At 53.5% G+C, this 69847-nt stretch overlaps 1 protein-coding gene and 1 long non-coding RNA gene across 16 annotated transcripts in view; one reads left to right on the forward strand and one right to left on the reverse strand.

Moving 5' to 3' along the window:
- LOC129046109 (uncharacterized) overlaps window positions 1-2341 on the forward strand; it is an 8332-nt gene extending 5991 nt beyond the window's left edge. The window contains exon 3 of the long non-coding RNA XR_008506867.2: window positions 1-2341. This exon is cut by the window's left edge and continues 1495 nt beyond it. This is a non-coding gene — a long non-coding RNA (uncharacterized LOC129046109).
- Window positions 2342-24440: 22099 nt separating this feature from the next.
- ATOH8 (atonal bHLH transcription factor 8) lies at window positions 24441-59233 on the reverse strand. 15 transcript variants are annotated; one of them, XR_010405564.1, is made up of 6 exons: window positions 57952-59232; window positions 49266-49457; window positions 47992-48129; window positions 44391-44439; window positions 40897-41181; window positions 28629-28767 (listed from the first exon to the last, which is right to left on the reverse strand). XR_010405564.1 is itself a non-coding variant. In XM_064572242.1 (5 exons), exons 1-5 carry the CDS (start codon window positions 58723-58725, stop codon window positions 28452-28454), a joined length of 1473 nt encoding a protein of 490 aa, XP_064428312.1. In that variant the 5' UTR covers window positions 58726-59230; the 3' UTR covers window positions 24441-28451. The 15 variants fall into 15 exon arrangements, 10 of the variants coding, with proteins under 10 accessions (XP_064428312.1, XP_045740578.1, XP_045740579.1 ...); XR_010405565.1 differs by having other exon boundaries at window positions 44391-44446; XM_064572242.1 differs by lacking the exon at window positions 40897-41181 and having other exon boundaries at window positions 24441-28767; window positions 44391-44446; window positions 47992-48126; window positions 57952-59230.
- Between the last annotated feature and the right edge of the window lie 10614 nt (window positions 59234-69847).

A 69847-nucleotide genomic window follows, 5' to 3' on the forward strand; every position in this document is an offset into this window, starting at 1 on the left:
TTGCCCTTGGTAACGTATGTAGATGAAATGTCTTCATCCGTGTATGATGGAGAGGAAAAAGATTGCCCTTTGAGTATGGAAAATAAAGATGGGCTAGAAATAGGGACAGAGAAGAAGGAAGAAGTTTCTGAGGGGACCCTGGGTCTGTGGCCCCAGTACCAGGGACAAGCTTGGTGTTCACACACGACCTTCGGAAAGAGGGTTTACAAACTCAGACAGATCCTGGGGCATAAGCATGAGAGGGCTCTGGGCGCCTTATTTTCAGTGTGCAGGTTGGATGCTGAGATATAGTGATTTCTAGAAAATATATATTTGGTCATTCAGATACCAGATGCAGGGTTCAGAGAGCTTCTGGGTTGGTGAGCAGGTGGAGACTGGGACTGTTAGCTGTCCTGGAAGGGCATGGAAGCTCTGAACCCTTTGTCCATTCCTTGCCTTCTGCATCTCTTCATCTGGCTCTTGATTTGTACGCTCTATCACATCCTTTAATAAACTGGCCAATGTGTTGACTTGTGTTCTGTGAGCCACGCTAGCACCCAAATTAAGAGAACCTGATGAGGAGGTTTTTGGGACCTCCAGTCTGTAGCAGTTTGGTCAGAAGCACTGGTAACAGCTAGGGCTGTGCCTGGCATCTGAAGTGGGGGGTGGAGGGCAGTCTTGTGGGACTGAGCCCTTAACCGGTGGAATCGGATGTGGTCTCCGGAGAGATGGTGTTGGAATTGAGTTGTGTTCTTGGTGTCTGAGAATTGTTTCGTGGTGAACCCCCCCACCCACCCAGTGTTGAAATTGGGTCAAGGAACCTAAAAGAAATGCCAACCAGTCATAATTTCCAGGGCATTTTGGTGGTTTATAAGATCAGGCAGACGGAATAGTATTGAAACTGTGCCTACCAGCCATTAAAATCTCTATCGAGGACTGGGCTAGGCGCTTCACAAACATCCCTAATGCTCATGGTAAATTTGTCCGCAAAATATTAGACACCAAGTCCCACTAGTCACGGCCTCCTTCCCTGGGCAAGGTCAATTCCTCTTCTAATTCAGTCACCCATCCCACCTGAACTTTGTTACGTAGAAACCGTATTGTAATGTGAAACACCTCCAGCACTTCTTATATAAATCATTAGGGGAAAGACAAGAGGGAAAATGTCGAATGTATATGAGGAAGAAAATATGCAAGCTCCCATACTTCATGCCTGTAACTGGTCATGAGGCCTTGGCTGGTATCAGAATGTGTGTGTTGGAGGACACGAATATCTACAAATGGTACTTAGGGGTTCAAATCCGAGCATTCAGAAGTCCCTTCCCCATTTCTGGTGAGCCCTGAAGTGGCTGGGCAGGGGTGGGTGCTGACAAGACAACATTCACTGGTATAAGTTAGGGAGAGCAAGCCCGTTCTCCAGGGAGCTCAGTGCAAATCCTAGAAACCCGGGCCCCAGAGATCATCCAACACTGTGGCCTAATCATGTAGTCTCTGGAGTCAAAGAGCCAACTCACGTCCATCTTGTACTACTTTCTAAATGCGTGGCCTTGAGCAAATTCCTGCCCTCCCAGTGTCTCCCATCTGGAATGGAAGATTAAATGAGATAATCAGTGTAAAGCACTCCATAAACGTTAGCTTAGTATGAATAGCTGTCATTGTGAATTATTTTTTTTATGTTGGAGGGCAGTCCAGAAAGGACTCCTTACAGTTACTTAGGTTTTAAATTAATGTTCCTTTCGTTAAAATAGAAATAACCTAGTTATCCTTAAGCTGTTATGTTCAGTTTATAAATCTTGTTATTCTGTTTATAAAAATGGCAAGATAAGAACAGTGACCTTCAATTTTTTTTTGATTAATGATCTATTAACTCAACTTGAAGACCCTAAGCTCCCTTTAGAGATCATCTGTAAACTTAATTAAATTCCTCTAAACACTTTGAACTGCATTTATAAATTTAATATATTACATTTCCTTTGTAAGCACTGCAGTTGCCTAACAAAGCAAACGAATGACTCTAACAAGCAAGTAATAAATTCTTATATGCCTAAGAAATAAAGTGTATTAACATAGTGAAAGAACAGAAAGAAAAATTAAAATGTATTAACATAGTGAAACACCAGTTTTCTTTAAAATCCTGTTAGTATTCACAAAAAATAAAATCAAATTTTCGTTCCCCTTCCAACTTAAAATCAGAAGTCTATATTTATCACACATCTAAACCTGGAAGCATCAGGCTAATACGTCAGTCTTTAATATACAAGATTGTCATAACTATTACAATATTTTAAAGAAACAACTATGCACGGGTTACTCCTAAACTTAACATGACACTTTGATTGTAAAATTTCATTTGCTTCTTCATCCCCATATTTATTCCTTTCAGACAGCATTGGCTTTGCAACCCATGTTACCTAGACGTTCATGCCCTCACCCACTTTCCCGTAACCTCTTTTTCTCACTTTTATTGGTTTCGTTGAGGAGTCCGCATGCTCCATTCCCCATGCCCAACCCCCCCACACCCCCCACACCCCCCCGGGCTTCTCGGACTGGATTCAACCAACCTACTCGCTGTCCCAGTCATGTCCTGTTGGCTTCAGCTGCAGCATGAAGGTCACTCCAAGGACATAGCATTTTCCCATAGGCGTATTTACTACCCAGCTGATTTTAGTGAAGCAGGCACTTGTCCTGAGATAATCATTTGCTCTTTGCTCTTGATAGATTTTCCTCTCCCCTATTCAACCTGCCTTTCCTGCTTTTATTTTCAGGATCTTGAGCAATTTAAGGGGATTGGGTGGGAGTTGGGGAGAGGAGAAAGAGGGGGTTTGGGAGAACCCCGTGGCCAGGATATAAGTCCCCCCACCCCCATGGAGGCGACAGGACCTCAGGTGGCAGGGCTGGCTGTGTAGGGCAGCAGGGGAGGGAGTGAGCACAGCCCGAGCTCCAGGGCAGCCAACCTTGGCAGGGAAGCGACAGAGCCTCCCTGAGGCTTCCACATGAAGCTTCCACAGTGGTCCTGACACACAGAATTTAAACCTCCCCACCCTCCTCCTATTTCTAGCATCATGTCAGGCTCCAGCTTCTTGCCCAGGCCTGGGGAGGAGGAGCCCCACTTCCATTTCCAGAAGCAAGGAAGAATGCATTTTTCTGTAGTTCTGGCAGAGGTGGAGTCAAATCTAATTTGATTTTTTTTTTAAGATTTTATTTATTTATTTGAGAGAGAGCACATGAGAGGGAGGAGGGTCAGAAGGAGAAGCAGACTCCCCGCTGAGCGGGGAGCCCGATGCGGGACTCCATCCCGGGACTCCAGGATCATGACCTGAGCCAAAGGCAGTCGCTTAACCAACTGAGCCACCCAGGCGCCCCAAATCTAATTTGATTTTAATGAAACAAATAATAAATAATTTTATTTTAATGAAATAATATTGAATAAAGAGTGGTCTTTCCAGCATGCCCGAGTTCCGTTACATTCACACAAGATGAGTCTCGCAGGAGTAGGAGAAAGAGCGCAGACGGATGCGTCTGGCTCGGCCATTCAATGGCTGTGGACTCCTGAGCTCCACTACTCCACTTCTCCAGCCCTCAGTTTCCCCATTTGTGGAATGGGAAGGAGCGTCCCACCTACCAGGCTTTCTCCCAGGCCTCCCGCCTGCGGGGCTGCGGAGGCGCCGCCCACCTGGGCATTAGGCCCCCTGGCACTGGCCCCGAGTCGCCGGTGGCAGCCCCGCATGGCCAGCAGAGGGCACTGTCGCGCCGCGCAGACCGCGCTCCGCCGGCGGAACGGGCCGCTCAAGGAGGCCGCCTGCTCTCGGGGCTGTATGAGCAGGATGTGGCGTCCAGCGTCCATGCCCCTCAGGGGAGCGGTGCAGACGCCCGGACCCTCGGGTCCCACCGGCCTGTAGGCAGAAGGTGACAGGCACCTCGGTTCTCCCACCGGCAGATCCTCAGCCCCTCAGCACTGTGCCCTGTTTGGAAGCCCTTGGGGTGGCTGGTGTGTGGTCACAAGCCAGTCCGCACCCACAGGGCACCACTGCAGCTCTCCCAGGCCTCTGGGGGGGTCCCCCCATGGCCCCCGTGGCACCCCCAGACTCGCAGCAGCACCCATATACGGACACCACCCCTAAGGGTCAAAGCTGAGAGGTACTCAGGGCAAAAACCAGCCCCTCCACTCTCTATGGGAGGAGGGAGCGCTCAGCTGTGAGTCCCGCAGGGGCCACGGGTCTCCCCAGGACCAACCCCTGCCTTCTTATAAGGGGGGCCGGGTCACCAGGTCATCCCCTCCAGCTGGGCTCCCAGACCACCTGGAGGGTCCAGGTCACCCCAGTGGTGTGACTCCTACTCAAACAACCAACACTTCAGCTCCCGCCGTGTGCCAGGTCCTCTCATACCTCTCATGCCACCTAATGCCAAGGAAACGAGACAGACGCTATCGCTCCCACGGGGAAACTGGGGCTCAGGAGGGATTAAAGGGCGTGCCCAAGACTTCATGGAACCACCGTGCTGGGACTGAAACCCAGCCTCCAGATTCCAAAGCCATGCGATCTCCACAACACTGTGGAGCCTCTTGAGTGTGGGCACTGGGGGTTCGGGCTGTTTGGGGGGAAGCAGGGCGGGGGCACTCGCAGAAGACTGGAAGACCCAGCAGGCAGGTGCAGGCCAGCTCGGCTCAAGCTGGGGACAGGCTGGAGAACAGATGCCCTTTGCGGGCTGCTTGTTTGGGGGAGCCCAGCCAGAAGGAGCTCGGACCCCTGAGGCATCTGTCCTTACCTGAGGCTGAGCAGGGCTCCTGAGAGGCCCCGATGACAGAACAATTAAGGGGGAGGTAGAGGCAGGGGTGGGCAAGACCCCACAAACCCTTGTGGACAGGGGAGCCAGACCATGCTCTCACTGTCCTGGATGTTTCTTGGTCTGGTAGCAGATGCAGAAAGATGGGGCTGATGCCCACCTTGTCCCTCACTTCCCCAAAGCAAGTGGGCTTGGGCCCTTCTTCTGCTTCCCTCACATAGGATACCAGTGTGAGGTCACCCATCAGCTCAGAGTTGCCATCAGTAAAAATTCAATTTCCCCAAATGGGAGACCCTGCTTTGCCGAAGAGACTGGGCCAGACCTGCAGGGATCTTAACGAGGGACGAAAACAAGGAGTACAAACACATCCACATACCAAAGTGGCCCAAGGTCAAGGGGATGGGAGACGTGAAGGTGCACGTGTTAGGGGTGGGGGTAGCGTTGGGACAGCTCAGAGAGGGAGCGGATCTCTCTAGAGGGGGAGGCCAGGGAGGACCGAGGGCCAGGCAGCAGACAGAGCTTTGCACTGAGCTGAGCCTGGGCTGCGAGCTGGGAGGGGGAGCCCTGGTTCGGAATCCCGGGGGATGGCTGGGCAGTGGCAGGAGAGGTGCTTGAGAGCCCTCGGTGGGGGTTACACTGGGCGGGTGGGCTGGGGTCCAAGTGTGGGGAGCTTCGTGCCAGGCAGAGGACACCATAGGCACAGAGGGACAGCCAAGCACCTAAGACTCTGAAACAGACTGCCTGGGTTCAAATCCTGACCCAGCCAATTGCTGACTGTGTGACCTTAAGTAGGTCATTCATTTCCTTGAGGTTCTAGTCTCTCCCCCACAAAATGTAAACTGTACGTAGCATTTAGCGTTTGCCTGGATCTTAATGGCGCTATTACTATTACTTCACACAAATAATAACAAGGGCTACCATTCAGTGAGCACCTATGATGTGCCAGACTCGGCTGTTTCCCTATCACCGTCCTCTCTTGAGTCTTCACAGGAAACCTGAGGAAGCTTACCACTACTGCGCCCATCCTACAGATGCAGAAAGGGAGGCCTGGCCAATCGTCCAGGAGCTGCAAAGTGCTGAGCCGCCTTCCCCCACCAGGCCTGCCTGATTCCGAAGGCCCTCTAAGCAGCACCTCTCTGCTGGCCCGAGGGGCCAGGGGCCCGGGCCATGAGCATGTGTGGCTTAGGGATCACGGGGATTCCGCGCCCAGCTCTGTGTGCTGGCGCCTGGGGGTGGGAGACAGACGCAGTCCCGCACCCGACAGTCCGTCCTTCGGCAGCTCGCGGCCCTGCAGCCGCCTCCCCGGGCCCACGCCCTGGAGCCCTGGGTTTGGGCGACACATCCGTGATCCCGTTAAAAACAGAGCGGCGAAAGGAGCGGGGCCTTTAAACAGTCCGAATGTGTCCCCAGCGCGCCCGATGCTCCTGGATCCACGCTCGCACAGACAGAAGTTGTGCACACAGGATTTTAGTATTTCCTCTCCGGCTCCAGCCCCAATTTGAGGGCCTGTAAAAGCTTGAATGGCGTCCAGTGCGGCGTGGTTTGCCTAAGCTCAGCTCGGGCACGGAGTCAAAGCAGCCCACACAGGGACGGGGCGTCCGCAGGGGGGAGAGGGGCGCCTGGGGGGGCAGGGGGCGCCCACCCCCACGGCCAGGCCGCCCCGCCTGGGCCGGCAGCGCCCACCAGCACCCCTGGGGACGGGGTGCACTAACGGGGGACGCCAGGCGTGACTGAGTGACCCTTTCTCCCCGCCTCCACACTCCCTCCAAGCCTGGAAGTGTATGGTGGGGGGGAACCTCTCAAACGTCACTGGGGCGGGGGTGCTCCCCTTGCTAGCGGGCTGTTCTGAGGTCTGTAGCCAGGGTGGGAGGCTTGTCTAGTCCCAGCTTTTAAACATGCCCCCAGCACCTCTGCCCTGTCTGAATTCCCCCCATCTCGGCTCCCTGGCTAGCTGTGTGAGTCTGCACCAGTCCCTCACCCTCTCTGGGCGTCCACTCCGTCTGTAAGAAGGCACCGGCGGGCTCGCTTGCAGACCCCCGCCAGCCCCGGCTCCAGCTCCAGCCGGCTGAGGAGCTGGTGAGCCGCCCGGGCAGCAGGCAAGGGGGCCTCTCCTCCAGCGGCTGTGACCTGCGTGGCGGGTCTGTAAGGACAGACATGCGTCTCAGGGCCACGCAGAGGCACGGGAGGGCCCGCACACTCGGGCACTGGCCACGGACCTTCGGGGGCGGGGTCACACTCACCCTGAGCGCAGCGGCCTCTGCGGACACAGTCCAGGTCACAGAGGGCTCCACACGTGGAGAAGTCACGGCAGCCACCGTTGCTGCTCTGTGGGTCCCAAGGCCCAAAGTTCTGGCCAAACGTGTGTGCCCTCTCAGGGTATGTCATGTCTGGGGCTAAATCGGACCTGAACAGGCTCCTTTGGTGACTTGAACGGACACTTGACAATTTTAGTGTGTGTGGATCCCATTTTCTGGGAATGTTCATGCAATGCATTCATGAATATTGACGTAAGTGTGCTTGGTTAAGGGACGCCCCGCCCCCACCCCGCGGGTGGGGAGAGAGTTACATGAGAAATGTCACAGCACTATATTACTTATCTAACCCCCTCGAAAAAAACCTTAAAAACTTCCCGGCCCCAAGGGTTTCCCATAAAAAGCTGTAGGCCAGTGAACGCTGTAAAACAAAGAGACAGGGAGAAAGGAATGGTAGCAGGAATGATTCAGGTGGCTCTGTCGTGCGTTCCCAACAATGACACCTCCGTCCTGGAAGCCACCATATTGGGAGCACCTTTTAGATGAACGAGTGGCTTTTAAATACATAGATGTAATGGATAATTTGGCTCCTAAAGCACATTTCTTTATGGGTGGCTGAAGAGATGTTTTTTAAGTCTTATTTTGAAATTATTATAGATTCTCAGGAAGGTGCAAAGAAATGTGCGGGGACATGCCATGCACCCTTCACCCAGCCTCCCCCAGGGTGAAGGTCATGCATTACCATAGTAGGATATCAAGCCCAGGAAACCTACAGTGGTATAATCTTTAGAATGTCCTCGGATTTTCACCAGATATACATGTATTTATTCGTGTGCATGGCTCTTTGCAATTTTATCACGTGGAGCTCTGTGTAAATTGTCTTCGACACTCTCAATGGGATCTTCTGCAGAGCAAAAGTTTTTCATTTTAATGAGGTCCAGTTTATCAATGTTTCCTTTTGTGGATCATGCATAGGCCTAGATCTTATGTTTTTCAAGTTTTATAGTTTGTGTTCAAGCCCAGTTAAGTCTATGATCCATTTTTGAGTTAATTTCTGTATAAGGTGTGGGGTTAAGTTGAGGTTCTTTTTTTTTTTTTTTTTTTTTTTGCCTATGGTTATCCAGTGGCTAAAGGGATTATAAGAGCTACTTTGACCATACCCAGTTTTTGCCTTAGAAACACTACTTTCAGATGAAATAAAGGAGACCTGGAGAAATTAGGCAACTTTCCCAAAATTACTATAGTCATCATGAATGCTGCTCACTAAACATTTCCTGCTATCTCTCTTCCAGGCACATGGCACCCAGGTGCCTCTGTGGTTAGGTGGGGTCAGGTGATTGGTCCTCACCAGGGAGCTGTGAGTAGAAATTATAGGAGTCTCTCCCAAATTGGAACATTTAAATGTTGCTGTGAGACCTTCCAGATCTTTTCTTTCTCTCTGTCCCAGCAACCACTAAGTTCAAAATAGCGGCCACTCCATCAGCCTGCGTCCCAGAGTGGGGAGAAATGGAATGGAGGCCCCAGTGGATTCATGTGGATATTTAGAATGAACAAGAAATAAACTATGTGTTTAAGCCATTACACTTTAAGCCTGTTGGTTACCACAGCACAACTCGGCCCCTCCTGACTGATACAACCACCAAATTGGACTTCAGAAGAATCCATGTGCCCTCACCCAGGGTAAGTACACTATGTGCTTGTTATGAGGGGAAACCAGCAAGAGAGTTTACGGCTCTCTAGGAGCCCTCTCTGCTACTAAAACGTCAGACTCCAGCACCTGCTTCAGCTTGGCTCGGGAAAGGCCCTCAGGAAATTCAGCAGTGGTGCTCCCAGCGACCCATGGAGCCATCCCCGTTCTGCGCAACCCTGGTCACTCCCCCCAACACAGGGACAGGATCTGCTTCAAAGGGCGATGAGGACAAACTGGGCCCCACTGAGGTGAGGGCCTGGAATGGGAGCGGGGGACAAAGAGGACTTGACAGTGCCCAGTCCAGAAGGCAGGGGTTCTGAACCCTTGCCCTGTCACCTGCCAGAGGTTCCATTTCAGGGAAAAAGAAAAAAAAGAACAAAAGAAAACGTATCATTTTAGGCTATGTCTTGAGGACGTGCCTGAGTCCCTGTAGCAGACTCTGCCTTTGTTTACCAACACCCACTTTTCCTTCTTCCTTGCTAAACTCAATTTGTTGGAGATAGAAACACACCTAGGGGCACCTGGGTGGCTCAGTTGGTTAAGCGTCTGCCTTCAGCTCAGGTCATGATCCCGGGGTCCTGGGATCGAACCTCATATAGGGCTCCCTGCTCGGTGGGGAGTCTGCTTCTCCCTCTCTCTCTGCCCCTCCCCCTGCTTGCTCTTTCACTCTCTGTGTCTCTGAAATAAATAAATTAAAATCTTAAAAAAAAGAAAAAAGGAAAAAGAAATGCACCTAGCCCCAAGCACAGAATCCATGGCTGGTCTAAAGCAGGCATGACAATCTTGTTCCTCTCTTCCCAGTCCCCTTGCAACCAGGACTGGACCAGAAGATAGAGGTGGCAGTCTGCACGCGTGCATGCGTGTGTGTATACCAAGTCAAGTAAAGCTTCTGCTTTCCTGATAAAGAGACAGATTCAGCGGGTGTGTCCCCTCTCTGTCCATCTCTCTGTGTCTATTTTCTCTTGAATGTGGGCATGATATCTAGAGTGGTACCAACCACGAGGAAGAGGCCAAAAGAATCTCAGAGCTGTTGAGTTAAGACAGCAATGTACACCCACCACCTCTCGATTCCTTGTGAGGAGAGAACGACTCCCTTGTGCACTTAAACCTCTATGACCAGGCTTCCAGCTACTCGTGGCCCAATGCCTTCCTAACTGGTACAATTTCTAGCAGGTGAGTTGGAGGAAATGACTTTTCCTGATTATCCTGTACTTCTCCTCTTTCCTCGTCTGGGGTTGTATGGCCCCCAGATCAATCCTGTCCCCAGAAGCTGTCTCTAGATCAATTGTGACCTGCAGCAGGAGGGATGATTCGAGCAGCCCCACATCCTGAGCTCTGCAGCAGGAGCCTTCGGCATCTTCCACATCAACTCCAGCGTTATCTCCCCAAAACCCAAAGCTGAACATGACCCTCTGCTGCCCAAAAGCCTATTCGTTTCCCTCAGACCTTAAGAATGGCATTCAGATCCTTTCCCAAGCCCTCAAGGCCCTTCCCACCTTGGGTGCAGCTTACCTTTGTAGCTTTAAATCCCCGTCCTTCTCACTAGGCACCATCCCCATCTTCTAGCCCAGCTCTGTCACACCACGTTCACCGTCGGCCATGGGCTGATAGGCCTGCTCCCTCTCCTGCACTCTCTGCACACCTTCGTTACAGCAAGTGGCACTTTGCCTTGTAATTACTTGTTTACAAATCTTTCCTTCCCAAGATCGTGAGCTCTGAGGACAAGGGCCAGCTTCCAGCATAGCTAGGACTCCAAAAACAGCCTGTTCAATAAGTAAAACCCCAGTGCTTTGGGTATACTTTGGATAGTAACCTTGAGTTTCCTCTTTGGGCTCTATTTGGAACCACTCTTCAGGTAACTTGTGAAGTTCCTCATTATAAGGAAAGGTCTTACTCAGTTTCCTTTTAAGTGATATTTGTTGAGTACCTACTGTGTGCTTGTATCAGTTAGCTATGTGCTGTGTAACAAATATCTACAAAAATCCCAGTGGTATATACTCATGGGCCTTTATTTCTCGCCTGTCCTTGGGTTGGTGGGGAGTATTACAAGGTGTTATTACCCAAGCCCCATTTTTCAGATGGGGAAACCAGAAGTATAGAGAAGTTAAGTAATAGTCCAAGTTTGCACAGTTGACAAGGAGCAGAGCCAGGATAGAAAGCAAGGGGGCCTGGCTTCAGTCTGGATTCTTAACCATTATCTTGCACTACCTCTCTTCTCTAGGCTGCACGTTTTTGTCCCCTCAAACTTAATATTTTGAAACCTAATTGCCAACGTGATGGTATTCACAGGTGGGGCCTTTGTGAGGTGATTCAATCATGAAGGTGGAATCCTCATGAATAGAATCACTGACCTTCTGAAAGAGATTCCAGACAGATCTCGCACCCCTTATGCTATGTGAGAACACAGGGAAAAGAGTGCCATCTATGAACAGGTAAGCAGTCTCGCACCAGAGGGCGAATCTGCCAGCATCTTGCTCTTGAACTTCCCAGCCTCTAGAACAGTGAGAAATAGATCTCTGTTGTATATTTATAAGCTACCCAGCTTATGATATCTTGTTATAGCAACCCAAATGGACTAAGACACTCTCTTGGAGAGTATCCCACTTCTGTGCATAAAAAGTTGGCTTGTTTTAAAAATAACTGCCCAATATTCCACCGAATGGATGTTAATATACCATAATTATTTAGCCAGTCTCAACCGATGTGCATTTTGCCCCAAACTTTTGCTATCATAAACAATGTTGCATGAATAATTTGTGCCCAAGTTATTCAGTGTTTTGTGAAGTATATCTGCAGGGAAAATTTCTAGAAGTGGAATTGCCAGCTCAAAGTTATGTACCCTTATAATTTTGATAGATATTGCTAAATTACTTGCCAACAATCTATGGACTGTCAGTTTTCCCACACCCTTCCCCACATGGTGTGTTAGCAAGCTTTTTGATCTTTAACAGCACGATGGATTAAAAGCAGTATCTCAGTGTTGTTTTAATTTGCATGGTTTTTATTATGAGCAGTGTTGAAAAAATAATGTTACATCATGGGGTTGAGGTGAGGATTAAATGCTTTAAGACAATTAATACGTATCAAGTTCTTAGAACATTCCTCAGTGCTTGGTAAGCACTTAATATATTATTGCTATTACTATTATATATTAAATGGGGGGGGAGGCACAGAGCAGCATATCCGATTTGCTACTATTTGTGGGGGAAAAAAGGAAGCAAGCAAGAATATGTATACATGCCCACACATCCATGCAGACATCGATATGTGTGTATACATGTATATATGTACTCGCATGTATATATAACATTCTTCAGGAAAGATAGAAAAGTAGAAGACACTGATGCCCCTAAGGAAGGAAGTGGGTGTTGGTGACAGGAGAGATTTTTCACAGCATTCCCTTTGCTTCTCATCATATTTGAACCACTGCATGAATCATTTATCCTCACATCAGCTGCAGTTACTGGCATTTTCTGTAGGAAGCCCACACAAGTAAGGAGAAGGCTCCCAGCCCCATGGTTTCAGCCGAGTCCCCAGGAGGTGACACAGCCCCGTTTGCCACCTTCCCGCCCTTGCCTCTTGAGGGCGCCAGACTCAGCCCTAATGGGAGCGCAAAAAAAAGCTGGGTTTGCTACAAGCTGAGGATTGAAAGGGAAGGGCCAGTGTTTCTTCTTCCTTCTTTCTCCATGCTTTCCTAACCCTGTCACTCCATCCAAACCCCGCAAGGCAGGAGGAGGAAGGACTATGCAAAAGAAAGGGAGACTGAAGCTTTTGCTGCCTTCGAGATGCCCCGTGAGGTAATAGAATTCCTGGATCTGAGTGCCTTTGTCCAGTCTCAAGGAAGCCACTGACCTCCTGGGGAGGCAAGAACCATCACCTCCCTGGGCCTTAGTCTCCTCGGAGTAAAAAGGGTTTGCTGACACCCAGCCTACATCATGGGGTTTGGATTAAATCAAATAAGAAACATGAAGCCACACTGAACACACCAAAGCATGATGCTACCCAGGCTTACAGAACATGGGTGTGGTATGTGATGGCGAGTGTTCCTGAGCTGTCACCCAAGAGAGAGGCTTCTCGTGTGTTCTGTTGGTGCCACACCACAGGACATCTGTTCCCAGCACAGACTTCCAACCTAGGAACACCTCTTCTCATCCAAGAGAACCAAATGAAACACCTTGCCCAGACACTACCAGATGTTAGACGCCATGTAGAGAATAAAGAGAACAAAGATGCTGGAAAGAGAGAAGCCAATTCCAGGTTTAATAAATGTCTGCGGGAATTTTGCAGAATGTATTGGAGACATCAAACCTTGGTGTTGATTAAAAACTTAATCCTCAGCCATAAGCAGGAATGGAACTTGAACACACGCTACAACATAGAGATCATTATGCTGAGTGACATCAGCCAGACACCAAAGGACAAATTTGGCATGATTCCACTTATCTGAGGTACCTAGAATAGGCAATTCACAGAGGCAGAAAGTAGAATAGAGTTACCAGGGGCTGGGGGAAGGGGAAATGGGGAGTTGGTGTTGAATGGGTTCAGAGTTTCAATTTGAAGTGATAAAAAAGTTCTGGAGATGGAGATTGGTGATGGCTATACAACACTGTGAGGGTACTTAATACCCCTGAATTGTACAATTAAAAATGATTGACATAGGGGCGCCTGGGTTTAAGCATCTGCCTTTGACTCAGGTCATGATCCCAGGGTCCTGGGATCGAGCCCTACATCGGGCTCCCTGGTCTGCGTGAAGCCTGTTTCTCCTTCTCCCCTGCTTGTGCTCTTCTCTTACTATCTCTCTCTCTCTCTCAAATAAATAAAAATCTTTTTTAAAAAATGATCGATGTGGTAAATTTTTATGTGATGTGTATTTTACCACAATAACAATTTAAAAAATCTCCCAAAAAAGAAGGGGAAAAAAAACAAACCTTTATGGCCCGAAGCCAATTGTATGCAATTGCCTTGGCAGGTCCTGAAACTAATTGGAAAATAAGGGCCCTGAAACAAGAAAAGACCCAGTCCCAAGAGCAGCAATAGAGAGAGAAGGTGGAAATGGCCTAAGGGAGCAGCAGGGCTTGGCCAGAGAGGAGCTCACCAGAGCCAAACCAGCACCCTTTCCTGGTCACACTGCTCGGAGTTCCCATCAGTCATGAGTGAGGACCTGCTGGGCAGTGACCCCAGAATGCCATATAGTCACGTAGATTTGAGTTTATGTTTGCATAAGCAATACCATAACATGTATATGGTTTTCACGTCACAACATGAGGTCATTCATCCTAAAACAAATCCTTTTGTTAACTTCCTATAGTCCTTAGTTTAAACACAGGGGAAGACCCTTTGGCTGGTTACCTGGGGCAGGTGAACCTTACCTAGCTACTAAAATTGAGATTCTGCTGTTCCGAGTAGGTGAAATCAGGAAAGCCCCGGTCCCCTCCCTCTTAACAGAATTCTGGGGCACCTGGGTGGTTCAGGAGGTTGTGTCCGACTCTTGATTTCAGCTCAGGTCATGATCTCAGGGTCCTGGGATGAGCCCCATGTCAGGCTCCACGCTTAGCGCAGAGTCTGCTTGGGATTCTCTCTCCCCCTTTCCTTCTGCCCCCCCCCCCCACGCCTTGCACTCTCTATCTCTCTCTAAAAAAAATAAAATCTTAAAAAAAAAAAAAAGGATCTGTCCAAATGAGGCTGATTCTGTCTGGATGTGTGACCCGTGACCATCATCAGGGAGAAATGACATGAAATAGTATATGAGAAGGAGTAAGTCCACCTCAGATCTGCCGCCACCTCTGTTCCTGAGGTGGGCAGAGCCCAAGAAGAAAAGGGATCTTGGGGAACAGATGCGGTCAGGAGGAAGAGAGCCAGAATCAAAGGCAGCCGGAAAGTGATTCTCTGAGGCTGGCAAAGACAGGTCATTCCTGTTGTTTGCAGAGTTGGCCCTCTGCCCAAACAGGGTGAGCGACCACCAATGCGGTGGGCCCCTTGGACCTGGGGAAAGTCTGACCACCTGCAACACCCACCAGCCTCACCTTCCAAGGTGTGACAGAACACTTCAGGGCATGACTACCCATGGGGCCTTATTACGGAGGATGCATGTTAAACATACTGAGTGACATCTCACTTTGCAGAGTGTCTTTGTTAGGATAAAATTTGGCTGTTGTCACAGAGATCCAAAGCTTCCCAAATTTTATTTCCATTATGGCACACAGAGAAAATGATAACAATTATATAGCTCAGTGGTGTAAAAGAACACGGTTGCTTGTTGCAGAGGCCACTGGCCCAGGGATGGAGGCGTCAGTAGCTTCACACACCTGGAGCTCATTTACACACACCAGGAGGCCCAACGCTGGGAAGCTCTAGCTGTATTCCTACAGCTATTGATTTCCCTCTCAGATAGACAAGTGAGTTGTTATGCTGACTCTGCTCTTCGAAACAGCGAGGGCCCAGACCCCATCCATGTTGTTGCTCCTCCATCCCCAGCATGTTGCTCTCATTTGCAAGATCCAGGATGGCACTCCACACATCCACCTTCCATCCAGAGAGAGGGTAAAGAGGAAGGGAAGACCTGCCCGTCCTCTTAAGGGTATATACTGGGTGCTTACTGCTGCATAACAAATTCTCCCAAAATTTAGTTGCTTAAAATAATAAACATTTTTTATCATCTCAGTTTCCATGAGTCAGAAATTCAGAGACTGCCGTCAAGATATCAACCAGGACAGCAGTCATCTGAGGGCTAGACTGAAGCTTCAGGATGTGTTTCCAAAAAGGCTCACCTGTGTGGCTGTCGGCAGGAAGCCTCGGGTCCTCGCCACATGGGCCTCTCCACAGGGCTTCTTGATTGTCCTCCTGGCCTGGCAGTTGGCCTCCCCAGGGTGGTTATTACAAGACAGAGCAAGGAGGAAGCCAACTGCCTCTTCTGTCCTAATCTTGCAGGTCACACACAATGACTTCTGCCACATGCTGTTCATTCGTAGCAAGACACAAAGTACAGCATACACCTAAAGAGAGGGGAATTAGGCTTCACCTTCGTGGAAGAAGGAGCGTCAAAGAATTTGTGGACATATATAAAACCCCACAGGACACATCTGGGAAGTTGTAGGTATACTTCTTCTGCTCGTACCCCATTGGCTGGAACTCAGTCACATGACCACACACAGTCCGGGGGGAGACTGTATAAAGATGTACTGTTTTTACTGTAGTGGCTGTAGCCCCAGCTAGAAAGTGGGGGTCTATTACTCTGGGAGAGAAAAGGGACATAAATTAATTTCCTGCCTCAAAAGAAGCAAAAATGAAGATGTGCCAGGTGAAAAAAAGAACCTGGTGGAATATAGTTTACATTCTAGGAGAGGGAAAACATGTTTTTCATCAATGGCATCCTTTATGATGTTCATGATATATGGATGAGTGAAAAACACAGGTTGAATAATAGCATGATCCCATTTAAGATGATTTATATACACATATCTCAGCGGGTGTGGAAGCGGACAGGTGACTGGGAAAGGTGTTTGCCTGCTCAATAGCCATGCTTATCTCCAGGTGGTTAAATTACTGCCAACTTTTTTCACACATTTTTATGTAGTGTTTCTATATCATTTAGTGTTTTTCCCCAAACAGAAAAAGCTGTAAAAAATATTTCCTCCAATCCTTTCTAATCAACCTACCTGGTCTAGAGGAGGAGGGTCAGTGAGGAAGTTGGGCATCCCGCGGTGAATCTGTCAGCTCCGAGGCAAGTCAAGTGCAGAGCAGGAAGGAGAGGCTGGCAGGGTTAAGAGCCTGGTTAGATAGTCAGGATGTGTCAGTGGACACAGGGCATGAAATTGCAGCGGAGACCATGGGTAGAGTCGGGGGCAGGCCAGGAATCATGAGAACAGACATTAGAGGCCGGAGAGTCAGGCCAATCGTGGGAGCAACCAAGGTGTGGTACCCGAGGGGATGTGCCAGGGTCTGGATGAAGTCACAGTCCTAGCATCCAGGCTGAGGACAGTGTTCCCAGTTCCAACAAGTCCCAGGGTCCAGAGGAAAAAGGATTCCAGAAAACAATGCTGGGTACCAGGGATGGGAGCCAGTGTAGGTTGAAAAGCCCTAGGGGCCCCTTCTGGGCAGAAGCAGCCAACTGGTGAGCATGAGAGGCCTCTGCGGGGCTGGTTCTGAGTGCACGGCCTCCTGCCTGGGCAAGAATGGATGAATGGGTTAAATCTTGCCAGCCAACTCTGATCTGGGGCCGGTAGCTCCTGGCCTACCAGGTTGAGAAAGATTCTAAGACCGAATCTGGACCTCAGTGAAACAACTTAAGTGATTGATTAGTGATGTCTGCCAGGACACAGCAGAGAGTGTTGTGGGCTGAGTGCCATCATTCCAACAGCTTATCCTTCTCCACTAAGGATTCACCATCACCTCTTCCCTGCCTCACTCTGCTGCCTCCCGTCATAGGGAAAAATCACCCATAATCCTCCCTCCTTTTCGTTTGGGCTGATTCACTGCTAGAGTTTCTACATAGAGAGAGCCTTTTTATCTTAGGGCTGCCTGGGTGGCTCAGTTGGTTAAGGGTCTGCCTTTGGCTGAGGTGGTGATCCCAGGTTCCTGGGATCAAGCCCTGTGTCAGGCTCTCTGCTGAGCCGGGAGCCTGCTTTCCCTCTCCCTCTGCCCCTCCCCCTGCCCACACTCTCTTTCTCATAAATAAATAAAATCTTTTTAAAAATGTGTATAGGGGCGCCTGGGTGGCTCAGTCGGTTAAGTGTCTGTCTTCAGCTCAGGTCATGATCCCAGGGTCCTGGGATTGAGCTCCTTGTTGGGGTCCCCGCTCAGCAGAGAACCTGCTTCTCCCTCTCCCTCTGCCACTCCCCTTGCTTGTGTGCACGTGCTCTCTCTCTCTCTGTCAAATAAATAAAATCTTAAAAGAAAAAGTACATCTTAATTGTAAATACTTTTTCTACTTGGCATGACAGCACAAGGACTTTCCTATGATTGTTTTTAGTCTTTTTTGAAATAACAACAGTACATTGCAGAAAATATGGAGAACAAACAAGAAAAAAAAAATCTTTAATTCTAAAACCCCCAGGGGACCCCTGTGGCAAACCAAGAGGATACTCGCTCTAGGGCAATAGCCCTAGAACCTTTGTAAGTGTCAGAATTATCTGGGATTTTTTTTTTTTAAGAAACGAAGATTCCCTCTAAAAACTCATTAGAAAAGGTAAACCTTTCCCCCACTCCCCCCAAGCAACACCAAAAAATGAGTAAAGGTTATGAACAAGACAACAGAAATAAGAAAAATTCAAGTAGTCAATAAATAAGAAACACAGCCTTCTCTAATTAGTCAGGAAAATGAAAATTAAAACAATGAGATGCCTTCCCCCTCCCTAGCAAGTTGGCAAGAATTCAAGTGTCATACGACATCCAGCACAGGCAGGGAAATGGGCATGACTTGCTACAACCCCTTGGGAAAATAATCTAAAGTTGTTTATTACAATTAAAAGTACTCCTCCACACTCTGTGTATTTGACATAACAACCTCACTTCCAGGATTTACTCTGCAAAAGTAAAAAGCCCAGAACATGAAGATATATGTGCAAGGACATCTGCTAATGCTCCCAAGTCATTTTTTGAACAAATATTTGTTGTTCTACTACTATGTGCCAGGCACTGTTCTAGACGCTAGGGATACATTGAATAAAACAAACAAAAATCCCTGATCCCATGGAGTTGACTTTTCAGAGGGAGGAAAAAAATCAATAAGCAAACAGATACATTTATAAGACATAGCATGTCAGTCAGTGAAGAGTACTGGGGAGAAATATAAAACAGGGAAGAAGAACGAGAATGCCAGGGACAGTGCAGTGTGGGTGGGCTGCAGTTTGAAATCGAGTAATCGGGGAAGGCTTCACTGAGTGGGTGGCATCTGATCAAAGAACTGAAGAAGGTGAGCATACAAGTCATGTGGATATTCTGGAGTAGAGCATTCCAGGGTGGGGGAACAGCTGGTGCAAAGGCCCAGAGGCAGGCTGGGCTGGTTTATCAAAGAGCTACAGAGAGGAGAGGAGTGGGCCGTGAGGTCAGGTTGGTAACTGGGGCAGGTGGGGCAGGCCTTGGAGGCAGCTGGCCTTCTCCAGACAACAATGGACCACACCGCTGTGTCCCTGAGCGCCTGACGAGGTGCCTCTGACCCAGGGCCGGAAGAAAGCTGATCTCTGTGTGAATGAAGTCTCATCTAGAACAGTCTGGTGCCTGCCACGCTGATCCACGCCCTGCCTCGGGGGAAGTGTCCAGGCAGCAGGGACAGGCACTGGCTCCTTGGGAAAGTGCTCAGGCCCAGGGGAGGAAATGAGCCCTGACTGAGGACTGAGGACAGGGCCAGAGGAAGGCCGCAGCCCTGGGAGGGGCCCAGAGGGCCAGGGGAGAGGACAGACCAGCCAAAGCCAGTCCTGAGTGAGAAAAGTAGATGGAATGAAATGCCTCTTCCTTCCTATAGTGGGTGATGCCTGGTGGGGCAGGCACGCTTAAAACGGTGAATTTAGAATAGAACTTAAGTAGGTTGTTTTTTTTTTAAATTTAAGTAGATTTTTACCTCAGCCTGATGTTGGCTGATACCCTCTAGGGCGATAGAGTTATGTAGCTGGAAGCAGCTTTAGTCATCATGTCCTCCAACCCCATATTTTGTGGATGAAAACTGAGGCTCAGAGAGGAGTGATGTGCCCTGGGCCACACAGGCGTGAGCAGCAGGGCTGAGCGCCAGTGTCAGGGCCCCTGGTACCCATGATGACCTCATGCCAGGAGGTGCCTGGGGTGGGGACACAAGGGACCTCGGACACCACAGAGCCACTGGCTACTTGTACTCAAGAGAGGCGACTCATGGAGTTGAAGCTGACCCCCAAACCCATACCTAGAGGAAACCAGGCTGGGGAGGGGCAACCAGCACCCAGGAGAGGCACAGTGGGCTCCCACAGAGGACAGGGAAGAACCGAGAGAGGGAGGCCCCCCCTGGCAGGGCTGGGCTCTGTGAGCAGGGGAGAAGGCATTCTGAGAACAGACCGGCCCGGGTGGGAGAGGGAGGCGGAGCTCCGTGAGAACGCAGGTCCCAAGGTGGGCTCAGGGCCTGGGAGGCGGGTGCACACAGGCCCCGCTAAGGACGAACACACACCCCTCGCTCGTCCTGGGGCTGAGGCAAGTTCGCACCAATCCTCTGAGCAGCTTTGGGCTGGAGAAGCTCAGTAAGAAGCGGTTCCCCTCACTGCGTGCTCCCTGTGGCAGGTGCTTCTTCTTCTTCTTTTTTTTTTTTATTTATTTGCGAGAGAGAGAATGAGAGACAGAGAGCATAAGAGGGAGGAGGGTCAGAGGGAGAAGCAGACTCCTCGCCGAGCAGGGAGCCCGATGCGGGACTCGATCCCAGGACTCCAGGATCATGACCTGAGCCGAAGGCAGTCGCCCAACCAACTGAGCCACCCAGACGCCCTGGCGGGTGCTTCTTATTCATTGCACACCGAGAACACTCATCTTCCTTGATGCTTTCCTCCCTCACCTGAATCTCTGCCGGGCTCTGCAGGACAACCTGCAGGCTGGAGTGGGATGCGCAGGACCCTCTGGGCCCCCCCTGCAGCCCCCTCTCACCAGGGCAAAGAACCCCAAAGAGCCCTCCCATCCCAGAGCAGCCATGCTTTCTGTCAAGGCCTCAGGTCCTGAGGGCTGTCCTGCCCCAGGAAGACAGCCGGACCCGCTCCCTGCCCTCCCGGAGCCCACGACCGAGCCAGGAAGGTGGAGGGAGAGAAAAGCACCAGTGTCGTGAGGGGAAAGGAGGTGTCCTGGCAGGCCCAAGCCATGTGGAGTTTGGACCAAGGGTGAAGGGCCTTCAGTTGGGGGGGCGGGGCTGGGGAGGTGAGTACCCAGATTAGAAGGATGAAAGCTCATTTATTTGTAATTTTCTCTAAAGATGCCGTTGCTTTTTTGTTCTGTTTCACAGCTCTGGAAGGGCTTTGCTCCTTCAAATAATTCTCTGGTTTAAAAGATCATCTGTCGGGAGGAGAAATACAGCTGTTCTAGCAAGACCAAGGCAGGACTCCCAGCTCCTCGCGGTGTGGGGTGTTGTCATCTGAACTGTGACCTCCAGCAGGCAGGCAGAACCCATTCAGTTTGGGACCCTAGTCGGCCAGTGCTGTGAGGGACCTTGGAGGCCACAGAGCCACCGGCTGCTTGTACTCAAGAGAGGGGACTCCTGGAGTCAGAGCTCAGGCCAAGCTGGACTCCAGGCCTCTGGGTTCCTGGAGGGGCCCACGTTCTCCCTGCGGGCTCAACTCAGTGCTGCCTCACTTGCCTTTCCCAGACCCGTTCCCATTCCCAGGGGAGGAGAGAGCTGCCTCGAAGACCCTCTGAAAGGGAGAGTGAGGCCAGCATGTCTGCGGCTGGAGAGAGGTCTCTGTGGAAAGTGCTGACAGGGAGGGGCCGGGAGGGCCCGTGGTTCAGAACAGTCCGTCCAGCTCCTGAAGGAACAGGACAGGGCGCACCTGTGAGGCTGCCAAGAGGGGGCCGGGGCCTCTCAGGCAACTGCTCCCCTCCAGCTTGGCTCCTGTCCAGACCTATCATCAAAGCCAGGGAAGGCAGCCCTGACAGATGTCACCAACACTGAGCTGTCAGTCATCCCAGTGGGTCCCCACAGCATAGCAGGGCCATGTGTCCTTTGTAGGGCTGGAGAGCAAGGCTCTCCCTCATTTCCCCAAGCGCTAACCACCGACCACCCCTCCAAGGTACTTTCCAGACAGCCTCGCCTCTTGGGGCTTCAGCTCTGCCTTGAGTTTGGAGACTGAGCGGACCAGAGCCCCTCTGGCAGTGCCTGGGGCAACCATGTGGGTAAGAAAGTCCTGGCCCACCCCAAATCCACACATTCTAGTGGCTCCATATACCAGCAGTCTCCAAAGTGTGTTCTAGGGAACCCCCTTAGTGTCCCATGAGAGACAAGGGTATGAAATAAGGATTAAGTGAGCTCCATCAATAGAAGAATGAATAAACAAAATGTAGTATCTACAAACAATAGAATATCATTTGGCCATAAAAGGGAATAAAATTCTGATACATGCTGCAACACGGACAGATCTTGAAAACAGTATGCTTAGTGAAATAAGCCCAATAGGGAAGGACAAATACTGTATATTTCACTTACATGAGGTACCTAGAATAGGCACATTCATAGAGACAGAAAGTAGACTAGAGCCTATCAGGGGCTAGGGGGGAGATGATGACAAAGTTTGGGATATAGATAGTGGTGATGTTTATACAACGTTGTGCATATATTTATTTAATGCCACTAAATTGTGAACTTAAAGAAAGGGTCAAAATGACAAATATTATGTTACATATATTTTGCAACAGTAAAAAAAATCTTTTTTAAAAGAATAAGTGCCAAAATAAGTTGGAGAAGCACTCAGTTTTCAGAGTTAAACGTTTTCCTACTGCAGGACTTTTCGGAACCCTTATGAAGGGGCCCCCAATGGAGAAGATCATCGAACCCTTTGTTCTTAGAAGGCCCAGTCCTATTCATCATAGAGTTGTTCCCCAAATAATAAATCTGGCTTGTGAGGCTGCCTCTCACACCTGGAAGAGGCACCAAAAGCTTTGTCAAACCTGGATTTTTATTTAGAAAACTAAGGTCAACATAGCTACCCCAAGTGTACCAAAAAAACTTGCCTTTTTGTTTTATTTTCTTCTCCAAAAATGGAGATTTCTTTCTTGGGACTTGGAAGCATTTTGAGTTCTTTATTTAAGGAAAAAAAACAAGTGTGTGTTGCATGCATGTATGTGTGTGCAAGAAGGAAATTCTCTAGAAACTTCTGGTGTGGAGCTGGAAATGAAACCCCAGAGGATGAATGCATGTTGTCTGTGGGCCAGATGGTTTTGAAGGTGGTTTGGGGTGTGGGCTTGGCACAAGGCTAAGTTCAGGGCTCTGTCTGCCTCTTGGGGGAGGGGGCAGGCTTTGTCCTGTCCCCTGCTCCTGATGGTGTTGTCAATCAGCTGTCTTTGGACATGCCTTGGTTACAGGAAAGCCTGAAGGGAGAAATGTGGCTGCTCCAGGGCGTGCATCTCTCCTCCTGGAAGCAAGACCTCGGATACCTGCTCAGCTGAGGGGTGGGTGAGAGCCCCAGTCAGTTGCCCTGTTTGCTCATGACCTTTCCGTTAGATACCATATTTTATAGTCTCATGTTTTCTGGCCTGGGTTTTTTGGGGACCTGGGGTTGGTTAGGGGAATATTAGTTTGAAGAAAAAAGGCTGGATTCAAGCCCCAGCTGTGGGATAACTTAGGGTGAATCACGGCCCAGAAATGCAGTGTCAGGGACTGAAGCCAGAGGGGAAAATATTTATAACTGCCGGAAACATGATGAACCTGTCAAAAATACATGAAATCAGCTAAATAAGTTGGGAAGAAAAAAGCAAGGTCTTGTTTTGTTTTGTGAGTGTGGACATTTTTTTAAAAAATCAAGAAAGAGAAAAATAATTCCTCTACATACAACTGTCTTATGTGAATGATGTTTGGGGGAAATCGAGGAAAGTATCTGTTCCCTTGAGCTGAAGCAGGTTAGAGAGAAGGGATCAGCCATAGGAGGCAATTGGGAGAGAGATTATGAATTCAGTGGACCCAAGAGATCAAAGCCGACATAACCATGGGGCTACAACCCTCCCCCCGAGAATCTTGGGAGATTCGGAGTGATGCTGGTCTCCTGTGAATGTGGAGTGGGGGTGGAGATGTTTTTATTTATATCTGAGCAGGAGAAAGGAGCTCTTAGGATGGGTGGACAAGCACCTAGGCCACTGCTGTTGGGTAGGGCAGGGTCTCTCTGGCTGCCCACGTTCTGGGACTGAGAGAACTTGTGTTCTGGGAGGAACCAGGGGGGCCTGGGTGGATCTGAAGCAGAGGAAACTTAGATTGAAAAGGAACTGTTTCCACTGCAGCAAACACTAGGGTTCAGAAAGAATGTTGTTTCCTGGGCAGCCAGAGAAAGGGAACCTCGGATTCAGCCAGCTCCCCGGGACGCCAAGCTGGGGTCATAGAGACTGGGGAGGCATTGGAGACGCTAGAGGAGAGGAGGGACCATTCCTGACAGGTCCGATGGGCAGCTAAGGAGCCCGGACTGCGACCTAGGCACGGTGGGCCCAGGGGAGGGACTTCAGAAAGAGACCTCTATGGGCCACAGCAGAGGAAGGGTCAGCGGGAACAGATCAGGGACAGAGAGGCCGGCCAGGGGGTGCCACACAGCCCTGTGAGCAATAAGGAAGCCGGTCTCCGAATCTAGCCTCCGAACATTCCTTGTGGTGCGCCTGGAGGCTGGCCTGAGGGGGTTCCCACTGAAACTCGCTCCAGGAGGGCAAAGGGAGCACATCTCTTCAGCTGATTAATAGTGACTGCCCGGAGCGTTGTCAGGAGCTCCAGCCCGGGAGAAGAGCCACACTGACAGGTGATGTCTGCCGTGCGGGCGGCACGGGGTGTGGCAGCGGTCATTCATTCATCCACACCCAGTCAAGAGCTGTCCACCGGCTCCGTGCCGGGCCCCTGCGCTCCGAGGCGGTCCTCTGCGGGCGCTCAGGTCCCTCAGCTGCAGAAAGAGCAAACAGCCCCAAGCCCAGGCTCTACTCTGCTCTAGACCTTCTCCCTCGGAGCCTCTTGAAGGTTTTGGAAAAGGCCTGTGTCCCATTCTCTCAGGGTCTTGAACAAATTAGCTGCTTGGTAGTTATTTGTGGAAGGAGGAAAAGAAATGCGTGAATCACCATATTTTCCACTTTTTATTCATTTAACAGAGAAACCAATATATACATTTTGCAAGGCCTTTTCGAGGATTTGGAAATGAATTAGACCCAATCTTTGCCCTCTAGGAATTCATAGCACCATCTGGAGGTTGTGCTATGGAGACATGTGCCCAAATATCTGTAAAACCAGGTCATTGTGGGTAAATCCAAGTTCCTTGCAGGTGCCTGGCTTCAGGAAGGCAGACAGAGCTTGTCTGGGGCCCGGGGTCTCAGAGGGGAGACCAGTGCCAAGGTGAGAACCAAGATGGGGGTGGGTAGCGGAGGATGAAGCCAGCTGCCCTTCCCCCCATGCCCCCCAGGGAGGGCCCCCTCCATGCCTCCCTGTCCCCCTGGAGCCTGGAGACAGACCACAGCTGAGCAGGAGGGGCGACAGCAAGAGGTCAGAGTGAAAATGGCAGTACAAATCCCCTTCGAGGAAACACTTAGAGACGTCCAAGTCTTGTTCTGTCATTGGGCCACTGGCGAGGACTTTGTCACTCAGAAAACAGCATGGCAAGAAGGAGGCAAGTGCCGTACCCAGACCCCCAGCTGGCCTCCCATGGCTGACCACAGCACAGCGCTGGCCTCCGCCTAACGAGCGGCGCCCACATCACTGCCCCGGACCGTGGCCACGAAGGGCCTCTGTTCCTCCAGCTCCTGTCTCAGTCCCCACACACAGTCACCCAGTTCCCCAGCCCTGGGTCCTGCCCCTCCTCCTCACTGGCTGGTGAGGAAGGGGAGAGGGGAGAGGGTGGGGTAAAAGGGAAAGGACAGCCCAGGGCCTTGGAGGACTTGGGGTGGTAGAGGGAGGGGAGGAGGAGGTCTCAGGCCGGAGTGGCGGGCCACAAGGCCCCAAGGGAGTATGGAGCCCACCCGGGGCCCTGGCCAAGCTGTGAGCCCAGATGGGGGCCCAGGGGCTTGTGGACCGCCCTCCCCAGAACTTCAGCCTCTCTTCTGGGATGGTCCGAGGCCGGAACCAGGAAGCAGTGCAGCCTCCGTGCCCCGAATTTTTGAAGAGCCTTGTGGAGCTCAGTGGAGCTGCAAGCTCCGCGTCCTGGAGCCGTGCTCTGGAGTTTTTGTCCTGCGGAGAGCAGGGAGCACGCGGGCTGCACGAACCGGGCACGCACACAGAGGTACACGCGCAGACGTGTGTGTTCACACTCACGCAGGTGCCCTGGGTCCTTCTGCAGCTGGTGACTGATGAGCCATCCCAGGCACATGGGGCCGCGGGACCCAGAGCAAACAACAAAGCAGGAGGGGGTGCCACACACAAGCCTGCAGGGGCTCCGTGACCAAAACCCTCCGCTGGACCGGGACATGAAGAGGGTGGCTCTTCATAATTTTTATTTGGGCCAGGGTCTTCTTGAATGGTTGCTTATGTAAAACCGTCTAAAAGACTGTCGAGGAAATCTGAATCTATCTCAAACCGATTTCCCTTCCCTGGGAATACATGCAAGTGCATCTATGGGTGTGCATGTGTACACGAGAAGGAATGTGTTTGTGTGTGTGCGTGCAAAAACACAAACTGCCGTGCTGGTGGGGAAGCTGGAAAAAGAAAGAAAAGCATAGACTTTTGATCATTCCTCTGCATACGTGTGTGGGCATGTGCACACAAAGCCGTAAACACACACACATCCATCCAGCCGCATCTTTGGCCCAGTCTGCATCCCGTATCAGTGATTCTAAGCTGCTTTTATGTCCGAGAGCTGACCACTTAAACCAGTAGCTCTCAGCCTTGCTGGCACATTGGAATCACTTAGGGAGTTTTTAAAAATCCCAGTGTCCAGGGAACACTCCAGACCAATACATCAGAATTTCTGGAGATGGGACTTTGGCATAAATACTTCATATCAATATTTAATCATCTCCTTAGGTGATTCCAATGTCCTGCCAGGGCTAAGTATTCCTATGCATAGAAAGCCCTTCTCTCATTCCTCTGCACAGAAAACTTCTATTCATCCTTCAAGACCCAACTCCCATGGCCCCTTTGGAGGAAAGCTCTTCCTGACACCTGCCTAGGGAGAATTAGTTTTTTTCTTTCCTGAAGTTCCCAACAACATCTTAGACAACTGACTGCATCATAATTATTTGCTTGTCTGTACAGAACCATGACCTCTGTGAAGATAGGTGCTGTGTGAGATCCATCTCTCTATTGCCAACAACTAGCTTGATGTCTGATATGCAGCTGATGATCCACAGATGCTTCAGACTGAAAGGGAAGTACGTAATGAAGGCCAGGAACAAGAGAGGGGTGGGGAGTGGAGGCCATGCGTTGTTTCTGAGTGGGAAGGCCATAGGTCTGGTCCCCTGGCAGCACGATGGGGGTACCTCCCCACCTTTTAATAACAGAAAGGGTCCTCTTATGTCAATAAGCCTGATGCTCATTGGTCCACATTTCCTGTTTCCCTAGGAAGTGCCACAGGTATTACTCAGAAATTCAGAGAGACAAGTGAGTGGGGTTGTGACCTGTGCCTGGAGTCCTAGGTGACCAACCTTTCTATTCTTTTTAGATTTATTTAAAGAGAGAGAGAGTGTGTGTGAGCAGTGGGAAGGGCGGGGGGGTGGGGAGAGAGAGAGAATCCTCAAGCAGACTCCCTGCTGAGCACGGAGCCCAACTCGGGGCTTAATTCCAGGGTCCTGAGGTCATGACCTGAGCAGAAATCAAGAGCCGGCTGTTTCACCAGCTGAGCCACCCATGCGCCCCCAGGTGACCAACCTTTCTTAAGCGTCCCCTTGTTGCCCCCATCCCAAGCCCGCTCTGTCTGGCTGGCTTCCAGGGCACCTTTGCTCTAAGGAGTGCTCTGAGCCATCCAGATCCCCTGCTTCTGTCCCAGATCCAGGCCCGCCCAACAACCTGGTCCTGGGCAAAGGGCTGTGCCTGGGAAACATTAGTGCAAGGGGAGGAGGCTCCTGTCTGCCAGCTGGGCCTGCAGACCCTCCAGCCCCAGCCCAGGAGCCTGAGGAGCAGACAAGAGAGGGCATCCCTGGGCTGAATGAAGTGAGTGAGGTCTGAAGTGGAAAGAGCTCCTCACGTTTCTGACCAGGCCTCCTGGTCACTAGTCCAGGCTGAGGTCATGGTGAGGGCCCCCTACCCCCTGACACACACAGATGCACACACTCACACGCTGCCCACTTCCTGAAGGGTTCTCGACCTCTAGGCCGAGACCAGCCTCTCCCCTCCCGCACAACTGGCCCTCAACTGACCAGCCAAGGTCCTGGTTACCCACAGAGTCCATTCAACACGAGCAAGTGTTTTCTTTACATGTTGGGGCTTTTACTTCAATTTGAAGCAGATGGTTGAGCACAGATGTGAACAGCTTTGGCCTTTTGAGCACAAGGAAGGAACAGGCCTTGGCTTTGAACATGCCCCCCGGCCCGCACCTTCCCCAACTTACTGACCCGTTCCCCTGGTCCCTTCCTCCCCTCTGTCCCTCTGCATAACTGGGAATAGACTACTGGCCTTCATGCAGGGAACCATCTTGTTTTCCCAGCCAGGAGGGTGGACCACAGGCAAGGAGTGGCTGGCTGGGCTGGCTGGGGAACAAAGACCCTTTAGGTGACCCTGGTGGGGCAAGTCCCTGGGGTGGGGTACAGGATGGTCAATATTGCTTCTTTCCTCCCCCTTCCTCCCTTGCCTTGATGCTCAGAGCCCAAGGAGCCTGGACCCAAGGAACACTGAGAATCAGGGTCAGAGGCCTGGGCAGCCAGTGGGAGGGCAAGAAGAGGGCCAGGATCTCATATCCCACTCTGTACAAGCACCCCCAGCCCTCTCTCGCCACCCCCAGAAAGTTTATCTTGTACCCAGCCAGCTCAGGGCCCAATGTAGAAAGAGAGTTCCAGGTCAGAGGGTCGAGCACTTCCATGGTCACCAAATGTCCATCCCTTCCATGAGTTTCCAGCGGGACTGCTGACTCGTCTTTGGCTTGGGATGGCTTTGGCAATGGGAGGAGCCAAAGTCATAGAGCAATGGTGTGGCTTCTCACTGTGGGCTGTTATCACCACAATTTGTTCAGTGTCTCTGTGGAATCTTTGGCAATGAATTTCTGCAGCCCTGGGCAAGGGGGAGGCTTTGCTCTCCCCTCCCCACCAGGCAGAGGGCAAAGTGCGGAGTCACCGGAGTGGCTGAGAGGGGACAGGAGGGTGCGAGGGAGGCAGATGTGCCCCTGCACCCTGACAGGCAGTGGTCTGAGCATCTGGCGGCATCTTGGAGAAGAAGACAAGGCTGGATTTGGAGAGCTCACCTTCTCCTTGGGCTTGACCAGAAAGAGGGCCCACAGCAGCATCCTTGGCCTAGACTGGGGCCAGTCACTCCTGAAAGAAACAACCAACAGTCAGAAGAAACCCTACTCTCCCGACTCCCGTATCCTAAAGGCCAACTGGTCCCGTGTGCTGGCACCCTCAGCACCTCCTCTCGTTTACTCCTTGCTGCTGTCCCAGGAGGGACCGGTGTGGCCCAGGCAGGGAACTGCATCTTGATGGGCTCAGTAAGTGACGGCGCCAGCATCTGAACCCAGGACCGGCTGCCCCCAGGGCCCAGCCTGTCCCCTGACTCCGCACCCTGCATTTGAGAGCCATTGCTGATTTTGCCGGTTTGGGGAAACGGGCAGGGCTGCAGGGGCTAGAGGGAGCTCAGGGATACCTAGTGCTGCTGATCACACCATCCTCCGGGTCACACCCCATGGGAATGGCCATCCGCAGCTCCTTTTCCCTCCTGTTCAGACAAGAGCACTATACCTGGAGTCACGGGGCCAACTCGAGGTGCTGCCCATCTACCCACCACCTGGGGGTCCCTGAGACAAGTCACTTGACTTCTCTGGGCCTCGGCGTTCTCATCTATAAAATGACACAGCTGGACCAGGTCAATAATTGTCGAACTTTCTTTTAAGCGGTAGAAATAAAGTCTGACCTGGGCAGCCCTACACAGAAAACAGAGAAACATGGTCTGGTGTGTTTGGAGCAGTAGGGTGGGGGGACACAGGGCAAGGGGGTTGCAGGGTGCATTCCCTCCAATGTGAGGCTTGGGACGTCTCTGGAAACCCAGGGTGCTAAGGAGCACAGTTTGGAAACCACAGAGGTTAGACCATCTCTAAGGGCCTCACCGTGCTGACCTCTGGAACCTTCGCTCTGGCAGCTGGACTTGCAGTTGCTCCTGAGAACAGTGACCACAGGGTGTGACTTGCTACCAGGAAGGGGCAGGAGATGGGGCAGGGTCACAGGGGCTGCTGGGACCTTAGGAGCTGTCGGGGAGGGTCTGCGAGGACACGTCCTCCCAGAACAGGCCAGAGTAATGGCAGTGCCTTAACCTGGTACAGCCCACTCCTACTGAAGCAGCTCCAGGTACCGCTTCTCTGTGATTCCCGCGACCACCCCGAACAAACAGCTAAGTTGCATGTTTCTGAAGCAAAACCTCTGCGGGGCACCTCTGCCACTCCCGGGGGCTTGCTCGCATCCCCCATCTCAGAGGTGAGCTACCGCCCCCGTTTGGAGGAGGCGCGGGAAGCTGGCCACAGCAGGATCTGAATCCCGATCGACAGTGTTTATTCTACCACAGAGAAGCCGCTCCGGCTCAGCTGCAGGCTTGGGGGGCCGGGCCGCCGCCAAACCACGGTTCTGGAGGGCCTGCCGACCGCAGGCCCCGGGGAGCCTCGCAGGCCTGGGGGGCTGGGCTTGGCCGGCGGCAGGGCTGGAGGGGGGGGTCCGAGGAGGAGCGGGGTTCGCCCAGCTAACAGAGGCTGAGGAGGGAGGAAGGAACGCGGGAGGTGGGAGCATCCTGATGCGCCGCGTCCAGGCTCACCTCCCCTGAGCCGGCCGTGCGGTGCGCGGCTGGCCCCGGCAGGAATCTGCTTCCTGGGACCGAGTCTGAGGAGGAGGATTAAGAGGCGGGAAGGAAACCCATGGGGAGGGCACGGGGCCTGTGGTCCAGGGGTGATTTACAGCCCGCGTCAGCCGGGCGCTGGCTGCCTGGGCGGGCCCTCTCCGTCCGCCCGCCTGCGGTCTGGGGGAAGGCGCAGGAAGCTGGCTCGGCCGGCGGCCCGGGCTGTCCTACTGGCCACTCCTGCAAGGCGCCTGTCCCAAGCCCTCTATTGGCTCTCGGACCCTGCGGAAGCCATGACTACCACCCAAGAGCAACCAAGAGCAATGGAGCCGGTTCCTCTCCCCAAAGCCTGACCTTCAGTGCCCCATCCCGCCCTTTCCCTGGTGTCTACGCTGGACCTGGGCTCCCACCGCCCACCTCCATGCAGGAATCCCAGCACATGCACCAACCAACCAAGGAAGTCTTACATCAAATGGGGCATGGGGGGAAGAATACTAGGTGGTCTTAGGTGCCAGGACCTCCTCTGAGATTAACCTGCTTTGTGACCTTGGGGAACTTACCCTCCCTCTCTGTGCTTTAATTCCTTCACTTATACAGCAAGTGTAAGTACATATACATGGACACGCACTCTCCCCAAAGGGTCTGCTGTAGAATACTAGACGGGTGAGGTACAGCCCATAAGTCTGGGAAACACCACAGACCTTGGCCCCATCTTGGAAAGTCACTACATATATTAAAGCATATTAAAGGCTCTAAAAAGTCCTGCAGTAAAGAAATTTGCCTGGCTTTATTTACCCACTATCTGCTGAATTCATTTGATTCTGTGATCACAACTGCACCTCGAGGCAATCTGTGGCCCTTCCCTGGACTTCAAGTATCTGCTTCTTTTCTGCCTCAGCATCCGAACCCAAATGCCCAGTGGGGGCAGCAGGTTGGTCCAGCCTCAGTCAGATTTCTTCCATAGACCAGCTATGCTTGGGGTATAGGAGACAAACCCACGGATGCCCCTTCAAAAGGGGCAGGGTGTGTGTGTGTGTGTGTGTGTGTGTGTTAATTACAGGCAGGTAATTACAAATACAGAGGAGATGGCTGGCAAATACTCCCCACTGTGACAACCATACCACAGACCCCTTCGCAGAGGAGGAGGAGGTCCTGGCACCTAAGACCACCTAGTATTCTTCCCCCCATGCCCCATTTGACGTAAGACTTCCTTGGTTGGTTGGTGCATGTGCTGGGATTCCTGCATGGAGGTGGGCAGTGGGAGCCCACCCATACCATAGACCCCTTCCACAGCTGGGAAAGGCTCTTGGCTCACTGCTCTAAAGAGCCCCCTAAGTCCCAGCCCCATCCCAGAGTCTGCCATGAAAATAAACTTTGAACGTGACTAGACAAGATGGCCTCTCAGGTCCCTTTCCGTGGTTCTGACGTGTTGAGTTCGATGGAGGGGATTTGGTCAGTGTGGCAAAGTGGTTGAGTTTATCACATTTAGAAATCATCTTTTGATCTGTCCATTCATTTGTGGCCAGAACATCAGCTCCACGAGGACAGGGACATGGTCTGTTTTGTTTGCTGATGAAGCCCCGGAGCCTAGAACCATCCGGATGCATAGGAGCACCTCGATAAATATTAGTTGAACAAGTGAATAAATATTTCCAGTCACAGGCATTTTATTTACTATAACTTTTATATACCACGGAATATGTTTCCCGTTTCAAATGTAACTTAGTGTTTTTGTAAATATGCCTACGCTTCAGGGAAACTTTGGGTAATTGTTATGAAACCTGTAACAGGGCTACACCTTTTTCACTTTTGTTCATTTCCCATTTTTTTTTATTTCTAATTATACCTCCTCTGCTTACTAAGTTTTTCTCTGGCTTTACGAGGACTGGCTTCCTCTCTCAATCACTTCTGTGTACTACAGTGCAATTTTACCACTTTAGGGGCATTTGAAAAAATGACTCTATCTGCCATCTCAGGTGTTTTACCTTTTAAATTCATTTTCAGTTTTTGATTTTCATATTCATTTTCAGTCCACTCTACCTACTTAACCATTTTTCACTATTTTCGAATTATCCTTTTTTTTCTATTTTAGCAATTTGGATATATTCTTCCAGATGCAGAAAAAGATCCAATGGAATGGAAATCCTGACAGTTTGTTTGTTTGTTTCTCCTAAAAAGAAGTCAGATTTCAAATGTTATTTTAAAACAAAACTATGAAAGACAAGCAGGGAGGGCACCTGGGTGGCTCAGTCGTTAAGCGTCTGCCTTCAGCTCAGGTCATGATCCCAGGGTCTTGGGATCTAGTCCCACATCAGGCTCCCTGCTCGGCGGAGAGCCTGCTTCTCCCTCTCCCTCTGCCTGCCGCTCCCCCTGCTTGTGCTCTCTCTCTCTCTGTCAAATAAATAAATAAAATCTTAAAAAAAAAAAAAAAAGACAAGCAGGGACGACGTGGGAGATGTATTTTCAAGACCCACACTATTAGGTATTATTTTATCTTTCACTTCTCAGTGCACCAACATGTGGGCTGGGAAGGGCCTTTGTGTTTGGTTGCAAATGCAGAACTGTGAGGTCCACTGTGGCCCCAAAGTCAGCAGGCCACAGGGCCCTGGACAGGCGGGCTCATCTCTCCATGCCTCAATTTCTCCATCTTTAAAGAGGACACAGTAATAGTACCTGCCTTCCAGGCCAGTTGCCAAGAGTCATTGAGACAAAGGAGCCATGGCCCTGGCAGGGCCTGGCACACCGTGCAGGCACGGGAAGGTGCTGGCTCACATCCCTGCAAAAAGCTGGGTCCTCCCTTTGACGAACGGGTGTCCGAAAATATAAAAATGGCATCATAGTCTGAAAAGTCTCAAGTAATCAGAAGTAGTCACATTGAACCAACTGTCATATTGACCAATTTGGTTTTGATGGATTTTAAAAAAAATAGACACAATTTCTAAAATGACATAAGGCATGTCCATCACCTCATGACTGGATAACCAAAGTATGGTGTACCCATATAATGGAATATTATTCGGCCAGAACAAGGACGGAGGTACTAAAACATGCTAGAACACGATGAACCCCAAAAGCAGTGTGCTAAGTGAAAGAAGCCAGTCACAAAAGGCCACATGTTCTAGGATTCCATTCACATGAAGTGTCCAGAGGGGGGAAACCCACAGACTAGCGGCTCCCTGGGGGCAGGGGGCAGGGAGGACTTTGGGGTAGGAAGGGAGAACTAAAGCATACGGGGTGTCTTTCTCGCCTGAGAAGAAAGTTCTAAAATGCACTGCGGTGATGGTTGCACATAGCTGCGAAAATACGAGAAACCACTCAGGGGTACACTTCCAGTGGGTGAACTAACGTCATCTCAGTCAAGCAGTTAAGTTTTAAAAAAATTACGTAGGTAGTACATGCTAATTACAGAAAGTGTAGGAAGTACAGAAGAGTGGACAGAAGGGAAAAATTTCAGTCACTTCAATCTCCCCCCTGGGAACGTGGGGTGACTACCGTTCCTTTACTTTTCTCAGGCTTAGATACACCTATAGGGTATATTTTGTTGGTTTGTTTGGGTTATTTATTTATTTACTTATTTTTAGAAAATGTTTATCATTGGGCGCCTGGGTGGCTCAGTTGGTTAAGCGACTGCCTTCGGCTCAGGTCATGATCCTGGGGCCCCGGGATCGAGTCCCGCATCGGGCTCCCTGCTCGGCGGGGAGCCTGCTTCTCCCTCTGACCCTCTCCTCTCTCATGCTGTTTCTCTCTCGCTCGCTCTCCAATAAATAAATAAATAAAATCTTAAAAAAAAAAATTAAAAAAAGAAAATGTTTATTATTTACATATCCTTGACACGGACATAGAATTTTAAGAAGGTGGAACTGGGTCGTGCCGACTGCACCGTAAGCTGCTGCTTGAGCCCTAAACGCCCCCACGCCCCGGACGCCTTTGCCTTTGGCGCATGCGTTTGCCCATCTTCTCCGTGGGCCAGGCGCTGCTGAGATTATTCTGGGCATAAGCACAGGCCTGGGCTTCTGGCCTCCCAACTTCCCAGGGAACTGGAAGCAGGTATGGACCAGCCCACCCCCAGCGCCTCCCACCTCGCCTGGCCTGGGCGCCAGGGGTGACAGGCAGGAAATTTATGAGCAGTTGGAGTTGGCTGCTATGTTCCGAGGGCGGGAACATGGTGTGAATCAAGGATCCCACTGTGTCCGGGCTGGGAGGGCCCTCTGAGGTCCCAGCCATCTAAGAGTTGCAGAGTTGGGGCCAGAGCCCCTGGTGAGCCGGGAGAATCCTCCTGGGGACCATGAATTGGGAGAATTCATCTACTTAACAAAGACGTACTGAGTCCCTACTGGGTGCCAGCCCTGTGACAGGCACGGGGTCAGAGTCCCGGCCTGGGGCAGCCGACACCGTGACTCCGGGGTGAGGCCGCAAACCACTGCGGCTGGTCCGCACCGTCGACCTGCCCTGTCGCTGTTGTGTTGGCTCCTCAAGGAGCGGCCGAGCTTGCCAGGGGCTCCAGGTTACAGTGTGCAGACAGCTGTCCACGCTGCTAAGAGGCTCCCCTACCCAGCGGGCCCCAGCCCCCCAGGCCGGGAGCATGAGTGGGTCCGGCAGTCTAAGCCCCTTGTTTCCCGAGCCCAGTGGATCCGTTCCAACCTGAGTCAGTCCATGACATAAGAAAGATCCACCGCATCAGACAGTGTTGAGGCTGGGAGCAGGTAGCCCTGGGGCCCCCTCCTGTGCTAAGCTGCTAGAGGTGGAGCCGGGTCCCCGGTGGGCCGGGCGAGCACTGAGAGGGCGCTGTCCACATACCCCACACTGTCCTAAAGCTTTACCGGCTGGACCGTAACCTCCAAGAGGGCGGGGTTTTGTGGCCGGGTCCCTGCTGTCTCCCCAGTCCGGGAAAATCAGAGCTAACTGGAGTCCAGTCTCTTAGCCCACCTGCCCCCACCTCCACTGCAGGCTGGGAAAAATGTGCTTCTCCTCTGTGCTCCCGAGGCACCATATATGGACGCCTACATCCCTCTGTGCCACGAATTGCTGGTGGTATGATGGCCACCATCCCCTCGCTCACCCCAAGCACCTCCACCGTGAACTCCTGAAGGAAGGAAGAGGCATTGTCGTCCTCGGCACCCATATCCTCCTAGGCCTAAGGACAGAAGTGAGTGAATCAGTGCTTAGGGCTACTATTTATTTACTGAGGGTGGCCTCGTGCCGGGCGCCACGCTCTACTCCTTTGCGTGTGCCGTCTCACACACTCCTGGGGAAGTGGCCATCGCTGCTCCCATTTTACAGATGAGGAAATGGAGGCTGGCACAGTTTCCTGGCTTCCCTAGGTCACCCTGCCAGGATGCAGGACAGCAAGGCAGACCCCTTGACCTCTGGAGAGCAGCTTCTTCACTGGCAAGCGGGTCGGGCAAGTCCCCAAGCCATCCACCCAGCCGCCACCTTCCTGGGTTCTAAGAAAATCTCAGTCTTTGTCCTTTGAGCCTAAGGGAAAGGTGGCTGGCACTGGGAGCCCTGGCACTCCCAGAGCCAGGGCCAGAGCCCATAAGGAGCTCACTGAGCCTGCAAGGGACGGCCAGGGAGACCCACAGCCCCCACCATGCTGACGCCTTCTTGGGCTACAGGCCACTCTCTCTGGCTGCCAGTCTCTCGGTTTCTCTCTCCATGCTTCGCCTGTGTGTCTCTGTGCCAACTCTCTCTTGGCCTCTCCTTTGTTTATCTCTCCTGTCCGTCAGCCTGTCTTTCTTGGCCCCCACCCCACCCAGAGCACAGGGCACTGTGAGGGTCGAGCTGGCCCGAGAGAGGGTCTGAAGCCCAGCTGCTGCAGCTTCCCATCTGCTTCCCATTCTGCGATGCTGTCCAGCCAATTCCACTTGGCTACCCACTGCTCTTCCAGACCCCAGGAGCCCAAGGAGCCCATGACCTTGCCCCCACAACCAGAAGAGGCACTCAGACAGGAGGGGAGCAGACAGCTGGGCAGACAGGTGGCCCAGCCAGATGAGGACGGCCCTGCTCCCTGGCAGCGCCCCGGTCGGCCCTCACCCATGACTCTCACCCCTCACTCCCACACACACTACACACATACACTCACACCTAACCATCGTGTCGACAGATCCCTGTCAGGCCTGCTTCTTCCCCACCTGGGGATCGCTCCTCACCACTCCTCTGCATCTTCGGTGCCTCCCTCCCCAGTCCTCACGGCAACTGACAGCTGGGGTGATGGCACACCAAGCAGACAAGCCAATTCTTGCCCGGTGCTGGCCAGCGAGCCTTTGCAAAGACCGCAGGGTGTCTCCAGGAGACCCCTAGGAAGGAGCCTAGCTGTGGCTATTTCAGGACCAGTGGGGGAAATAATAGGTGGTCATGAGGTCCCCGGACAGCCCCCCAAAATCAAGTGACTTCCATAAAAACTGTGCAAATGCAGTTTTAAGGTGAGAAAAACACCTCCCCTGCTTCTTCTCAACTTCCCTAGGCCCCTCACAGCTAGATTCTGGAGGCACCGTGGGATCCAGGCCAGGGTGGGATATCTCTGATCAGGGCTCCTTACCCACTGCCACCCTGCCTATCCATCAGCGACGACCCAAAAGTAGCTTCCAGCTGCACCACGGAAAGGCCAAGACTGGAAGAGAACCGAGTAGTTTACCCACATGCACGTGCACACACACACCTACTCACAGGCAATAAGCCCTGCCGTAGGAGCACATCACACGGCCTCTGTTTGAATCCTGACTTCCCCATTCTACCAGCTGTGTGACTTTGAGCAAGTTACTTCACCTCTCTGTGCCTCCGTTTCTTCACCTATAAAATGGTAATAACCGTGATCTACTGCACAATGTTGTAGGGAGGATTCAGGAGCACAACGGTGGCAATGCAAAGCACTGGGCATTGGGCAGCCCCGTGTCAGAGAGCACGTGTGTGTGTGGCGGGGGGCTCCCTGCCATTTGCCCCATTAGCTCCCCGAGGCAGGACTGCGTCTGCACCTCAGCCTGCCAGGGTCCCGGTCTGTACTGGGCACAGAGGAGTTGCCTGTTAGACGCTGTGGACCGCAACTGGAAAGCCCTCCGCCCCTCCGTTCATTCAGCAACTATCTACTGCGTGTTTACACCATGCCCGCTGCCTTTGAAGCACTGGGGATCCTGCAATGAGCCAGAGACAAGGAGCCCTGCCCTCCCCGCGCTGACATCCTAGAACCAGCCCTTCCCCGGGAGCAGATTTCCCCAGGGAAAGGAAGCCTCGTGTTTTCTGTGCCAAACAGCTTGGACAGGTCCCTTCCCGATAACTGATGCACTTCCCTGCATTCTCAGTCAGACGTTACTGGATGTACTTTAGCTTCCTCTTGACAACCCAAGGTCAAGCCCAGAAACATCAGGCCACAGGAGACTCCACAGGTCCTTGAGGCTTCTGGGGCCCCCTCCCCCACGACACTACATGGCACGAGCCTCTTGGCCCTCCGGAGTGTCTGGCATTGCTCTTTTTGCTTTTCTGTTTCTTCCCACTCCATCAGGGCACCGGCTGTGACTCCGGGTGCTGTCCCTGCACCTGCTCCAGGAGCTGACCTCCCACTTCAGTGAGTTATTTCTGTTCAGCTGCTCTGGTTGGAGACACCAGGGAGTGAAGCTTGTAAGAATTGGGCAGAGATTAAGGGTAGTGGGCTCTGGAGAAGGCCCCCCTGGGGCTCTTGCATGAGCTTTTATGCATGGCCTTTGTGTTCCCGAGCTCTGCACTCCAAGGGGTGGGGCCTTTGTTTGTTTTGTTCTCTGAAGTGACTGGCACCCAGAACAATGCCTGGTACATAGTAAACACTCTAAAGTATTTATTCTTAAATCAATGTGCAGGGCCCTCATGCTTTCTTCATCTTTTTCTGATCATGTAACTAAAGAGACCGAACAAGTAAGAATCGCTGTGTGTCTATGCCGAGGGGGTGGGTGGGCCGAAGCAGGTCAACCTTTCGCAAAAACCCACACTGGCTGCCCAGGCACGTGCTGTGTGTGTGGTGGTGGGGATGCCGGGGCAGGAGAGCGGCAGGGTCGTGCAGTGGGCGGGTGGTTCTCAGCCACACCTTCTACCCCCCTGGACAGGAACTCAACCCACACGACCCTGGCAGATGGTGCCTACAGACTCACCAGGACACCTGTGCATGCACACACACACACACACACACGACAGCAGAGGGACAGACAGGGTGTCCTCTGCCTGGCAATGGAATCAAGTCCTAGGTGGGCAGCCCAGTCTGGTATCCCTTCTCTAAGTCACTGGGGGCAGAGGGGTGGCTGGGCTGACACTCAGACCCACTTGTCCGGGCCCCCAGGGTCTTGCACTGCCAGACACCTTCTGCAGTTCACATTCCCACCCTGGGGGCAGCAGAGGACAGAGATGGTCTAGATTCAGAAGCACTGTGTCTGGGGCTGAGGAGCTTGCCTCACCCCGCCCGGCCTGCCCAGCTGTCTGAGCTGGGTGACTTCACCTCTGGGTCCCAGCCTCCCCATCTAGTTGCCATGGTTAGAAATGTGCATCCTGGGCGGCTGCTGTAGGAGGCAAGCGAATAAGGGGCACGAGAGGGCTCTGCAAACTCTAAGACATAGTGCAGAGAGGTACAAGGTCACACTAGTGGCCTGGCCTGGCCCCCCAGGTTCTTTTTTTTTATTTTTTATTTTTTTAAGGATTTTGTTTATTTGACAGAGAGAGACACAGCGAGAGAGGGAACACAAGCAGGGAGAGTGGGAGAGGGAGAAACAGGCTTCCCACGGACCGGGAAGCCCGATGTGGGGCTCGATCCCAGGACCCCGGGATCATGACCTGAGCTGAAGGCAGACGCTTAACGACTGAGCCACCCAGGTGCCCCCCTCCCCAGGTTCTTTTAACCTCAGTGCTGGCAGCTGAAAATGGAGCTACTGGCTCTGACTTTGTGGAGCCATGGTGAAATGTGTGTGGTTAAGGTGGTGACCCTGGTTAGGTCCACTGAGAAGAAAACCACCCTGTCACAAAATAGGGTCAATCCTCCAGGGAGGAGCCATGTGGCTATTTAAGCCTGCTGCACTCCCAGCTGAGAGATCCTGGTGCCTTTCTCAGTTATGGTTGCGGGGGGCACCCCTTCTTCCAGGGCAGGTAGGGGATGTCTGGGCAGGGCGACTGAACTGATGAGGGGAAATGCTCTTTCCAGCAAAGTTCCTGTCCTGCCTTTGGATGAAGCATGAGGATGAAGTGCTCGGTGCTGTGGCAGCCACTATGCAGCCATGAGGCAAAGACCAAAAGTAGCCTTGGAGCCCAGGAAGCAGCCGCCTCCCTTCAGCCTTCCTGAGAAACGGGAGCCCCTATTTAGTTTAAGTTGCAGCTTGAGGGGATTCTGTGATCTGCATTGCAAAGATTTCCTCACTGACTCAAGGGAATAAGGACACAAGATTCCCAAACAGGGGCCTGAGGGAACACAGGGGCATTTCTCTGGTTGTGTCCTGAAGCCCCTAGTTTATCCTTCCCTCGAGTCTCTGCCTTCAGCATAGGAAGATTCAGCCCCCGCCCGCTATGTGGATTTTAGTTGAAGGAACGCTGCATCATTATTTGGGGGCCTACTATGTGCCAGAAGCTGGGACACAAAAGTGAAAGGCCACCCAGTCTGGCTAAAGAAGCACACTACACAAACACTGTATGACGTAATGTAGCGCAGGGGTTACAATATTACGTAATATGTCATGTAATGTACCAGCTAAAAATATAATGTAATGACATAACATGAGCTCCAGTAGATCACACAATAGACCATCTTATATCACTACTTCACAGTGTATCACAGGACACGTTCCTGAAGTAGACTATACACACCCCTGTGGTAAAGGCTGCAGAGTGGCCACGCTGTGAGGCCCTGAAGAGGAGGCTGGGTAGGGGTCAGGGAGGGCTTCCAGCAGGAACTGAGCCTTCTAGAATGAGCAGGAGTTAGCCAGACAGACAGGGGAGAAGGGCATTCCAGGCAGAAGGGACAACATGAGCACAGAGACCAAAAATAGCCCCTTTGGGCGAGGAGTTCCTTGTTGCTAGAGTGTAAATTGGGACACGGGGAGTGACCAGCTAGAGCCAGGTCACTTGGGGGAGGGGTGTGGCCTCTACTCTTGGCCTGGGGGGAGCCCCTGAGGGTCCTGAGCAGGGATCGAGGCAGTCAGACCCGGCTTGTGGCAGAGCTGCTAGGAGGAGCTCAGGTGGGGACCGACTGAGTTAGAGCGGCTGGGCAGCTGGGCCAGGTCCCAGTGGGCTGTGAATTCTGGGTGGAGAGCAGGAGGGTCTTGAAGGAAGGAATGGCTCCCTACTTCTCCCTCCAGAAATATTTTTACTAGGAGCTCAAGGAAGGCAGGGATTGATATTTTCCCCTAGAACCAGCTTTCTGTTCTGCTAGGGCGGGTGGAAAGGGGATAACGGGCTCAAGGGCAGGCGAGGAACCGAGGCCTGCTGGCACTGATCCAGGCCTCCTGATGTGCTGGGTACAGGGGCTCAGGGCTGGGCGGTGGGCAGGCCTGTCCTCCCTCTGCCTCCCTTGTCCTCTGAAAGCCTCAGGGCTGGAAAGCAATTTCTGGTCACTGGGCTGGCTCCACGTTACAACCAGGGGCCTGAGGCCAGTGGTCCCTCCTCCTTGCCCAGGCTCTCCTCACCTTTGGCTGTACGAAGACCAATTTCTCAGGCAGAAGACATGGGAGGGAGGAGAGAGTTGACAAGACAATTTCACATACTTTGTGCATCCATCCCTGAGCAGGTCCGGGAGGCAGGCTGGGCATCTTCCAGATAGGACACTTGAGCAAGGCCACCCAGTCACACAGCCCCAGGGCAGAGCGGAGGTGAGCTTCAGAGTCCAGACCCAGACACCTGCCCACTGAGACCAAGCAGGGAGGGTAGATCTCAGCCCGCTTGGAGCCCTTCAGATGGTGAGATTAATGGCCCTGAAATTGCAACAAACATAAATATTTGGCCTTTCCGGAGCTGCCTCTCTCCAACTAAAATGGGGAGGGAAGGAGAGAGGAAAGGAGGGCAAAGGAATGAAATGCAGGGGCCTGGGTACAAGGCAGATGAGACACACAGACGCCCTCCAATGCCCAGAGTCCTTGGCTTGGAAGAAGCCAGCCCCCCCTCCACCCCCGCCACGCGGGATGTCAGGCTTTCCCCACTGCTGTGGTGAGGGGCTCCAGAGCTTCTGGGTCTGTTGGGATGGGGGGGGGGGCAGTGGAAAAAGGGTGTGGGGAATTGAGAAAGGAAAGTGGAGACGCCCAGTCCCCTGGCCTTGACATGCCCCCCCTCCATGAAATCACCAGCCTCTAACACTTGGGAGGCATCCCTTTCCCCACCTCCACCTGGCAGCCCCCTGCCTGACTCTCAGCTCCACATCCGGGCTCCAGGGGGTGTGAGGAAGGCGGGCCATGCCTTGCTATCTCCCTTCCTCCCCGATGTGGTGTACCAGCTGCCAGCCCTGCCCCAGCACCCCGTGGGCTCCCGACAGGCCACCCGGTGACTGCTCCCAGGAGGTGCCCAGATTCCAGGCAGGCATCTCCCAGAAGCTCCTGGCAGAGACAGCCAGTTCTTAAAAAAGCTTCATGTCATAGTGCAATCAGCCGAGGGGCCCAAGCACGAGGGTGTTTATTAACGCCACTGTGTTCCCCAAGCACCTCTGTGTTGCTCTGAGGAGCCGACTGGGGGTGGGGGGAGTGCTCCACATTATCTCTGGCGTCCCTCTGCCTCTTGTCCGAGACCCGAACACTGACGGCTGGGCCCTGCCCACAGTGTCCCTCCCAGGCCCCTTCCTTCCCGTCTGTCCCCTCCAGCCCAGGTTTTATGAAAACAGTCCCTTCCAATGATCCCCAATTTCAACAGTTTCGAGAAGGAAGAGGGTCTGGCAGCATCCAGGAGAACTAATTAGGTGGTCTTCGGGCACCTTAGAGGAGGAAGAAAAGTCATAAGTGGTATAAGAGGGGGAAGAAGCAACATAAAAAGAAAACGAGGGGAAACAAAATAAAAACCGGAGATAAAAAGTCCAGAGAAAACAGCGGCGCCTGAGAAACAAGGATCCCAGCCGCCAACTTTTACGGCGTCCAGCCCTGTTATTCATAAGTGAGTTTCCTCTCTCACAAAGGACCTTTTGCACGGTTTTCCCTTCTGCCTCCAAACCAGCTGCTCACGCTGTTGTATCCTGAGTGATGATGAGGCTCTGAAAGGGTTTTTTGGGAACAGATGGCCAGGGGAGAGCTGGGGAATGTGCCAGCAGCGGGCTGGGCGGGCTGCCAGGGCCTGCGGTGACTGAGTGCTTGGGCTTCCAGCTCGCGTGCTTTCCCTGCCCTCTGCCCTCCGTGGCGCCAGCAGGCCTTCCCAGCGAGCGCTCAGAACATCTGGAGTCTGGGGCTGCCAGGAGGGGGGGCCGCGGCGGCCGGGCGGGGGGCCCTCTGTTCCCGCGGAGCTCCCATGGAGTCGCCACCAGGCCCGCCCCGCAGAACAGCTAATCAAAACCACAGCGGCCCGAATGGGAACCAGGCGTGCTCCCAGCTGCAGCCAGAGGCCGCCAGGCGACGTAACCCGGTGTCAGGCCTGGCCGGCGGGGCAGCGCTGGAGGTGCTGGGGGCTGATGACACCCCCGGCCCACCCCAGCCAGCGCCACCCCCAGGGCCGCCCCCGGCGGGCTATTGGCTCCCTGCAGCTGAATGGAGTCTCCGCGTGCTGCAGCCCGGCTGCTTACGTAAGAGCTCCGGGCGAGGCGCAGCACCCAGCTATTTGCCTATTTGCCGGGGGGGGGGGGGGGGGGGGGGGCCCTCCGGGTGAGGGCCACCCCGTGGGGCAGCAGGCGAGCTTGAGGGCCCAGCAGGCCTCCAGAGTTGAAGAGCATGGGGTTTAGAACCAAAGAGACGCAGGCTCGAACCGACTCCACCACTTGTTAGCCACGTGGCCCTGGGCACGTGCCACCCCCCCGCCTCAGTTTCCCCTCTGTGCAATGGGGGAAGTGGTCCTCACTTGCAGGGTTAGTGTAATATGAGGTACAGATAATGTATGTAGGTGTCAGGGAGACCATGGACACTTAGCACATGGTCCACAAGGCTGTTGGCGACAGTTTATTAGCCTTATGACTACACAACCGAACATGAGGCATGTTTTGTGGTATGAATCCATGAACTTCAAAAGCCCGGGAATTTCTGGGTTGGCTGCACGCTCACCTCCCCTTATGGGTACAGGACCAAGGGCTTTGGTTGAGGTGCTAGTGAGGGACGGGTCCCCCATTCAGAGCTATTCATCCTTATCTGCCTTTTGGTTGATCAGTCATTCATCCACCCCAGGCACTGCCCCTTCCTGAGATAGTACTTCGTGGGGTTCCACAGGAAGTTGTTATCTTACTGCTGTAAATTCCTGACATTTCCTCTCTGGCACTCACTGAGAATGTGCCGGCCTTTTCTCAAATGGGACCCTGTTTAATCCTTCCAGCAAGGTGGCAAGGAAGGCATGTGGTTCTCACTTTACAGATGAGAGGATGGGGAGTGGGAATCAGAGAGGTTAAGTGACATGCCCAAGGTCACACAGCTAGAAAGTGCCAGTGTCGGGACTCAAACCCAGGTCTCCGGCCCCAAAGCTCTCCTACTTCATAGTCTTGCTGAGGGTCTCCTTGTTATGCTTTCATATGCCTTAAAGTTAAATGCCAGCACCACAGAGAACTGAAAAGAACGGTAGGGTTCAACTTAACTCTCACCTACACAGACACCCTTTCTCCAGCATTCTGAGCCGAGGGTCACTGAGCCTCTGCAGGGATTTCCAGAGGAGCACCCTGGCTCAAAGAGGGGCTCCGGGGGGAAAGCATTCTCTGAAGGTCTCTGCATCCCCAAGGGTGATCAGTTAGAGCATCAGAGGGCTCTTCCCATGTCTCTGTGGCTCTCTGATCATGAGTGGTTGGTTCTTTCTTGCTATGCCCAAAGCTCCATGTTGGGGAGAAGGGAGGGGTCTGTGAGTGCATGTCAGGAGGGGCACAATTTGGAGAAGGGCACAGGAGAGGGGTGGAGAGAGTGTGTGAGGAGAGAGGAAAGCAGGACCTCGCCTCTACCCACCCCCCCCCCCAGGACCACCCGGGGAACATCAGAGGGCCAAGCTCTGCCTTCCGGGGGGAAGCTGGCTCCCAGCTCACCTGTGAGGCTCCCCAGCCAGTGATCCCTCCAGCCCAGTGCCTGCCAGACCTGTGGACTAATGATGTCAAATGTGAGAGGAGAAACGGCAGCTGAGAGAACACTCTGTGTTAGACCAAACAGTTGGCGACAAACGTCTATGTAATTGGAATGCCAGAAAAAATACATTGCATCCATTTTTATGACTAGAAGGGAATTTGATGGTGGTTTCCCATCCACCCCCCCTTTTCTTCCCAGCATAGATGGACTCTATGGGCTTTGAAGGCAAATGGTATTTAACTCAGTAACTTGGCCGGGAGGATATGGAAAAAGAAGCTCCTCTCGCAAACCCACTTCCATGTGGGAGGCAGGACAGGGAAGGGCAGGGGCCACCGCACACCTCTCTTACTGGCTAAGGGAGCCTGGTCAAGTTCCTCAGGCCTCTGAACCTCAGCTTTGTTATCTGGGCAATGGGACAGCACTGGTACCCACCTCGCAGGGTTGGCGGGAAGAGTCACGAGGCAATCCATCACAAGCCCTAAGCACTACGCCCGGCATGTAATCCAGGCTCTAAGAACCTCAGGTATTATCAGTGTTCTTAGGACACACTGCACGGGGGTCCCAGCAGTCTCTGGGAGCAACTTTTAGATCTGTGTGAAATGCCCACGCAGGGCACAGGGAAAGTAAGAGTGAGGCGTTTAGTCATTCAGACATAAAAAGGGGCTGAGGGACCTCAACTCAGAAAGCCCGGCCCCAAAACGCCTTAGAAATCACTTCTGGTGACAACTTACCTTACAGAAGTAGACCGGAGGCCCCAGTGGGGGTGACTATGTACATGCAGGTAGGGACAGAGCCAGGGCAGTGCCCCTCGGTGGACACTCTGGGGACACAGGAGGCCCTGCATACAGGCGACTGGATCCAGCCAGAGCAGGAGCTCTTGAGACTCTGCCTCACGAGCTCTGGGGCTTGGGCACGGTCCACATACACAGCAGGAGCCACCAGGTCCTGTCCAAGGCCTGGGCTCAGCCGCTCAGACAGTAAGGGGCCCCTCGAAACATCCTTGGCTCCCAGCGACCCCCAACCCACAACCAATGTACCACCTCAGCTTGTCCCCAACACCAAAGCTACGGAAGTCTGCACATGAGATGGGACCTGCCATCACCAAGAAAAGCCTCCCCTGTCTAGAAAGCAGCAGGAAAAGAGGGAAGACGTAAGTCTGACGGAGCTACACCAGCCTCAGCGCTTCCTCCGGGACAGAGCACCCACAGGGTAAGGAGCAACCTCCCAGCCTTGCAGAGCCAGCCTCCCCCCAGCCTCCCCCCAGCTGGCACAGCCCCAGGGGGCCCTAATCCCCTAATCACTGCCCACGCTTCCGGAATAGCCCTGAACTCAGTGCATCATGACATTTTTTCTCTCCCCATCCCCAAATGGCCTGCAAGCAACCCCGGGGGAACAGACTTGCTGGCCATTTAGCACCAGGGTTGAAATTACGCTGTCAATGTTTGTTACTCTGATTATTACTCCAGAGGTTAAAGTCGCTGGAAAGGGGCACCCTGGATTGTGGGAAATCGGTCCTTTCTTATTCTGCAGGTCTGGTTAGCCCCCCTCCCCCCCCCCCCGCGCCCCTTCCCCCCCACCCCAGCCCAGGTGTGAAACAGTCCTGCTGTTCTTCCTCTTTCTCCTCCTCCTCCGAAGCTCCCAGGAGTTGCTGCTTTAAAAACAGGAGCTGCAGAAACATGGCCCAGAGCCAGGTGCTTAGCGTGCGCTATCTCCAACTACAGACAGAGTCAGAACTGAGCTCTCTAGGGCCCATCCACCCCTCCCCCCATGACAACCCCCCCCAACCCCACCCCCGCCCCCATCCCCGGGCAGGGCGGCCTCCGGCCTCCGATACAGGCCTCTCTGCATGACCCTGGCTTCCAAACGAGGCTCTGAACCCTCGAAGTTGTGTCCTGCGAGGCCCAGAGACAGAGGACCCACGGGTCAAGGGATGCAGGTCTCTGGCCCTGGCAGGGAAGGGCTGAGATGGGCAAAAGGGGGCACCTGAGGCCTGGCAGGAGATGGGGGGGCTGAATTCACTTTAAATCCCATTCTTAACACAGGTCTGGGGGGGCCGTCAAGGCAGCTCGTTAGAACTACAAGGGATGTCAGAGGACGCTGCGCACGATCTCTCACAGAGGTGTCCTGAGAAAGGGTCACCCGGCCTCTTGGGGACACATTCACTCGAGGGGAAGCTGAAATTGCTATCAGTCACACTGGTGAGGATCACCCCCGTCACAGCTGCCATTTACAGAGGACTTCCTTTGAGCCACTCACATGGGCACGCGTTCTCTAGTTTCTTCCCTTCTTTGCTTTCCCTCTCTCTCCTTAGGATGTAAGCCTGGCTCACTCCCATCCCCAAACCCTCAGTGGCCACAGGGGAGGGGGGACAGGGCCTCGATCTGAGCCCTCAATCCATCCACTCTGTCTACAGGGACTATGGAGGGTCAAGCCCCAGTGCAGAGCTCACTGCACATGCTCAATAAACATTGAATGAATGAATCATCAAGTGAATCTCCAGGGACACCAGCCCCCCTGGTTCCGATTAACAGAATGCTGGCCTGCCCCAGCCACTCAGGGCCACTGGGCAGGTCACTGGGCCCTCCCTGAGGACATCTCAGGACTCACCAACCTGCACGGTGACAGACATGCAGGAAAGCATAAGCCACAGAAACAGGGTGGCCCCGTGAACCCCCAGCCTGCCAGGGCAGAACACTGGGACTGGACAAGTCGTCGTATGTCCCGGCATCTCCAGGACCCTGTCCATCTACATCCTCCTGGCAATGCTGACTGCAGGCACAGCCCCTGGGACAGCCACCCAGCAGGAGGGGACACAGGATACCGCAGGAGGGGACACAGGATACCCCCTGCTCTTCCGAGGAGAGGCAAGACCGCCACTTCGGCACGGAGGCTGCAAAGGGCCTGAGAAATCACTCATGACGTTCCCACCATGCCCACTTATCAGCGACAGAACCGAGGCTCGAAGAGGTGGAGAAATGGGTCCAAGACAACACAGCTGGTAGGTGATGAGGAGGGACTTGGATGCCCCGAACCACAATCTGCCACCTCAGTCTCCCAATCAGGGCAATGCGGAGTTGGACCAGATGGTCTCTAAGGTGTCTTAGACCTGAAGGGATTTCAGGCGGAGCCAAAAGCTCATCTCTGCTGGGCATCTTCTTCACCCCACTCCCCTTCCGTCCTCCCCAGCCCAGGACTCTATCTGCTCCAATCAAGGAACAGGGAAGGGAAGGGTCAGCGCTCCTGTCTCAGCGCATGAGGGGGGATCTGCGGGGGGAGGTGAGGGGCTGAGGGGTGGATTGGGAGCAAACGGCGCCTGCCCACCCTGCCCATCCACACCTCCGGGCCGCCCGAATGCCACGGGAAGTTCACCCAGAGTTTATAAACCTCCTTTGTCACAGAGCCCTGCATGGAGCCATCAATCAGGCCCTTAATTTACCCGTGTCACTTTCCAGAGGAAAACCGCCCTGCCAGTAGCCAGTGGCGCTTCCTCTCTCACCCACTTGATGAGGATTTCATCTAATTGGTCCACGTTAAATCATTCCCAGGAATGCAACGTCCAATTACCGTGGCAGCGGCCGTGGCTGGCTGGCGGGGAGGACGTGCGGGGCCTTCCCCGGCGGAGGCAGGAGAGTCCATGGGGGGCCTCCCTGGCTCAGGGCCCAGAGGCCTCTGGGAAACATGGAGGACCCAGCGAGGAGCCTGCTGGAGGGGGAGGGGGGCCGGAGGGAGGAACGTCAGGGATGAGAGGGAGAGGCAGGCCAGGAAGAATGGAGGATGCCAGTCACCTGGCTCTCTGACCCTCTCCATCCCTGGATGCCCAGGGGGCCAGGCGTCTCTCCCAGCCTCCACCCACCTCACGGACACAGGCTGGGTCCTGCCTTCTATGTCTCTTCCCCTCATAGGAACAGAGATCCAGAGGGCTGCCATAAGGCTTGCTCAGTACTGCCTGGCACTGACCCCCAAGTGGTTAGGCTGGGGGCACAGGCCATTCAGGGACCATAACTGTGCTCACCACGCTTCCCCCTGCACATCTTTCTCCAAACCCATCAAGCTTGCTACAGGCTGGTTCGGATGCTGTGCCCTGCTTCATCTTCCTGGTGACCTCCTGGCTGTCCTTCCAGTCCCAGATCGAGGGACCAGACCAAGATGCCCTCTCAAACTCCCTTGGGCAGGACAGGTAAGCTGTCCTTCCTGTGCCGGCCCTTCTGCTGCCCTTAGCACAGACTTCCGAGGCCACCTTGCCATACTGTACCACCCATATCCACTGGCAGAAGGGCCACTCTGGCCAGCCTGGGAGCTTCATGGGGACTGGGACCACGTTTGTCACCTTTATCCCTGCCCAATATGCATGGTACATGGTTGGCAATCAACAAATCTCTCCAGAATGAATGAACGAATGACGAACATCACTCGCCTTAATGCACGGCCTCAGGTAATGCACAGGCCAAGTCATACTCCCAAACATGCCAAGGGGCTCTCCTGGTCTGTAGACCCTGCTCAGAGGATCTCGTTCTGGCTCATTCTGATACAACAGCTATCAGGGGCCACCTGGGCACATCAGTGCCAGAGCACAAAAAAACGGAAAGAGCTTCAGACACACCATCTTCCACGTGAAGGGAGCAAACCCAGGCCCAGGGTGCCTGTGTGAGGTACCCGCCAGCCCCAGGACCAGGAATAGGGTCACCCCCATAATCCCAGGAAGCGACTCCCAGCAAACCTCTAGGAGGCTGATCTTGCTGGCCCCTTCAGAAGCCTGGGGGAGAGTGGGATGCCCCGACTTCCGTTCCCACCTCTCCCGACCCCCTCCGGAGACTGCTGCCCGCGTGGCTGGCACGTACCTTGCGCTTCTTGGCGCGTCCCTCAGCCTGCAGGGTCCGGGTGCAGCGCTGCACGCACTCGGAGAAGCTGAGGTTGCTGTGGTCGGCACTGTAGTCGAGGTCAGCCAGCCGCGCCAGGGACAGGATGTAGTTACAGGCGATCCTCAGGATGGCCAGTTTGGACAGCTTCTGCCCGTAGGAGTAACACGGCACCTGGGGGTTGAGAAGGCATCAGGAGGGGCTGCCGGGGGCTCTGCACTGAGCACAGCCCAGCAGGGCACCCTGGCCAGGCAAACGGGGCCACTCACAATGACGTCCCGCTGCCCGAGAGGGGACCGCCGGGGAGCAGAGGTGGCCTGTCGAATCCCTTGACCAGCATTCTATTTTCTGTTCTAAGCACCCACTGTTTTCCCGCACGCATCTCAACTCGTCCACTCACAAACTCCGGGAGACATCCACGTTCCCACTGTGTAGGGGAAGAAAGTGAGGCTCAGCTCACGCCCACAAGACAAAAGGAATGAAGCATGTGAGTTCCCACCATGACAGAGCTCTGTCCCCCACCCTCCCTAAGAAGGAGTCTCTCAGATTTTTCAGCTCTGATACGCCATTCACTCACTCATTCAGCGACTCTTGTTTTGCTGGACACGCAGGGGTCCAACTACAAATAAAAACTTGATTCCTGACTTCAGAGAACTCACACTCAAGAGAGATGTCATAAAAGAGTTAGGTACCCAGGACTCTGGGAACATACAAGAAGGAACGTGCCAGCACTTAGCTGGGAGGGCTTTCTTTTTCTTTTCTCTTTTTCCTTATGCCCTCTGGACCTGCAGTGCTGCTGGGCATGCAACAGGTGCATCATAAATATTTACAGTCCCAACCAGACTTGACATGCTTGTCAGTGACTCATCGCCAAGCAGACGCTCACTAATTGCACAGGGGTTTGTACGGGGTGAAGAGACAGAGCGTCCAACTTTCGAACACTGTCAGCCAATGTTTGTACCGTGCATGTGAGCAAAAAACAATGAAGACGACAGCTGAGCTCTGAGCTGAGATGTGGAAATGACCCCACAACGTCCATCTGATGGGGGCAAACTGACACAGCCCATACCACTCCTCTGAGGTACTGCTCACCCAGCCCCCGGGGCTCCAGTTTCCTTCTCCTCTCTCTGGCATTCCAGATCTAGACCCAGCATCCACCCCTACCACCAACTCTGGTACCCATTAACCCCATCCTGCAGAGTGGGTCGCCCCAGCAGGTCCACTCAACAAGTATTTGGTGAGTATCCCCCATATACCAGGCCCTGTTTTGGGCCAATGGTTCTCAACTGCAGATGATTCTGTCCCTTGGGGGGCTGTTGGCAATATCTGCAGACATTCTTAACTGTCAGTATTGGGGAGCAGGGGAGGGAGGATGGTACTGGCCCCTGCTGGATAGAGGCCAGGGACGCTGCTAAACATCCTGCAATGCACAGGGTCCTCTAAGGCCCCCACCGCATGGAACTGCCCGGCCCGACCTGTCACTGGTGCAGAAACTGAGAAAGCATGAATAAGACAGTCACCTCAGATGGGGCCCTAAATGCATCATCCACTTTGTTCTCACTTTGTCCAGGAGCTCTCTCTGACCCTCCCCTCCCAACCCTAAACCAGGGGACAAGGGGAGGAGTGCTGGAGTGGACACCTGCCCTTAATGCTCTAATAGCCCCCCAACTGTCCTTAACTCCTGATTATTGTGACTCATTTAATGGCCAGTCTCCCTGTGAGCTGATGGGGGGAGGCTCACATCTGCAGGGCCTAGCACAGGTCTTGCGCCTAATAGGCCCTCCAAAGGGTTTGTTCAATGAGAGAATGAATGAATAAATGAATGATCTACCTCCATGTTCATCAGGGGGCTCCAGAATGTTTAGAAATGTATTCAAAACCCTTTCTTCTCTCGGAGGATGAAGATTTAGCTATTCGGTGTAGAGCTTAAGCACACATATCTTTTGGCCATCTGGGCTCACCTCCTGCTCTATAGCTCTCCCAGGCTAGCAGACCCCGGGGGGGTTGGGGGGGTAGGGGGTGGGGGGGGTAGGGGGTGGGGGGGGCGACAGACCTCACCTTTCCAAGGGCTGGCTTCCTCTTCATATGCTAACACGACTGCCCTCACCGCAGCAATAGGCACACTGCATACAGTAAGGCCTGATACAAGTCAGCGAGCCCTTACGATTGGGGCTGCAGAATGTCTCCAAAGAGGGGCTCCAGAGCAGGTTAGACGCAGGACACGTGCCCTGGAGCCAGGACACGATGCCTGCTCATCACGCCCCCCCCACCAGTGGGGGTCCTGAAATGGCACCCACACCAGAGGCAAGGTTTGCTGTCCCCTTTTAAAATCTTCCAGCAGCCAAGGAGTTGACCCTCACCAGACTAGGAAACCAAAGGAGGGGCAGGTTGGTGACAGAGAGAATGCAGACTCCCGTGCATGCCCCCCCCAACTCCCACCCCCCAGTCCTCACTCTGGCTCCAAACCCATCCAAGAAAAGCCAGCAGAACAATGCACTTCGCCTGTTCCCGACCAGAGTCCAGAGAATCCTGCTTATCAGCCTGAACAAATAAACAAGGTCTGTGGGACAGAAAGGTTCCCGGGAGTCCTGGCACAGGGGAGGGGGGTGTCTCGAGAGCCAGCCCAGCACCTCTGCCTTCTCTGCTCCCAGGAGGGAGTGCCTGCCTGCCAGAGGCCCCTGGGCACTGGGCGCAGCTCTGTGATACGCATCCCTACTGGTGTGTTCACCCAGGGGCCACGCGGGCAGTCACCCAGCTCATTGAGCCCTTGGCCCCTGAACAGATGGGCTTTCCTGCCAGTGGGGACCAGGGATCTCGGGAAGGATCTGCGTGTGGGGATCCAGGGTCATTGCAGGATTACAGAATAACATATGAGGCCAAGGCCAACCTAGGGGCTCCAGTCCAGGTTCCGGGCCAGTTTTGTCACTCTGTCCCATTGCTTCTATCCAAATCCAGATCTGACAAGGAAACCATCTATTGGGCCCGAGTGGTATATCTGACATTACGGTAGCTATTCACAGGTAATCTGTCCCATTTAAAACCTTCCCCCAAAATAAAGACTCTTATCCCATTCTGCACATGAAGATACAGAGAGGTAGACACTCAGCTAAGACTTGAAGCTAAGCCAGGAGCTTGTCTGTCGAGTACCCAAGGAAGGTTCATGGCCACTGAGCTCCCCAGGCTCCCCCCAGCACAGGTGGCCATATGTAGGACGCCAAGGGCGCCTTTTGGGTGGCTCACTCCTTCTCCTTCCCCTCCCCTGGGTGGGAGGTGCTCCTGGGCTCACCTGGTTAATTCCAGATCCTCCTGGTGCCCATGCCCCAGGATGCAGCCCCGTGGTCCCAGAAGCCCAGTTCTGGCCTAGTCCTCACAAAGTAAGAGTCTGGCAGCTCCTCCTAGTTCTGGGAGGTGGAGGAAGGGTGGAAAGAGCTGGTCTGAACTGCAGGCACCTGCCAGTGACTTTGGGAGGTGCCTTCGATTCCCTCATCTGGAGAGTGAGAACAACAATACCTGGGTACCCTACGTGATTGCTGGGACCAGGCCACCCCCAGCTGTTTATTGGGATCTACTAAGGGTATTTTTAACACAATGCCTGTATTTATCTTTAAACAGCCCAGTGAGGTAGAAATGATCTCTTCCACTCTACAGAGAAGCATTGGATGCCTTAGCTGGGCTCTTTCCAACTAGCTGGAAGCAACTGCTTGTGGATTTGGATAAGCCTTTACAACCGAAGGTCGGGGGATAGGCAGCCCACCCTTCTGAGCGGGGGATGGAGAGGTCTGGACTGATTATCCCATGGGACTTTAGCCTTTGTGCATGACCAGCCACCCCACCACCTGCAGAGGACCCCCTCAGCAGCGCTCTGCTCTCCTAGTCAGAGGACACAGGGCAAAGGAGACAGGACAGTCCCTTGCCTTCGATTCCTAACAGATTGCCCAACTTCTAGGAAAGTAAAAGGACCTGCCTTGTGCTCACCCCATAAGGATTTTCAAGCTTCAAGGGCCAGGTCTGGGGATTGTGACAAGATCCCATATGCCCCCCAAACATTCCATCCCACCCACCCTAGCCAGACTGTCTCCTGGCTCCACTCCTGGCCGTCCACTGTGACCTTAGACAGTCCCATGACCTTAAAGGATCTCAGCTTCCTTACTAACAAAATGATCACCAGAGTCCCCACTACCTGAGAAGGGGATGGCGGGAGGCAAATACAGGAAGCCGCTACAGAGAAACAACGCCAAGAAGCTACCAGCACATGCAGGAAAGTGCTCAAAGCTGTCCCCCGCTTTAGATCCTGCCCAGGCTGCCCTCCTGGAAGCCCGCGGGATCCTGGACCCACAGACCTCCCACAGCACTGTGTTCACGGCCCACAGCTGAGCGCCTGATTCTACTGGAAATTCTTCTCTAATCTCTCATGTCAGTGAGGGCTGGCTTCCTGGGGTAAAGCCACTTGGTGCGGAGCTGTTCAAGGTCCTTGTCAAGTTCTACCGAAATAGGTTCTCTAAAATCCCTTCTCTGGGATTCCGGCCCAGAGAACCTGAGGCTGGACCCTGAGAACCGGGGTCTTAGTAGTTACGAGCGGTGGCCCCAGGGCCAGACAGGCCTGGGAAGGTCACCACAGAGACACGCAACAACAGGCTCAGGTAGGGCACTTCCCCCAGTGCAATGAGGCTCAGTAAGGAGTGGATGGAGTCCCCAGAGCAGGCCTGTCCCCATTCCCTGAGGTGTGCCCTGGCTGCTGTGGAGTCATGGCCCCCTGGCATGCTATGGGGTCTGTGACTGAGGGAAGGGTAGGGTTGGGGGCATCATCTCTATGCCCGCCCACCGTCCATCGTGAGTTCCCTCGGTTAGGATCCCCTGGGAGACTCCAGAGGCAACAGAGAAGGGGGCGCAGGCCCAATTTGCTTGGCACCCACTTCCTGCAGAGGCACCTCAGCAGGCCCTGAGGGCTCCTCATTGCCACCTCGGGCCTCTGCCCTGCAAGGCTGCCATTCCTCCGTCAAGGCTGAGGGTCTTCAAATTTTGAGGGGAGAAAGGAAATCTGCACACACACCAGATGTCCCAGGGTGCTGCCAGGAGGCCAAGGCCAGAACACTGGCCTGTCCCCTCACCCCACCCACCCCCAGCAAGGCCAGGCTTTCCTTTCAACCCCCTCCCACCTGGCCCTGGAGCAGCCCTGCACATGGGCCAGGCCCAGCTGTGCACACATGGCCTTCACATGAGGCGGCCGGGAGGGCCGTACGCAGCTGGGCTGGTGGCACGTGCTGTGTGGCCTGACCATCTGCCCCGCACACACCCCAGCCCCTCACCAGACCAGAGGGCCTCTCCCCCACCTGCACTTCCTTGGCCAAACAGCTCCCTCCTCTTCCCTTCCCGGTTAAGAGCAGAGTGGGTTAGACCAAACAGAAGGCTTCAGGATGCTGGTGCTGAGGGCAGACAGCCAGGGGTATTCAAGAGGCTGGGAGGAAGAGCTCTTAAAAGCCTGGGCATTGGAGTGACTCACTGGCTCCGATTTGAATCCAGGCTCTACAGTGACAGTGGCCCGTGCTTTGCAGGCTGTGACTACACCAAGCCAAGGAGGCCCAGCACCCCCACAGCTAGTGAGGTACGCCGAGGAGCCGTGCGCTACAAAACCCACGAGGCCCCACGTGCACAACCTCGGCCCAACTTAGGTAAGCCTTCTGAACCTCAGCTTCACTTATCTGTGAAATGGGGTGGGGGGGGAAGGATAATAATTATACCTATTTCATTAAATGAACTAATACACCTAACATGCCCAGCACAGTGCTTACCACAAAGCAAGCCTCTGATAAATGGTAGTTCCTATGATTGTTATTAAAATGATTACAGAATGTTTATTTCCACATCTCTCAAGGCCTTGCCTGGCACTGAGGACTCTGTAAATGCTCAAGGAATGTTCATTCCTCCTACAGCCCCCATTCCTTTCTTCATCTGCTTTTTGCAAAGAAGCTATGTGGGGGGTAAGCCTTATCTCCATTTTCTAGCTTTAGCAACTGAAGCCCAGAGAAGGAAAGTAACTTTGCATGGTTACGGCGGAAAGCATGCAACAGAGGCACGACTCAAACCCTGGCCTCTGGACTCCTCACCCAGTGCTCTTTTAACTGTACCAAGAAGCTAGCTGCTCAGGGAAGCAAAACCCCAGACCAGAGCCACAATCCCGGAACTGATCTCGGTGCTGTGATGGCCAAGCCTTCATTTCAGGCAGAACCATCCTCCTTCTTTTCCCTTCTTTGCCAAGGGCCCATTTCAAACAGTCAAACTTGAGCCTAGATCCAGAGCTACAGGCTGTCTGGATTGGGGTGTGTGAGAGTGCACGTGTGCATGCATGTGCACGCATGCACCTCTTATGTGTGGGGGACAGAGGATTTTCTCCATCGGATGGGTGCTGTTGTGGGTGTGGCCTCAGCCCCTGGCTCTGAGATCACAAGTGCCCTACCTACATTTCCTTCCCTCCCAACAGCAGGCAGATGCCCACTCTGACCTGGCAGCTTTCTGGGGAAGGGACGGAGTGGTTTGAGTGGGGAGGGAACAAAGAGGAGCAGGCACCTCTGTGACCATGTATTTGTATGTGCTCTTGGGCATGTGTAATGATCACATGTATAGGCATACATATGTCATTGCATCTGTCCTTCTTAGGTAGAACTTCCCCACAGAAAGCGTGGACGTGAAAGAACAGGATTTAAATAATCTCATCTTGGATTCCGTCATAGGTAGACCAGCTTCCAATGGTTAATAAACATGACAGATACAGATGGCACTGTGGGAAGCATTTGGTCAGGCAGGCATTCCAGAAACTGCTGTCATCTTCCCTAACCCACTAGGTGATCTTGGACCAGTCTCCTTCCTTCTTTCTCCAGGCCTCAGTTTTCTATTCCATTAAATGGGGTAATTCAACCTGACAGGATGTGAAGATCAAGCAAGGTGGAATATTACTGAAGGAAGCAAAAGCCCTGGGTAAATGAGACGTTTAGTTGAGTTGAGTACACAGAGACCATGAATACTTTCTCGGAAATGAAAGAGGCAATCAGAGGGACAAAAGGGGCCCTGAACTGGTAGTCGAAGGACCTAGGTGCCAGCCCTACCCTGTTCCTCACCAGCTGTGATGTCCTGGGCATGTGGCCTCCCCAATCTTTCCCTAGTTGCAAGGTTTCCCTAGTTGCAAGGTAAGCAGGTGGACAGGCATCTTTCTGCCCAGTCTGTCATCCTTCTATCCTGGGGGTAGGCTGCAAGATGCTCTATGGGTTGCCACCCTCCGTAGGCATTCAGACACGGAGCTGCTGCCCAAGGGTAAGCCTGAATGTTCCACTGGGCCCACTGCTCAGGGTCCCAACTGGTGTGGCTGGCCACATCACTGACCAAGCATCTTACCCAAACCCAAGCAAGACACTTTGACTCAAGTCATACAGCCTCTTTCCTCCCAGGAGCTCAATTCCCTTCCCATGGATGGACACATGCACCTGTCCACCCCACCCGCAGAAGGAAGAAGAGAGTGGGATCCAAAAAGAAGATCATGTTTTCTAAAACACTCTGTTGTTGGCTAAAGCCCAGAGAGGTTGAGTAACTTTCCTGGAGTCACACAGGAAGTCAGCTGTAGAGTAAGCAAAAACCTGACTGTCCAAACCAGTCACATCCACCCCTAATCCTTCCCCGTTCCCTGTGGGGGTGCGGGCAGGGGGCACTTACTACTCTCTTCTTAGATCTCCCTTCTCTCTAAGAAAACCAGAAGTCTAGAACCCCAGGGCAGTCCCAGTCTTGTTTAAAGTGTAATTGCAAAACTGCCCCTCCGTATTACTGGTAATTCTCAGACAAATGTTCTTCTCCATCCCCCTAGAGGACGCTGTCTGGTGAAGGCAACACCCACCAGCCCCAAACTGAGAAGCCCCTGACCCACCCCAGAACAAGGCTCTGCAGATCCCCCAACTAACCAGTCCCCTCATTAGACCTACCTGCTTCACCATGAGGTGAAGCGCAGCAGCGGAGGGTATCCCCTGAGAAGGCTCTCACCAGCCAAATCCTGAAGCTGCCCTTGGGGAGGGGACGCAGGCTTGTAGCCCAGATCCTTAAGGATACCAGGGGGTTGGATGCAGGGCTCCGAAGCAGCCTGAGTGTAGAGGCATCCCTCCTAGGAGGTAGGGTCTGAAGAGGGGGTGGCAAAACCAGTTCCACCCCTCCGCAGCATCGTAGGCCTCCCAAGACCCAGACCGCGCTAAATGCCTGAAGAGGAAGGGTCCCCCCGCCCCGCCCCCGCTTCCTCGCTGGAGACAGATTCCCACATTCCCTCTCTCCACTCCCCACCGCGCCCAAGGGACTCGGGAAGACAAATACTTGCTGCCATAAAAGTGAACTATGAGGGCTGAAGTCAGACGCGCAGAAGGGTCGCCCCGGGGGCTGGGGGGAGAAGCAGGGCGTGCCTGGGCCAGAGATCTCGAACCTTTGCCCCCACTTTGCAAGCTAAGATCCGTATCAACGCTGTGGCAAAGGGTACTGCCCTAGGAGGGCTCAAACCTGTCTGGACCCTGGGGCCGACCGGGCGGGAACAACTCGCTCCTCACACACACCCTCATCCTCCCTAAAATCTCCCCGCCACTCACCCACCCACTCCAGCAAACGTCCCCGGGCGCAGTGAGGGTGTGCGGCTGGGAGCCGGTACCTGCTTCCTGAGCGCCTCGAAGGCTGCACTGATCGTGTGCACCCGCGTCCGCTCCCTGGCGTTCGCTAGGAGCCTCCGGGTCTGCTGCAGGGCTTTGATCTCCGAGGCAGCGGTGGTCGCTTCGCCCGGCCGTTTCCTAGGCGACGCGGAGGCATCCGGGTGGTTATTGTAAATTACGTGTGAAATTGACGAGTAAGAACTTTCCCCGGGGCGCGTGGGGGGCGCGGGGCGCACGGAAGACTCCGGGGGCGCAGGGGGCGCCGACGGCGTGGGGCGTGCAGGCGGTGCGCACAGCAAGATACGGGGCCGGAGGCCGGGCTCCCGGAAAGGCTGCGCCTCGGAACCCCCGGGTACTTGGCTCTGGGGCGCCGGAGGCGGCGGTGGCGGTGGCGGCGGCGGCGGTGGCGGCGGCGTGGGGAGTCCCGGCCCCACTGCACCCAGGGCGAAGCCGCGTTTCCGCGCGTCGGAGACCTCCGGCGCCCGGGCGCCCCGGCGCTCCCCGGCCGGGTCCGCGCCCCCACCTGAGGGAACAGCCGGCGCCACCGGGGCTGGCACCGGGGCCGCGACCGGCTGCAGCCTCTGGGTCCTGTCGCGCAGCCCGTTGGTGGCGGTGGCGCCGCGCTCGGGCGCTTCCAAGTCCAATCGGAAAGTTTTATAGCCGTTCGCGCGCCGCGCCGGCTCCTTGCCTTTCCTCTTGAGCTTCTTGAGGCCGTTCAGCTCCTTCACGCACACGGTCTTCCACGGCCCGTCCTCGAGAACCGGGATGTGCTTCATGGCGCGGGCAGCGCGCGAGGCAGGGGCGTGGGGCTGCCCGGGCCGCGCGCCCGCCGCGCTCGCTCTGCACGCCGCGCGCCGGCTCTGCCCGGGCGGCCGCCGCGCTCAGCGCCTGGGAGTCTCGGGCTCTCCCCCTTCTCGCGCCCGCCCTCCTCCCTCCCTTTCTCCCCCTCGCCCGGGGCAGCTGCGCCGCCGGCTCCGCGAAGCCGCCGGGCTGTCCGTTCCCGGAGCGCTCAGAGTGTCATCTGAAGTCGCTGCCGCCTTGCCAGCATTTCTGGAGAACGCCCGCTGCGCTCCATCTGTGTTTGTTTAGCCTCAGTTTACACAGAAGCCCAGTTCGCGAGATCAGTCAGCGCCGCCGCCCCGAGAGGAGGCAGCCCCCGCCGCCGCCGCCGCCTCCCCAGCCCCGGCCGCCCGAGCCGCGAGCGCCTTTAAAGAAACAGGAAGCATTTTTCAAAACAGCTGGGCTGCCGGCCGCCTCCTTTGTCCGCGTCCTCTCTACCTCCCCCCACCCCCACCCCTTCTGTCCAGAACCTGCCTCCTCTGGCTCTCCCTCCCCGCCCCCTCCTCAAGTCCGGGGTGCTTCTCTTTTCCCCAGAGGACCGGCCGCTCCCTGCAGAACTGCCCCGAGCACGTGGCTTCTGGGCCCTTCGGTCCTTCCCCAGATCGGAGCTGGGCCTTCTCTAGCCAGCCTCGCTGACCTCTGAGTGACGCAGCAGCGACCTTCTGCACCCAGCACCTCCCCGTCCCAACTCACCAATTGAGGAAAAAAACAAAACAAAACAAACAAACAAACAAAAAACAAAAACGGAGCGGCGACTTCTGGACTTCTGCGAGGGGGGAAGGGGAGGGGGCCTGGTGGGGGAAGGGAAAGGCCCTGAGTTGCCCAGACCCTCACTCCCACAGCACCGCAACCCCACTCACTCCCTCATTTGCTGGAGCAGGGAGGCCAGGAGTAGAAGGCCTAGGCTATAGGGAAACTGAGGCTCTGAAAGGGAATGCGCTTTCCCACTGTCACACAGGGAGTCACAGAGGCTGGGGAGAGTGGACACTTCCGATTTAGGTAGACCTGGCATCTGTGAGATTCTGAAGGTGCCTCACCCCAGGCTGCCTGCCAAGCCTAGGTTTACTCATCTATGAGATGAGAAGTGTGCAGGGCATAGTGCCCAAGTCCCAGGCTGCTGTAAGGAACTAAGCCCCGGGCACGCAGGAGGTACTGGTCAAATGGTGGCTTTGCTTATGAATGTTACTAATAACAGGGGCAGAGTAGCTCCTAGAGGCAGATGTCCTGGGTTCAACCCCAGCTCTGCCACTTACAAACTGAGTGATCCTGAGCAAATCACTGAACCTCTCTGTGCCTCCCTTTCCTCATCTGTAAAAAGGGAGGTAATAATGGAACCTTCCTCTGGAGGTGGCTGTGGAGATTGAGAATATGTGTGCCAGCCCTCAGAGCAGGGCCTGGCACTAAGGGAGAGCTTTGCACGTGCCCACTGGTACTGGCAGGGAGCAGAAGACCACTCCCCCGACCTTCAGTCCTCAGTGCCATCCCACTGGAGACTCTGGAAAGAAGAGGTCAAACTAGGAAGCCCCTACCTGAGGCCCATCTCCCCAAGTCCGCCCCAGAGAACCAGCACAGGGCTTCACCCCTCCTGGTCCTTTCTCTGCAGCAGTTCCTCCTAAAAGCGGTGGCAGGCACGTTAAGCAGTTTGGGAGGAGGCGATGGACCCTCAACCCTGGACTTGGGCTCTGGCATCTGCAGCCAGTGGGTCCTCATCTTTCTGTTTCAGTCCTTCACTCCTGCTCCCAGACCCACCAGACTTGGTGGGGGTTCTCCTGTGAAAATGCAAGAGGAGGCAGGGGCCATGGTGGCCTGTGGCACGCAGGGTCCTGGGAGATAGGATGGCAGTCCAGGCGGAAGTTGGGGCAGGAGCATAGAGCTAGGGCCAGGAGCCCAGGATAGACCTTGGCTTTTCAACTTTCGAGCCCCATGACCACAGGCCAGACATTTCATCCCACTGGAGTTCTGTATTCTCTTCCGTCCTTGAGGATATTTCTGTCCAGCCAACCTCTCAGGGTAGTTGCGAAAGTAAAAAGAGATCAGAGATATAAAACGACTTTGACATAGGGCTTCAAAGATACGCTGTGTACATATTCACACTCATGGAGGCATGCAGTTTTCTGACTATAGTAAATCCCAAACCTCATTTTTCCCACCAAGAGGAATCATCATAATGCATGGGCTCCCTGAGGCACAGTCCTCCATGGACACCCAGCATCTTCCCACACCTTCTCTCTCTCATAAGACCATGGGTGTGCCCCAGAGATGAGCCCTTGTTCACCTGCTGTCTCCCCACCCAGCCACAGGACCCTAACGCCTTAGCTTTTGCTCACAGGTCTCCCACATCTCCGCTCTGCAGAGCACGCTCTTCCTCACCCTTTGATGACTGGCTCCAGTCTCCCCTCCTCCTGTAAACCTTGGCTGACCACCAGAGCCCCCTGTCGCTCTTGCTGGCCTCTGCACATGCTCGCTCACAAGTCTGGCTGCAATCTATCCTCCACTGAGGACCTGGCTGACCCCCTAGGTTTGTGAGCTCCTGGAAGCCCACAGTCTCCTTCCTCCCTGTCTCCAAGCATTGGTGCTCTGGAGACCTTTGCTGGAGGACAGCCAGCTCTCGTGTCCTTTACATTCTCCAGAACTCGAGCAGAGGCCAAGATCCACGCTTACCCTCTCCTTATGCATCTAGTCAGTCAGCAGCAGACATTCGAGGAAAGCCAGCACCCCCCGCCCCCACCCCAGAGCTGCAGAGGTACTCTTTGAGCCTCAGAGTCCTCACCTGTAAAATGGAGATCATGATATTGTGCCTCCTAAGGCCGTCTTGGGGATTACATGAGGCTGCATGTCCAGCATTGAGCATAGTGATGACGTAGAGTGAGTGGTGGCCTTAGGCATCCCCTGTTAGCACACTGCCTTGGCTCCTTGCATCCCAGCATCTGCCCCAGACTCGGGGTACAGTTGCAGGCTAGGGTGTCTATGGCTAGTTGGGGTGGCTAGTGTGGAAGTCTCTGGCAGGACTGAAAATCAGCCCTTAAGAGGCCAGGCTGTGCTCCAGGAAAAGCACATATGTTGCCTGAGTATCGAGGGCTCCACTCATGCTGCCTGAGCCCCTCACCTTCTTCGGCGAGAGAAGGTCGCTGAAATCCCACAATGTGGGGAGAGGGGAGGGGAATGGATAGGAATGGTCAGCTGTGCTGGGTGGGGGTAGAGCAAGACTCAGAGCTGGCTCCGGTCTCCCAGGACACCCTCCTGCCCCCTCGCCATGCTGCCTCCCCTCTGGTCAGAGGCTGGAACCCTGGGGGTTGGCATCATGCAAGCCTAGGAGGGATCTCTGCTTTGCCACTTACCAGCTGTGTGGCCTCGAGCAGCCCCTTCACCTCTCTTGAGACTTAATTCATTATCTGGGCATTATCCCCTTAGTCATAAGATGGAATACATGTGCAAGAACATGAGGCAAACTGTAAAGGGCCCAAGTGATGTGAAGGGTCCCTGTTAATGCTCCTGATTCTGCCTTCCCTCAGCCTCCTTGGGAAATGGGGGTGGGGGGGACACAGAGAGAGAGAGAGAGAGACCAGCCAGGCAGCGCCCCCTGGTGGTATGATGCTCCCTGTACGGCTCATCTCCCTACAAGGAACTTGCTCACTTTGAAGCCGGCAGTGGTAGTCCTGTGATGGCAGTATTATGGATTTTGTGAATTCACAGAGTTGCCAGGATAAAAAGGCTTTTGAGGCTCAAGGTGGTCTCACCTTCTGCTTGGTATGGCACAACACAGACACCCCAAGAAAACCTATGCCCTACATTAAAAACATCCCCCACTGAATCAGCTGTTGGATGTTACCCTGCATGGCACGATGGTGCCTTTGGGAGGGTCCACGTCCCCTGGATGGCTGGTCCAAGGAACAAGAATGAAGCTAGAAAGGGAAAGGAAGGCAAGAGCTCAGGGGCTTAGGCAGCCAGGCAACAATCATTACTTCCATGCAGGGATTGATTAGAGCCTCTGTTTTTCTAAATCCTTATAATGACCCAAGGAGGTAAACGCATTCTACAGATAAGGAAGCTGTTCCTGGAGGAAAACATCTACCAACAGAAAGGAAATAACAGAAGTGGGCTCTGAACCCAGGGCAACTGACCAAAAATCCCAAGCTTTGAATCATTGTGCTTTGCTGCCTCCTGAGACCTCGGGACTACCATCTGGGGGATTGAGTAGCTGGGCTACATATAGTGCTGTCCCCTTCGGCATCCTGGCTGTCCCTGCCTGTGTTGCCAGGCTGGGTGAGCTTCTTGCTGTCCACCTCTCAGCTGAAGCCACTGACCTCCCTTGGACCAGCCCGGTGTGCTTCCAGCTCCTTCCAGGTCAGGATCAGATGGCATGGTCCCACTTCTGGACATTCGAGGGTCTCAGGCATATGGATCTCCGATCTTGGCATCCATGCGTCGGTGCCCTCCCAGCATTGCTGAGTGGAACCTGGCCAGCAATTCCTTGGTGCACATGTAACACCCATGGGTGAGGTTAGGACAGCTTGGCAGGGGGACAGTTTGGTAGGACATCTTCTTAGCTGGATGGATAGAACCTTGGACACTTGCTACATGAAATTCTATATTCCTGAATCTGGAGTCCTCATTGCTGGCTGTCCCCATTGTTCCAAAGCCGGTGTGCCTGTTAGCCACTCGAGAAAGGGAGGAAGAGTGGAAACTGGATTGGCAGAAGGAAATGGGGTGCATATGACTAGAGCACCCAGAGTCGTCCTCACAGCAGCCCTAGATAGGACCACCCAGGGGAGTGAGCAGAAAGTAGGATACAGTCAGCCTGATGGCCTCAAAGTCCCTCCCTAGCTCCTAGTCACAGGGGCCACACTGCCACCATTAATCAGCAGGACACTGATCCAGAGGACAGGGATGAGACATCCAGGCAGGAAGCTCTTTTGGACTCACTTTCCCATCTTCCCTCTACCTTCCTCTATCCAAGCGATCTTTGCCCTGGCTCTTCCCTTTGCAAGGCTCTTCCCCCAGGTATCCTCATGGCTCATTCCCTCACTCCTTCCGGTGTTTCTATGTCCCTGAGCACCCATGTAAAGTTTGTATCCTTCCCCTTTCTCCCTCTTCCCTGCTTTAGTTTTTCAAGCACTTACCATGAAGGCAGGGATTGTTGCCTGCCTTGTCCACTGCTGTATCCCAGCCTCTGGAACAACTCCTCGTACACAGTAGGCACTCAGAAAGTACTTGCTGAATGAACAAAGGCCCACTGCACAGTTTGGATGTCGGCTTGCTCAACTATTGCCCAGCCAGCTGCTTTGACAGGAGAACCAGTGGATCCAGAGACAGAGCTGATCATGTCACAGGAATGCTTTGCTCTGACCACCAGAAACTGGTGGTCCTGTCAGATTCAGTTTCTTTTCTCTGACTTTTGGCCTCTGGACTGATAAACTGAGTGGAGGACAATGGTTTTTAATCAACAGCCATCCACTCATTTGACAAATCTTGGGCCCATTCAGGTCTCATGATGGGACTGGGGCAAAGAGTTGAAGTGTCCATATTGGGAGCTTAGGTGCAAATGACAGACCATTCCCATCCCCTCCTTGGTCCACCTCTGACAAATCAGTATGCATTTGTAGACCACCAACTGAGGCTGGGGATAAGCAGTGAAGAGAGCAAACACCCCTGCCCTCAGGGGGGCGGACATTCTGGAGGGAGGAGATGTGATGTCCAACCTCAAGGGGCTCATGGTCCCACAGAAAGATAACTCAAGTCTGACAAGAGCTGCAAGACACGGTGCAAAGTGCTCCATGCGGCAAGAAAAGCTGTGGGCTGAGGGTGGCAGAACAGCTCTGGGGGACTACCTGGAGGAAGGGACATTTAAATCACGCTGGAGAACAGTGAGACTTGGCCCAGCAGACCGCCTCCCTGACAAACACCCACGGCTTGCTCCCTCGCCTAGCTTTTGCTGTCATGTCATTTTGTCGCTGAGGCCTCCCCTCACGACCCCTTTACAACCGAACCACCAGCCCTTTCCTGCTGCTAACACACCATATGGTCTACTTACGCATCATGTTCATGGTCTGTGTTCTCACCCAAAGGAGATAGGAGCGGGAAGGAGCAGCACCCGCTCCCTTGCAAAGCCCAGCAAGAGTTCTTCTCATCGATGGGCAAGATGGTAGAGGAGAGAGGAGATGGTCACGTGGTACTGCCTGGACTTCAGAGAATTTGCCAAAAAGCCAGGGGATCATCTGAGCCTCAAGGAGACCTGCCCAAGGAAGAAACACTGTTAGCCAGAGGATGGGAGGGCTGCCCTGAAGGAGCTACGTGTCCAGGCTCTCAGCTTCCTCTGAGCAGCATCTGATTTGGCCTCGCCCTCACAGCCTGGCTTCATACAGTCCCCCAGATTCTGTCACCCTAACGGCCTCTGATGGGAGAGGCCCAGAGTCTTCTGTTGCTTCTCCTCTGCTCCTCTTCTATGGGTTCTGTTTCAGCAAAACAACATTATCCGTCGTACTAACTTAATGTCATTAATGTTTTACCACCTTTGTAGTTTTGTTTATGAACTTATTGATTTGTTTTGGTTGATAATTATATAAGGATTTAAAAGCATAAAGCATAAGAGTACAATTGTGTCATAGGGCTCAGTGACAATGTGTTGTCTTTTCAGACAACGGCCTACATTTCTCAGGCTCAAGAAGCTCTGGGCTAGACTCGTCACAGTTCTGCAGCTTTGACTTGCTGGTCTGGGAGGCAAGAGATGCGTTCTCTTCCCAGGTTCCGCTCGCAGTACCCTCCCCTCTGGCTCCTGCCTCCCCTGCCTTCCTACCCACTGCAAGCTTCAGTCTCTTCATCTATGAAATGGGAAGAGTGAGAAGGAGCTGGGATCCCACCACTCCTGAGAACTCCCCATCCCTAGCATCTTAGCATTGGACATAAGCCTCTTCAAAACCCAGAGCACCAGTGGGGAAATGGAAAAAATTCACTCATTGGAAAGAGGGTTCTCTTGCATGCCTAGCCTCCATCGCAGACAAGAAAAGCTGTCTCATGAGCCATCAAGCTCCCTGGAACACCAAAGCTGGGTCAGCAGGCAGGGGCAGGCGGGGAGCAAGCAAGCGGTTCATTAGGGCTCCGCTCATCAGCACCAAGTTGTCAACAGCCTAACAAGACCTGGCTTAAGCCGGTGATCTCCTGGGAGCGGTTACCAATCCTCACAGACATGCTCTGTGGCTAGATGTGAAACCAGAGTGTGATAACTCCTTTTTAAAAAAAAAAAAGGAAAACAACTTTAAATTCCCCAAGGAGCACATTCCTTCATTGTGAAGTGTTCTCTACCCATCTCCCCCATTCCCTCAGAAAAGAAAGGAAACAAAAAAGGCTTGGCTGCTTCTGTGCAAGCTCCTTAAAAAAAACTATTTTTACAGCTCTCTGAAAAAGTCCCCGTGGCTGGCGGCAGCCGGAGAACATGAGGGGGCAGAGCGGAGCTGACGCAATGCACATTTATTAGCAGTGAGGAAAATTAATAAGGCACCAGCTCAGCCATGGCGCAGCTCAAGGGCAGCTCCACAGACCTGGGAAGCCCCAGGGACAGCTGTCGAACTGGTGGTCTCCAGGCTGAGCCCTCAGATACCTAATCAGTTGCAATCCTAGATCAGCACAGCTGGAGGGAGGCTTGGAGATCATCTAGTGCCCAGAGGACAAATGCTTTTTATCGTGCATGCCAAATCTGATTGATTGGTAGGGGCTGCCCAAAGCCCTGTGTTGAAAAGGAGTCTGAGGCTGCATCTGGGTCCCATGGGAATGAGTCCTGTAATTGATTAGCAATGTCTGCCGTGGATGAAAGAGGAAGAGTGGTAGTATTCATGCCATGTGTTTGCCACTCCTGATCTAGTCCAACCTTCCCATTTTATGGTTGGAGAGACTGAGTCCCAAAGCTTATTGTTTATAGTCCCCCCCACCCCAGCCTTCTCAGGGGTCTGGCTGTTGTTGCTAAGTAGCAGGTAGCCTAAATGTGGCTGAGGATCAAAGATACAAGATATAAAGACTGTCTCTGAAAAGCCAGAACAATCATTGGGTTTGGTGAAATTCAGTCAATTACCTGTTTCCTGGAAACAATTGATAAAATCAGTTGTCTTGTGGAATTGATGAGTCTGTTCAACCAACGTAGGTGATCTGGCAGGCCCAGGTGACCCCAAGCCAGTGCTTACTAATACTAGTGGTCAGTTAGGTAAAAAGAACCAGTGGGGGAGACTAACCAACTATTTGACCTCAGGCCAATAAAGTCCCCAAGTGGCTATTGGAGTCAACCTAATCAGACAGATTACTGTCCATCTGATCTCTCCCCCACAAGCTTGGGTCAAACCATCCTGAGCATGATTCCACCTCCCTCACTCTGTCTTCTGTCCTACCGAGCCTGGCTTATTTCCTTCTTGCCTCCTGAGACCGTGTTGGGCCCTGCTACCTCTGCCAGAGAATCTCTCTGCAGTGGGCTGGCCCCCTTAGACAAGCTCCTCTCACCTCCCATCCCACACCTGCATATCAACTCTGCATTCTTAGATTCTTGCCTTCAGTGTGTGGCAGCTCAGAGTCCATCCAGGCCACTCCTCACTATAGAACTGAGAAAGCGGAGACCTGAGCAGGGAAAGGACTTGCTAGATATCTCTGGAAAGTCATGGAAGCCCTTAGTCTCCTGACTCCTGACTCTCTAGGGTCATGCTGGTTGCACTGGAGAAATCCATTCTGTCTGGTTCACCTGAGTTTCCTGTACCACTCAGAGTACCATACATAGCTTCCGAGGACCCCCAAAGTGGGCAGTCCCAGAGTGAACACCTGGGGTGGGAAAGAACTTGGCATGTGAAGGGAGTATGCTGGGGAGTGTGGGAGGGGACGAGGCTCTTTGGTAAGGTGAATCAGGCTGCAGGAAAGGCCTGGCTTGGGACGGAACCTGGCAGGACTGCCAAGGGGCCCAGCTGCCACCTCCTGGGAATGGTGAAGCCAGGCAGGATTCTCTCTGATCTCTAAGGACTTGTCACATTGCCTCTGGGAAATCTACCTTGGCATCTTAGATCCCCACTTTGAATTTAACAGTTTTCTTTCCAGAGATAGATAGATATAGATAGATAGATGATAGATAGATGATAGATAGATAGATAGATAGATATAGATAGATAGATAGATAGATAGATAGATAGATAGATAGATAGAAAGAATAAAAAGACAAAGATTGGCCCTTACCTGGGGAACTTGGCTAAATGGAAAAGGACCCTCAGTGTGGTGGGGAGAAGTGAGACTTTACTGTGGGACAGCTGTTAGTTGAATGCTGGCTTCCCACTTATGAGCTGGGAGCTTGGCAAAGTTCCCTCATTATTCTGGGCCTTAGTTTCCTTGTTTGCAAAGTCAGATGGAAAGATCAGTGACCCTCATAGGGTTGCTGGGAGGACTGAAGGGGATTGTCAATGTAAAGGGCTTGGCATGAACAATATCTTGAACGCCTCTCCTTTCCTTTCAAAGCACTACTTCATGCTTCAGGGCTTGGACCCTACCAAACCTCCTCCAGGAAGCCTTCCCTGAATACCTTCAGTCAATCATGCAGCCTGCTCTGGGGAACTTCCAGACTGGCCTGGCTGTGTTCTGAACTGGGAGCCTTGTTTCCCCCCAAGGAGCCTATGAGTCACTAGGAGCAGGGGTGGTCTATATCTCCCCTCGCTCCTGAGGGCCCCCAGCTCCGGCCGGGAACACAATGGGTGCTAGATAAAGTAGCTGTGCAGATCCTGGCACCAGCCTCCCACCCCCACCCACCTAATCTCCCCTGTTCCCTGATTTTCCAACCCCCTGTCTAGTTTCTTCCTAATGCTTCTGTCTCCACATCTCCAGGGCTCTGTTTGCATGAGGGAAAAAAGTCTACACACACACACACACACACACACACAGCCCAGAAAGCATCCAGTTGCTCCTGGGCGGGCTGCCAGCGATTGAGTGACCTGCAGCTTCCCCCCCAAATCACATTCCACTGGCACGGATCTTGCCCCGCCTGACGCCAGCCTCCGAACTCGCCCCCAGAGCAAACATTTCCAGTTGGCAGCTCAGTCTTGTTTTTCTGAGGCCCTGATTCAGGCTCCCTTGTAGAAAACAGAAAACAAAATACATGGGACCAAAAATGAATTAAAATAAAATTCGAAAGGAGGAGGGTGAGGTGGGAGGCGTTTGCTCTGAGGCACATGGAAATATATGAGCTTCGGATGTGCAAAGAGTTTCTAAGAAGCAAAGGCCCAGGCTCACAACCCCTCCCCTGCTGGCTGGGAGGCTGTGATCAATTCATTCAGGCCCCTGCCTCCTGCTAAAAGACTCACTCTGTTCTCATTCACAGCTGTGAGGGAGGACAGGGCGCGGGTGGGGAGGCTAGAGACCTGCTGGCGGGGGGGAGGGGGGGTCCGTGTAACAAGACTGGTGTTTGTTCTAAAGGGGAAATTAGAGGAAGGAAAATAAACACGGCCAGCGGGTGAGGTGTCGGGACGAGGTGGGGGTACGAGCGCGCACACTAATGTGTGCACATGCCCGTGGGTGCCTTCTCAAATCAGAGCCGCTCACTGGAAAGATGTCATAACCCAGGCTTGGGTGGCAGGGGGACAAGGCCGGCCAGGGTCGGCCAGGGCTGGTGCCCAGGCCTGCCCGTGGGGTCAGGCGAAGGCCAGGTGTCCGAAGAGGAGAGCTAAGAGCTCCGAACCCAGGGCCATTGGTCAAGGGCCGAGCGTGTGGGGATGGCACTCGGAAGGTCAACCCCAAATCGGGTGCTCAGTCCCTGGGGAAGAGGTGGGCTGAGGGGCATCAGCAGAAGGATGGGCTCAGGCCTGGAATACAGATGCTCCTTTCAGCAGGGGAGGGCCGTGAAGCAAGAGGGAGGGATTGGGAGAGGTCCGGGGGATAGGAAGGGGCTGGTGAGGTGATCGGGTGGGAAAGAGGACAGCGAGAGGTGGTTAGCAGACGCCAGAGTGAGAACAGATCAACCCTAAATCCAGTTGAGATGCAGAGCTGATCGGCTGGGCTACAAAGAACTTCCTGCCCAGGGACAAGGGTCCTGGGAGGGCACCAGGGAGG

Source organism: Mirounga angustirostris, unplaced genomic scaffold (assembly GCF_029215605.1).
Source record: "Mirounga angustirostris isolate CCGP_5_RB_7025 unplaced genomic scaffold, mMirAng1.0.hap1 SCAF_10, whole genome shotgun sequence".
In the NCBI taxonomy this organism is placed as follows: Eukaryota; Metazoa; Chordata; class Mammalia; order Carnivora; family Phocidae; genus Mirounga; species Mirounga angustirostris.

Excerpts from the sequence above, each read along its gene's own strand:
- ATOH8 (XM_045884622.3), bottom strand. The coding sequence starts at position 58,725 with ATGAAGCACATCCCGGTTCTCGAGGACGGGCCGTGGAAGACCGTGTGC. Across the intron at positions 44,447-47,991 it reads CAGCCACGGCCGCTGCCACG|TCCACAGGTCTGGCAGGCAC; the intron begins GTAATTGGACGT and ends TGACATCATTAG. Across the intron at positions 28,768-44,390 it reads CTGGCTGGGGAGCCTCACAG|GAGTGACTGGCCCCAGTCTA; the intron begins GTGAGCTGGGAG and ends TGTTTCTTTCAG.